The sequence below is a fragment of the Pseudomyrmex gracilis genome, unplaced genomic scaffold (genome assembly GCF_002006095.1).
Source record: "Pseudomyrmex gracilis isolate BER0280 unplaced genomic scaffold, ASM200609v1 scaffold_169, whole genome shotgun sequence".
NCBI lineage: Eukaryota > Metazoa > Arthropoda > Insecta > Hymenoptera > Formicidae > Pseudomyrmex > Pseudomyrmex gracilis.
In genome coordinates this window covers 273,961-343,716 of record NW_018020753.1, presented here as the reverse complement: position 1 = coordinate 343,716, position 69,756 = coordinate 273,961, and the positions used below count along the sequence as shown (strand labels likewise).

Genomic DNA, 69,756 nt, shown 5'->3' with positions numbered 1-69,756 from the left:
ATAATGCTTCTTGAATTTTGAAATTTCTCATCCAAAGCGATTATATAGTTTCTTATATATTTTACTAATAAAAAACTGTGATTAAAAAAATGTTAATTTCCTTATTTCTATATCTGCACCGGATGTATTGGGTAATAAGTTGATTATTAAATTAATCATTATGTGACTATATTAGGTGACCAACTACTGGCCAGGAGATCCACCTAATGCAGTCCCGTCGCAACCGCTTCACTTTATGAAAGGTATTAGACATCCAGCCAAAGCTCCTCATATGAGAGGAATAGATCCCATTCCATGTCGAGATGACAGAGAAAAAACGCCAGAAGAAGACACTACAACAACAATAGGTAAAAAATAATTGGAAATAACTTCTAATTGTTATAACTGAGCACAATAAACTTGATTTGCGATTCGTTCTGTGTAGACGCCGCGAAACGAAGACAATTACCGGCCTGGATCCGGGAAGGACTGGAGAAGATGGAAAAGGAGAAACAGAAAGCTGTGGAAAGAGAAAGGCTAGAAATGTTGAGGAAACAAGAATTGGAAGCTCGCAAACAAGCCGAGGACGAGGCGCGTGCGGTGCTTAATCCTGGCAAGAGCAAATTTGTAGGTTTTAATTGCAGTTAGATTCTCACCAGCAACCTTAACTTTGCATTTAATCTGGATAATTTATAAAATCACATCGCGTTGCTTTTTTCCCACAATTATAGGATTCGGATTCCGACAAAGATAACGACCAGGACTTTGATACAAGTAGTGTGCGCGGGCAACAATCCGTGGAAAGAAGCTATGACCGTACACCGGATATTGTTGTTCGACCGCGAAAGTCGCGATTCAGAGATGCCGATTCGCCCGAATCTCATAATACTGACGAAAGTCCAACTAGAGTCCCGGCTAATGCGTTTCCGATTGCAAAAAAATTATCTCAAGAAGAGATCATGGAGGAAGTGGTAAGATCGTGAATGATTGTACTTAAAGTTATTTTATCGATAAGATAAGTAAACAAGGTCGCCCTAACAAACCGGTTGGTATATTATTGTCATTCAAATATTACATAAAATATATGTGCGAAACGTTTTGATCTCATGCGTGAAATCCCACGCAACGAAAAGCTGACTCATATTTTATTCCTATGGGCAACCTGGCGGCTATTGTAATGTATGACCTATTCTATCATCATAACGCGTGTTCTGTGAGAAATATGGGGGAAAAAATGTGAGAAACTTTGCGCTTCTTTTTTGTACATTTTTTATTTAATCGCGACTGAAGAAATTACCGTTGTGAAAACGAAATATATGTGCGTTTCGCACATATATTTTATGTAATATTTGAATGATAATAATATACCGGTTTGTGCTCGAAAAAAAAACGACCTTATTTACTTATCTTATTGTTTATACACACGAGCGGTTTACGTTTTCTTTATTTTATTGAGTTTAAAAATTAACCAATTAACAATTCTTGTGTTTAATTGTAAAAAAATTTTTAATCGTTCAAACTTCGTCATCTCGTGTTGTGCAGATGTTAAAAGTGAGGAGATCGTTGACGGAAATACTTCTAGATGTAACAAATGAAGAAATTACCGTGGTGTGCAAAGATGTCTGGAATCGCCATCGTGCCAAAGGTACCCCACATGATAGAACTAACCAATTGAATTTCCGCGCTTTTGCTCACCAGGGCACAGAATTTGATTTACCAAGACTACTCGTCACGCTATGCCGTGACAAAGTTGTGCGATTCTGTAAATATAAAATTATTGAAAGTATATTAAACAGAGATTTCTTAATGCGTAGACTTAATTATTCGGAAATTTCAGGATATCCTGTTTTTTTGCGTTTTCAGGGATTGTATATGACAATATCTCAACTCGATTTTGTTTTTTTTGTTTTTTTGGGTTTTTTTTTAATAATATATAATCGTTTTCGTGAATTACTTTATAGCATATATATATATATATACTTTTAAGAGACTAAAAAAATAAACATGATTTTGATATTACATAATATCCATTTTTATACTACAGCAATTAATTAACCACAAAAGTGGCATGAGCCTAAAGTTACTTTCATAGAAACACTCGAACAAACACACTAAATTTTTAGTTAATATAATAACTGAACTCTAAATTTAACTAACGACAACCAAACTTACAATGCGTCTTGTAAGCCGTTTTTTTAAGCCTGTTTAATCATTTGATTGTTATATTTGTGCAAATACTTTGGCTATAATACAATGTACAGATATATCTTGATAGGTCCGTCATCGTTTGCGGTCCTTATCTCTCATCAAGTTTCGTTATAATAAGTGTTACGTTATAATTCGCGCATACGAGATCGCTTGTATTGAACTAATTTTTTCTCCTGTGAAATGTAATAATACTTGTAGTTCGACCTTTGTAATTGTGAAATAATGCTGTAAAGAATTTCTCAAGGTACAAGTGAGAGGAAACGAAGGAATGCAGGGATGAAATTCGCCTCCTTACGAATGAGCCGATTAAAAAAACAAAAAAGCCATTCGGATAGTAACGGGGGCGTTATACGTGCAATAGCACACTATTTTAGCGATTGGTTACTAAATGCGTGTGTATTGTAAGTCCCTGCAGGAGAGATCCCCGTCGCATCCCTCAACAACACGGCCCCTCTTGCTCAGATCACTCGCAAGCTTGGTAAGTACGCTTCGACACTTTACAATAGCACACGGCGAAATCCCTAGAGAACGGCCGGTGTGCGACGGCAGTTACTCGTTTAAATAAAAACAAAAAAAAAACAAAAAAAAAACTGAAAGAAAGAAAGAAAAAGAAAAGACGAGTCACTGTGTATACGCACGTTAATTCGGCCGTTCGTTCATAGAAAATCATTTATCGAGAGAGATGTCTTTCTCGCTCTTTCTCAGGACATTTCTCGATGAAAGTAAACGGCTGCGAAAATTGAATCGGAGCCGAGCGTATGTTTTTTTCTTTTCTTTTTTCACTCCGTCTCAGTGAATGTATTACGCGTCGCGCGCGTGAACGGAACAAATGTTATCTCGGGCTCTGTCTGCCGTAGGTCTGGGCATCTATGGCGATAGTAACAGCGAGTCCGAGGAAGAGCAGAGCGAGAGCGCACAGGTTCAGAATGACGACAGCGACGAGGAACTGAAGGTAAGAATTATTATTTCGCAAACTGATATTCTAGTCTTCTATTTTTTTAAAAAATACACACACGTAAAATATAACCTGTATAGTTTGGGCTTAATATTTTCATCTTCTCACGAGCTTCAATTTAATTGTTATGTTAAATGTGTAAGTGTGACAATAAAAAAACTTGTTATTTTATTTTACGGCTGATTTTTGCACAGGAAACTCTGAGAAGGCGACAACAGGCGTTTCGCAAGACGGAAGAGGAGATCGAGGCGCGGCTTGCCGAGGAAGAGGAGAAAGAAGAACAGCGTCACGAGGAGCAGTACAGTAATAAGCAACAGGAAAATCATACCGGTAATACTAGCTGCCGGGAGCCAGGTATGTTTCGACTGACAACACAACAACCGTATGTTGTCACTACGCAATTAAGTGTAACTTCCTGACGTCATACTTTAGTTGATGAAAAAGAAACGGTAAATAATCAAAGAGAAGCGTCCGAAACTTTGTCGAGCGGCGGACGAAGTCCACAGTCGACAACGCCTCAGAACGCGTCGACAGCAGCGATCGACAGACAACAGGCGAAAGCCAGCAGCACTGTGTCAGGATCGGCCGATTCCGAGTCGAGCAGCAGTGAGTCTACAAGCAGCTCGTCCGAGTTGAGCCGCGAATCCGTCGGCAAAAAAACCGACAAAACACGATCGGGCAAGCAACGCGAGCAACGTTATCATCGACGACGAAAGTCCGAGAGCAAGTCACGAAGCGGCCGAAGATCAAGATCTAGATCGTCTCGCTCGTCCGTCGAACGTGTTCGCAAGCGTCGGTCGCGCTCAAAGTCAGCTAAAACGCGTAGAAACTACCGTCGTTCGCGATCTTCGCATTCTTCTAGCGATCGCAAAACCAGTAGGAAGATACGTTCACGGTCGCGTGATCGAAAACGTGCCAGATCGCGTTCGCGTAGCTGTCGACGTTCCAGATCAAGATCTCCTGCCGGTAGGAAGTGGTCGCGATCGCGCTCTCGCAGAAGAAAATCTCGCTCCCATTCCAGGGATAAGCGTAAAAGCAGTCGGTCGTGTAGTAAGTCGTCACGGGGAACAAAACGAAGAGATTCGCGATCAAGATCAGGCGACAGGGAGAGATCAAGCAGTCGCTCGAGAAATCGGAGACGATCGAGATCGTATGTTTCCAGGAGGAGCAGCCGGCGACGAAACAGTCAGTCTAGATCACGTGATCGTAACAGAAAGTCTCGATCCAAGTCGCGACAATCGAACCATCGCGATGGTAAGAAGTCGTCACATCGATACAGGAATTGAGTCTGAGCTGCTTCTAGCCAAAGGTTGTATGCAAATTTATTCTGTGATTATAACCCTTACAGAACATAACACACGGATGAACATGGATGAGCATTACTTCTAAGTTTCAACTTTTATTTATTGCACAGACATCAACTGGAAATCCATCCCGATGAGTTTTCTCCGTGATTTTATTTCATATATTTTTTTTTTTGTTTTTTTATTAATTCTTTGCACACTTTATCACTTCTTTGAATTCATAACACACTTCTCACAGACGCGTGAAAAATGAATTTGTTTTTCTATTACTTTGCTTGATCTTTGTAGGATATTTTATTAATTCTCTTCTTTCTACACAATAAAGGAAACGGACTCGAGTATGACATTTTTTGTATCCTCTCGACAAAATTTTAAACTTTATGTTATATGCTAAAAAAAGTACAACTATGTTTATACATAATAATGTATATACATAATAATTTGTTTGTTGTTATAAGAGAATAGATCAATATCTCTTATTTACGATAAAAATGCAACTTCTATGATCATTTCATAAGTTTCTTTTTGATAGAGAATAATATATTATGACAGATTTTTATTAGATTTAGATGAGCACACCAGGTGATCGGAAATTAGATTTACCATTATAATAAACTGCGTGCAATAAAAATATAATTTACGAAACTAGAAAATACAACATTTATATTTCAGTGAACGTCCTCAAGTCGTTGTAAAAAAAAAAAAAAACAGAGGCAATAATGTAGTGACTAACATTTAATATTAAAAAATAATTATTTCTAATTATTTTTGTTTAAAAATAAAGTATCGCGTACTATTTTATTTTTTATCGTGACGTAAGAAACAAAAATTTTTTTGTAGAAAGTTTTTATTTCTTGTTATATTATTTAAATGTTTCTTTGAATTATAATTAGATTTCTTGTAAAGTACTTCGTTTCAAGAGATTGTTTATCGATGTATACACGGTGTCCGTATACAACAACCGAATTGTTTCTTGTAAATAGGTAGAGCGCGGATTGTATATTGAGTCGAAAAATTCTTTGTCATTTTGCGAGTTTCGCAAAAGTGATGAGTCGTTAATTATTAATTTTACAAAGATCCGCGAAACGCCGAGCTGTCTCTTCTAGACAGACGCGCGCTCAGTTTCGCGAATCTTTTTTATATTATTCATTACTCAACTCGTCACTTATTGCAAAAACCTCGCAAGATGGATGTTTTGACTCAGTACAACCCGCCTTACCTATCCACAAGAAACGGTATGGTTTTCATTGTCGGATATCCTGTATGTATCTTTTGAGACAGAGAATAATATAATTAGTCACGCACGTTTTTGCAATATAGTTTATAATTGGTGCGTAAGTAACGTGTATACAAGCGAATAAAAATACAAATATGTGCAATTTGTGAAACAAAATACTGTATAATATACATAAAATGTCACGTAGAGACTTCTTTCTACCTTATTATACCTTTGTTGAATAAATAAAGTATTACAACACCGCTCTTCGACCAAGAGTTCAATATTCTATTCTCTTTTTCAAAAATGTAGTTTTTTTTCTTTTTTTTTACAAAAATAGGATACATATTGATTATATATATTGTAATTATCGAACAATTGTCAGTTATTTGAAAACTGCATGTATTTTACATCGCGTAAAAATCTCTGAAATCTCTAAACAAACTGAAGTAAGAAAAATAATCGTAATGTCGTATGGTTTTAAATATCGGAATTAGAAAATTCGAAATTTGTCAAAAATGTACATTTGCACTATTTTATACAGCGTACAGGTGTATTTCTGACATTGGTGACAAAACTATGGACGGAATTCGAACGCGAATTGACATGCTGGTCACTTGCCAAAAAATTCGGATTACATTTACTTTTAATTTTTAGAGGACCGTCAGTTTTTCTTTAAAGTGTTGACTTTTTTTAGCGAAAAATGTATGCATATATATAGAACCTACATGTGCCGCAAAGTATCCGAGTTTGTAGCTGGCCTTTATAGTGGCCAGTGATGTCCTCTAAAGGTTAATGTACATATGTATACATATATATACATATATATACATTATATATGTATATATATGTACGTATATATATGATATATATGTACATATATAATGTATATATATACACATATATATACATATATATACATGTGTAATTATATATATATATATATATATATATATATTGTAAATCTATTACATTGCAAAACTAACTTCGACTCGGAGAACACTCGGTAGCGTGCGATTCGATCAAAATAAGAAAATTTATATTTTTACATTTTGAAAACCAAAACGCATTTGACATAAACCGAAAGGACATAGTACACGAAGTAATTTTATTAATATCTTGTAGATTGAATGTGTGCAGTAGGATTTACAAGTAAGGTCTAGATATGTTATTTTGTTTCAGCATCTTCCACCTGCTCCCAATTGGCTTCAACGTTTCACTATGATTCAGTTCGGACACTCAGTGTACGCCACAGTGTACAAATATCTTTACAATTTATGAATATATCCCAATCAATAAATTATCTTAGTTAATGTGTATAAAAAATCGTACAACATATATAAAATAAATATAGTCATATATTCTCTCTCTCTAAGTCTACGTGTGTTACAAATATTATTAGTTAATGTATGCAAAACTTTTCCCTTTAAACAATATACTTTGCACGCACAGATATACGCGTGTACGTGCATGTGTGTGTGTATTTGTGCGTATTTTCATAATTACATTTGAATCGGAATCCGTGTTCTATATATAGATTGATACACCAAAATACGAAATCAAGCCTCTCGAAAATGTCACAATGGCTTTAAAATCCAATCGTAGAGACGAAGTTAATGTTTGGTCAAGTTTTGAGATCAGATACGTGCGCACGAAACAGGAAAATTCTATGCAGTTGCGTTATTTGGCGCTCGCATAGACGTGAATTTCGGGAACACTGGATTAAAAAATCGCCGATATAAAATTGTCCAGTTATTCAATTGCAACAACATTGTGAGCTGGTAATATAAGACACATAAGTTACAATGATTTCACAAGCAACTTGAAAGTATATGTAAATTCTTGAAAATAACATCTCTGAAAAAACAATCTCGTTTTTGTGACTTACCGTTTTACAGCATATTATTCATTCTTTCGACAAGATAGTAGTAAACGAGTTCTCTTATGTTTTTACCGTATACGAAATCGAAATGACTTATGCGTTTAACCGTTACCGTGTGCTTCTCTAATAGATTCGGTAATCGTTTGCTTAAAAGATCGACGTCCTGAAAATTCATACGTCGACGGAGTATAAACGACATGTAAATTTGATATTAAAAAATTGCAAAAATCTATAACAGTTACATATGTTCCATTGATTTACAACGGTAAATTAACAGTACACTTTTGTTTACTTTCGGAGCTGAGAGAAAATCGTTCAAGCCGTTGTACAATATCACCGGGGCTGTAACTTTGTACAGAGGATATTCCGGCGGCACAAATCGCTTGTAAAGTTTAAAATTTAGCAGGATGCCGTAATCGTATAACCGAAAGGTTTCTGCAAGAAAAATAAAAACTTAGTTTACGGAAAAACTCATGCGATCTTTCATTTTTGCAAGCTTGTAATAAATAACTTGGAAATAATAATAACTTGGAAATAAAAAAAAAAAAAGAAAAGAAAACATTACCTGGATGTAGAATACCCATCGAAAAGTGAAGCAATTGCTTGATTGAACATCCCGCTGGTGCGAATTGCAAATAGTCCGCCAAGTGGGACTGTAATAAAAATTTTGAAATATTACATTTCTCTCAAATTTATAAAATAGATTAGATTATCGCTTTTACAAGTTTTGTGCAATTTGGATTTTAATTTATGTGACTTACGTGATCCGTTTCGCCGGGTCCACTAATACCTCCGATCATATAAATAATAAATTCACAAAGAGGTTGAGTAATTAAGCCTTCCCGACATAATTCATAGGTCAGAAGTTTCTCCTTTTTTGTATTTGCGAGCAGTTCGAAATATCCGATGTATTTGAAAAGTCCCTGCCGAGTTTTATGTAAATTGTGTATTGTGCATTTTTATTTTGCATAAAAGTAATCTTGCAGATTTTGCTTTTTTGTTGAGAAAAGATAAGAAACAATATTATTAACATGTACGTATAAAATAAAATTCGTTTGAAAAACATGGTTTTTTTTGTTACCTATATTTTAAACAACCAATCAGAACAAGGACAGGTCCAGGATAGTTTTTTTACTTGAGAGAAATAGCAGCTTTTAAGAGACAACCGCTAGATGTATGCGCGAAATTTGTGTAAAGTGTAAATTGTGTACACGTTGATTGAAAATTAATTTTTAATTCGGAAGACCCCGGACTTCTTTTATTTTGTGCAACCGCCTTGAATAAAATCTTGAATAAAATAGTATTTGATAAGATTTTGTCTTTTTTGATTGCGAGCGGCTGCGAAAAGTGTCATTCGCACGCAATCATTTATACTTTGAAAAATATTTTGCACGTACATTCAAGCGTGTGGTATCTTTGAAAGAGCACCGTTTGCTTTATCTTTACCTGAAAATTTCCGAAAACACTTAGAGGTTTTAATATACCACCAGTATTTCCCATATAAGCCACGGGAGCTAAAGCGCTCATGAGTTTAATTTTTCTGTTATATTCTGGTTTGAGAGACGTTAGAATCCAAAATTGCGATGTTCCTTGAGAGAAGCCTATGTAGAACAATTGCCTCTGGCCGGTTTGATGTAATATGTAATCTATCATTGCCGGCAAATCGTAAATACCCATTTCGTGAAAACTAAACAGAAAGAAGACGTTAACATTTAAGAAACAAAATTGAAAAAAAAAAGTATTAATTTTTTGCAGAGATTTTTGGTTTCAAAGTCGCGTGGGTCTCACAGACCCAGTCTGTTCGACTTGTACGTCATTTGTGAGGTCTGTCCGTGAAGGGATAAGTTTGAAATTCGCTTTCTTTCTTATTGAAGAAATTTATCGTTTGAATAAAACAAACAATTGTCGGATGTTAATGTGCCAAATGCTGATTACCTGAAATTCCAAAAATCGGAACTTTCTAGAGAAAGACTCGTGTGGTTTTTCGAGTTCGTGGTCCCGCGGTTGTTGCCCAACCACACATCGTAACCGTTGTCGGACAAAAGATAAGCTACAGGATATTTAGAGCAGATTGTGCTTAGTGTGCAAATTTTATATCTTAAACTGTCTGAGAGAAGAGAGCGCAGAAAAAAGCTCTGAGTGAGTGAAATTTTAATACCGAGCGATCGATTCTGGCCGGTTATTATCCAATCTGTCGAACATCCTAACAATCCGTGCATAATCAACACCACTCGCTGATTTCGAGCACTTCTTTCAGCAGGCGGTATCCGATGCAAGGCTAGTATGTATCCGTCCTCAGTTGTCACGTGATGAATTTCAAAAGAGTAATTGTCTTTTCTCACTAAATTTTCCTAAAATATAAGTAAATAAGTATATTAAAGAAACAAAAAAAAAAAAAAAAACGCGCGCGTGTGTGTGTGTGTGACATAAATTATTACTTATATTACTATTTTCCCAAAGTTTTAATGTAGTGAATCACAGAAGTATACAAACAAGGTCTAATCGCGGTCTTATTTTTATTATTATGTATGTATACACTTCGGCTCTAATGATTAAAAAAATATTATATAAGACATACATCATCTCAATCATAGCCACAGTTATCTACTTAATTTGTTTTTTTATCTTATTATTGTTAGATTCGTTATTACAGCAATAATAAAGAAAATATCTGCAAAAATCCGAGTCCGTGATAAAACAAAATTAACAAAATTAATTAAATCAATTTACTCGTTATCTCTAAGATTTATATTTTGACTTGTGAAGAAACTGCGTTAATATTTTTTCAGAAAATCATGAAAAGAAAGAAAATATTTAATAATATATATTCTTTAAATAATTTAACTTACGACCAATAAATTGGGATCCGTATCGGGTGGAAATATTTCGCGTGTGCGAAACAAACATTTTATCTGTGCAATAAGTCCGTGACACAGCACCAAGAAGAACCACCATTGTGTGATCATTTCGATGAACAGCAATCCACTGATATGAATAATCGATATCACTTTTATAGAGTACTTACGCTTTGTAGAAAACACTATGCAAATGAGTATATTTTTTTGTCGTGTTTAAATGATTGTTTGTAAAGGTAGTAGTACAGAAAAAAAAGTCATATTATGTGAGTTAATATCGCTAGTCAAGTCATATCATTAATAAAAAAAAATAATCACAGTATAATTACGGAAAAGTGCTTACACACAGATAGTACAAATTATAATTTTTTATATAAATTATTTAAATTAGTTACTAAACACCTAATTAATTAGTTACTAAACACTATAATTTGTGTCTTATAAACATAATTAAATTTGTTTAAGTTTATTACTTTAATAATTATTAACGAAAAAGTAGTTTCGTTAAAAAAAAAACTAGTAGTTCGCGAGATTCTCTTTTTCGTACAAGCTCCAAAAAGATTTACGTACTTCTAAATTGCGATGACAAACTGAGACTATATTCAATCAGTGTTCTCAGTTTTGGCTTTGTTACAGCATGCTGAAGCGGTGGAAGGGATGCGTAAAACACAGTAGCAAGTTCATGCAAGGTAGAACTCGATGCTGTTGTGCGCATCCCTTCTACTGCTTCAGCATACTTTAAAAAAATCAAAACTGAGAACACTGTGTTCATGTGGAATTCGGATGATGATTTAACAAAGTTGTTCGCAGTTCCGTAAATTTTTCTTTCTCGAAATTTTATCCAAGGTTGTCAATGTTTTTATTCTCGACACGAATTTCCGACAGTCACAACGATGATATCAAAAGACACGAAAGAGCGCACATGCTTCCGATTACAGCATCTACAAACTGTGACATCAACCCTTGTGAATAATTCATTCCGGAATTTGCTACACGTGCAAAATCAATGTCACTTAATCTTGTCCTTGTTCTATAGACAAATTTTGTTTTATCTAATCGGTGCATATTTAGAATATTTTAAGAATATTCTTTTTTTATTTGTATTATGTAAGAAACAAAAAACTTTTTTCTAAGATATCCATAAACACACAGACACACAGAAAATAGTAGTTGGAAAAAAAATTATTAAAAATAGTGAGAAGATAAATATTTACTGAAAAAAACGTTAAAAATAGAAATGGAAAAATAGAAAAAATTGATAAATGTTTATAGAAAATATAACGGACAATAGAATATATGTGTCATGCATAATCGTTAATAAATATGTAAATTTAGTTCTCTATGATTAGGAATTAGTTTATAAAAACATGTTATCTTCTCCGTTTTTTTTTATTTTTTTTATTTATTTTTTTATTTTTTATTTTTTTTTTAATGATTTAGAATCAAAAACGTATGTAAGTGTGCACATTTATCAAACATTTGAATTTTTATATTTGTCTAGATATACACGTTCCTTAACTTTTTACTACATCTGCGAGACGTATATTTATGCAGAGTTGCGCATTACATTAATATGCACATAAAAGGAATTACTTAGCCATTATTAATACACGGTAAAATTTTCTGGTAATTTCTAATAAAGAGCTTTATTCATTTTGAGAACTTATTACATTATCCAGACAAATACATTTGATTCCGATAAATCGATTAAATCAGAGGAATTGTAAGTGGTAAAGAAAAAAAATTTTATAACTTCGTACGATATACATTATAAATATGCAAATAAAAAAATATACAATTGATATCTTATTTAACATAATCAATCAATTAAATGCAAAAGTGTTTACAGGCTCGATAAAGTTTTTTATTTTCTTACACGTGTTTCTTCTGAAGTTAGTTGATGATAAATTATGATACAATCGTACAAGCTCAATAAAATTTTTTATTTTCTTACACGTGTTTCTTCTAAAGTTGCTGACAAATTATGATACAATCGTACTTTGTATGAACAATAACATCAGAGACGAGTTCACGATTAGATACGCTATATGAGCATATGAACCACACTATTAAGACTATCAATCACACACGTTTCTAATAATGTTTTAACACAATGACTACGTGCCGTTTGTAATATCAGTGATCTAGTTTCACAAATATTTATATATACAAAATTTTTATATATTATTGTGTGTAAATTGTAGTAATTTTAATCAATTGTGGATACTCTTACTATGGTAGTTATTCTAGATTTTTTCATCGGTAGAAAAAAAAATTATTTACAAACTAATTGTTGAGTAAATGAATACGCATGATAATCAAAGTGTTACTACATCATTTGAGAATGGTAGGTGTATGTGTGTGTGTGTGTGTACAAGATGTTTCAAGACTGAAAGTCACACAAAGAAAAAAAACCACATAGTCAAAAAATGAATTTTTTTTCTAAGTGCAATTTTCACGTTGAATATACAGTTTGACATTCAGTATAGAAAAAACATTCTGCATACACACATACACGCAAAAAGGCAAACATGTATTTTATACAAAATGTCTCAATAGAAAAACTAAATTTAACGAGTTTCATATTTTACGTAATATTGTATATAGAACGATGCAGAAGACATTATTACCATAAAAGGTAATTAAAAGACGTTCGTTTACACGTTATCACTATTTTCGAGAATAAAAAATACACTGTGCGTTATAAACTTCAATTTAAAATTTGCTTTAACAACAAATAATCTCCCACCGATTAATTTACACAGTTCTGAGACTCTTTGGAAAACATATATGAGCAAATAAACAACTGTCAATTTGAAAGTGTCAAACAAGACTTTACAAATAATATGAGCATTAAAGGATAAATTCAAAACAATGGCTCAAACGATTAGAATCAAAGTCCTGGTTGACTTTAAATGCCGAACTGAAGAATATTTTTTTATTGCTATCGCAGCATTTGTCTTCAGCTAATCGTGCGTGTAAAACATATTTAACACATTTGAGACCAACATTCTAACAAAACTATCCTCAGAATCCGACATGGTCCACATGCTCATTGACATGACTCACATGCTGAGTCATCGACTAAACGGTGAGGAATTGCACGACCCATATGCTGAGTCATGGGTCTCGAATGTGTTAACAAAATAAGTTTCAACTTTCTAGACTTTGTGATATTGCTATGTATCATAATCTTCATCGATGTTAGCAGTGCGAGCGAAATTTGAGGTCGGTTGATTGCTTACGCTCGGATTAACTTCCGTATAAAAGTTCAACTGATTAATTTGAAAGGGTTCAGGTACTGATATCTGAAATTCTGGAATCTGCGAGTGTCCTCCTACTGTTACTTTGCTATCTTGATTTGCAAGACTCAAATTGTTTGACACTGTGGTCAACCCGTTATCCTTCACATATCTGTTATCTACATTAGTCTCGGCATTGATTGGTGCTCCCACATGTTTTTGATATCTGTTGAAATACAAAGTGTAATTTTATATGTAGATTTTCAGTAGAAATGAATCATTATACAAAACACTTACTCTGACAAATCAGATTGCTGCATTGTAGTTGCACTTGGTACATTTATTTGCAACGAGCTGGAAGTCTCTGGGGATGTGGATACTTCATCATCCGGCCCTGATACATCAGGCAGAGATTTTACTAAATCTTTCAAAAAGTCAAATCGACTTTCTGACAAGATACATTGTTTCCTAAAAAATAAGCAATGTAAGAAATATCTTATGTGTAAAAAGAAACACATTAGACTTGTCCAAGTTATTTGACAAAATACTTGAACAGATCTATATAATATCAAGACTGTTATTTACATGTGAGATGGACTGAGCGTCTTGGCATTTTTGGCATTTGTGATCTGCATGGTTTTTGTTAACAAAGATTGTACAAACAACTCTAAGGTTCTAGGTAAGCTTTGTTAAGGACAATTCTTGTGTGCTAATAAATTCTTATACGACCACTACAATTCAACAGAACTCACTGCTCAGTAACTGTCATGTATGACGTACCCTTTTAAATCTAAGATAAATATTGCAGAACAAGCAATAAGTCATGAGTTTAGCGACGAAAAGTAAGCTTAATAAGCTGAGTTCTGCCGAAATGCAGCATTGATTTTAGATGTCTATACAACATTTATGACGTGAACAAATTTTCGCTTGAAACAGACATCAGAAAAGGATATAGATTATAATTGGCACCGCCTGAGCGACTTTCCCGACTTCCTCGTCCGTCTGCATGATCTTCTTGATACGACCCTGACAACATACGCGAGAGGTTAGGGTTATGCGTCAACTCGTGCGTCAAAGTTCGCTCGCTACGATTGGAAAATGCGATTTTCCCAGACAAAATCAACAAATCATCGTGCATGTGTCCAACATCGGAGACGCGAATATAACTGACAAACCGATTTTTGTAATTGGCAAATTTTTCTTTTATTCGGTTATCATCGAACAGTCGCTACGCGACGACGGCGGAAAAGATGCGAAGTTGCGTACGCTTACCGCTGGAAAACGAGCGTTATATTTTTTCTTTTTGCTGGGCATATTGTGGTGTTTCCAGACACAAAGGATCCCACGGCACACGCACGCACTCGCGCAACACGGCGATACTACGTGGATCCCGTACGTATAAACAAACAAGACCAACAAAATTTCATACAAAAAGGGGGTTAAAGTTCCTCTTGTTGGTTTTGCGCGTGCGCGAATAAAAAAAGGGTTGTTCTGAAATCGTATGGTGCTGGCACGCTTCCGATTAATGACGTCACTTCGATAAGTCAAACAATATGACTGATCGATTTGTCAAAACGTTATTAAACTCGCCGCGGGAAACCGATTCAACCTACCATCGATCGAAAACGCTGTTTACGTTTTCGCGCAACATTCAGGACCAGTTTTTTGAAGTTTATTATCTTTGATATATACATGTAATATATTAATTACAGATTGCTAGTCGATATTTTCATACTGTAATGATAGGAGGGAGAGTATAACTTAGCAGACCATAGTTATGGAGTCATAATAATCGGTCTATAAATCGCTTCTGAACAAAAAAATAATGACGTTATTTGTCAAATTGACCAATTGCTCGATTTATTCCAATTGCTCTGGGAGCAATTAAAGCTCGCTCCAGTCGCATATATAAATGACGCACATATGTTAATTTAGGCTGCATTTCGATATTCACTGCCAGTACCAGAAATCTATACTTCACGTCACATATGCTACAGATTTTCAGACTGAGAGTGAATATCGGAACGCAGCCACAACAACTCGACGAGTCTTTCCCGCCAAATCTATCAAGATGGCTCCCGAACAGCTGTCTTCGCAGCTACACTTTTTTCTAACACCGCAACATCTCTTCTTTTTCTTGAAAGAACTCGAGAATATGTCTGTCTTATTTCAAGAGTAGAGAGAAAGTGTAGGAGTGTTACGTACACGCGCCAAATCTCTGACAGGTGGTCTGGAATTATGATCTGTCGTATCTATTGCAATCTGGAGCAGTGCGTAAAAATGAAAAGAACTGCGAATAATATTAATCGTCGGTTGTGTTAATTGAGCGATTTTAAGAAGATGATTGATCAACGCAAACACGTGATGTAATTTATTGAATTTTTTTTGTGTAACAAGAGGGAAAAATTTTCAAGAAGAGATGGCGAATCTTGGCAAAAGAATCGTGGTTCTAATAGATATGGATTGCTTTTTTTGTCAAGTTGAGACAAAATTGCAGCCGCAATATCAGGGACACCCGCTCGCCGTCGTTCAATACAATCAATGGAAAATGGGCAAGTAAGAGAAGCTTTATGTAGTTTGTGATATCTCTCTTGAGATCTAAATATATATAACAGCAAATCAATGTTAAAATATTTCTTAATATCTTTGACAAGAATAATAGCCGTTAACTACGAGGCAAGAAAGTATGGAATAACCAGACACATGAGAGGCAAAGAAGCCAAAGAGATATGTCCAAATATAATTTTAGTCACTGTGCCGTGTCTTCGTGGAAAAGCAGACACATCTAGGTAGCAAGAAGTTATTAGAATAAATCTTTTATGAAAGTAATATAACATTGTTTCTTACGCATCTCGTACTAATGATCAATATTTTGTTTATTAATTAATTTTTTATGCCGTCCATATACAGATATCGAAAAGCTGGTCATAAGGTTATCGAAGTTATAAAGAAACATTGTAATGTAATAGAACGCGCCAGTATTGACGAGGCATATCTCGATATTACAGATGTGATAGATAAGAGATTAGCTACGAGCAAGATGTCTCCTAAAGAATTAATGTTATTGCTTGCGAATACGTACATTGTAGGCTATTCGGAAATTAATAAAAATGATGAGGGTAATGTTCTATATATGTTTATGCGTTTATAAATGTGTGAAAACACATTTGATTATAATATACAGTGCGTTAATATTTCAGTGGAGAGAAAAAATGGACTGGAAACTTGGATAGAGGATTCCTTTAAGGAATTGCCCGATAGTCAGGCTCAGAAACTTGCTGTGGCTGGTGTTATAGTTGAAGAAATAAGAGCTGACATATATAAAGAAACTGGATTTAAATGTTCAGCTGGAATATCGCAGAATAAAGTTAATATCCTTTACGTTGTTTTACAGCATAGTTTCTACGACTTTGTATTTACTATTCCAAAAAAACAAAGACCATGTGGACCATTACAACTCGCATCATTTGATTTGCTTAATTTTTAGATATTAGCCAAATTGGCGTGTGGACTACACAAACCAAATTGTCAAACAATTTTGCCCGAGGCGGCGGTTCCGAGTTTTTATTCGACACTCCCGGTGAAGAAAGTTCGAAATCTTGGTGGGAAGTTTGGCGACGTCGTGATTGAATCTCTGGGTTGCAACGTCATGGGAGACTTGTTGCACTATTCGTTGGAACATTTACAAAAAACTTTTGATGAAAAAACAGGGTGAATATAGAATTTTATTTATAAATGACATTTTTTTTTTAGATGACTATAAATCCTAATTAATTATCATTTCTGACAATTTACAATTGCAAATCTTCAGATTTTGGTTGTATAATCTCGCCCGAGGTATAGACAACGAGCCCGTTACTAGCAGACTGCTGGCAAAGTCTATTGGAGCGTACAAAACGTTTCCTGGAAAGCACGCTACTTCGGAAGTGGTAAGACAAAGCACGTTGTAATATCAAATGAAAATTGTATAAACAGATTGAACAAAAAAAGCGTTTATTTCGTGCATAGCTGAGGCACTGGGCCGGTGATCTGGCGGCAGAAATTTGCGAACGACTGGAACAAGATCTTGCGGAGAATCATCGACGCGCGACGTTACTCATTATCTCTTACACTTACTATCAAAATGGAAGTACCGTATCCCAAACGCGCTCGTTCACTTTGAACTCGTACAAACCGGAGAAGATCGCGAGCCAGTGTGTGGATGCTATCACAAAATCGACACAATGTCCGGTGACATGCATGGGCATCAATGCCAGTAAGTTTGTACCGGCAAAGGAGAGTAACAGCTTCTTAAAATTTTTTAAAACTGTTGAATCGAGAGATCAAGACGGTGATAAAGTGAATTCTGAAATTGACAAATCAGATAACTCACCCAAGTATAAAAGAAATTTCCAATCGACGAATACAGACGCGAGAGAAGAGAAAACTGTTACTCCTATTGTACCGGCAAAGGAGAGTAACAGCTTCTTAAAATTTTTTAAAACCGCCGAATCGAGAGATCAAGACGGTGACAAAGTGAATTCTGAAATTGACAAATCAGATAACTCACCCAAGTATAAAAGAAATTTCCAATCGACGAACACAGACGCGAGAGAAGAGAAAACTGTTACTCCTATTGTTAGCAAAGAAAAAGAAGCGATAAAAACGAAAGAAGAGAAGTCCGAAAGAAGCAAAGAGTTGGCTACTACTGAAGATTCGGTTGCAACAGCTAACAAGCCGAAGAAGGAAAATAAGAGAATCGTCAAAACTTCGTTAAATAAGTGTACGGAAGATTCGCCCACGTCGCAAAAAGTTTTCAAGCTGATTCAGGTGTGCAACGAGCGCGACAAGAACAAACGTTTGTCGGGCGTGACAGTAGATACCAATGATTTTCAGGATTCGTTCTTTATGAATATATACAAGACAAAAAAAGAAACACGTTCTGATGGAGATACCGTGGAAGAGTCAGAGAGTGAGAAAGAGATAGATAAAGAAGATGCGCATAGTGAAAACAGCAATGATTACAACGCAAATTCAGATATGCAAGAAAAAGCTCGTGAAAAGCCTTCCACGAGTCGCGCGTGTGCGAGCGGCAACAATTCCGCAGAAGAGAGCAAGAAAGAAACTTCTGTACAAAAATCCTCAGTGCGATTGCGGGACATATTTCCCAATCTAAACGATATAGATTCCGATATTTTGGCCTCGTTGCCAGCTGAGTTGCAAGAGGAAGCAAAAGCGCACATGAACTCGCGAAGCAAGAAGCAAGAGAGCGTTAAGAGTACACGGGAACTGACCAAGTCAACAAGAGGAAGACCCAGCAAATTCAAGATTATCAACAAAACTGGCAAAAAATCCAATCCCTTGGACAACTTCTTAATCAAGACCGATTCGAGCGAACACGACGTACCTCTGGAACGATGCGCTGAGTGCAATCAAATGATACCTCTTACGAGGTTTAGCGAACATGTGGATTTTCACTTTGCACAGAATGTGTGTCGAGAAATCAACAGGCCGATAACGAGCGAGAGTGGCGTAAAACGAAAACTCGGAGATGCCGAGGACGTGATTACGTCTGTGAAACGTCACATGAACGAGAACTCAGTATGACAATTACGTTTCCTTCGTAGTCACCATGCTGTTGAATATTTTATCGTTAACAAATACACTTTTGTATCGAGAATAAGATAATAGCATGTAAATTTTTTAAAAATAATAATAACATATTAATACTAACATGTAAATTAAGGTATAAATAACATTTATGAAGGAAAACATTTTAAACATATGCATATTTTTGCACATTAGTAATAATATTAAAGTTGAGTGCAAAAGTTTTGATAAATTTGGATGTGATAGAAAAATGTGGACCAAGTATTTTGATTAAAAAAGATTTATTCAGTCTATCAAGTAATCCCCATTGTTTTCTATTATCTTTCGCCAACGTTCTGGCAACATTCGTATGCCTCTGTCGTAAAAGGTAGTTGGCTTTTCGTCAAAGAATGAAGAGATGTAATTTTTTAGATCGTTGAAAGAAGTGAATTTTCTCCCGTTCAAACTGTTTTGCAACGATCGAAACAAGTAATAATCCGACGGAGAGATATCGGGAGAATTAGACGGGTGTAACAGGAGATCCCAGTTTAGTTCTCTGAGCTTGCGTTGAGTTTGCATCGAAATGTGAGATCTAACGTTATTGTGATGGAAGACAACGTCTTTTCGTTTGGCCAAAACCGGACGTTTTTCGTCAATCGCCGCCTTCAGATTGTCCAGTTGTTGGCAGTACTTGTCGGAAGTGATAGTTTCGCCAACGGGGAGCAGCTCGTAAAAGATGACACCTTTGCAATCCCACCATACAGACAACACAGCTTTCTGAAGTTGCAAATCAGCCTGATTTGGCTGATCGCATTCGTTCTTCTTCTGTCTCCAAGTCCGTTTTCTTTCCGCATTGTCGTATTGGATCCATATCTCATCTCCCGTCACTAATCGATCCAGAAACGGATCGGTTTTTAATCGGCCAAGCAAGGAATTGGCCGTAGAGACTCGGTCCATCTTGTTCCTCTCTGTCAGACTATGTGGCACCCAAACATCGAGTTTCAAACTGTATCCGAGTTTCTTTAAATGCCTAAACGCGGTCGATCTGTCGACGTTTAATCTGTCGGCAATCTCTTGCGTTGAAATTCGCGAATTGGCGTCCACTAAATTGCGCACAATGTCGTCATCGATACCAGAAGGCCGACCGGAGCGTGGCTGATCTTCAAGATTGAAATCGCCCCGTTTGAATTTTGCGAACCACCTCTCGCACGTTGGAATCGACACGGCGTTCTCTCCGAACACATCGCAAATGTTTTTCACGGTGTTCGAAATGCGCGTCCCTCTCCGAAACTCGTACATCATAATTACACGCAAATGGACTCTGTCGATGTTCATTTTCAATTTTACTTCGAGACGACTGGTCCGAATCGAACCAATTTCTGTTTACGATTTAATGTTGTTGACTTGAGTGGGCCATCAATATATATATATATATATATTATAAATCATTCATTAAAATTCCTTTCTTTATGACAGTTAAAAGTATTATCTTTCCAACAGTATGTTATACACCTGCATGTTTGTAAGTACTGTCGCAAAAAAACTAGATCGGTCACGACATCTTCAACCTATCAAAATTTTTGCACTCGATAGAAATGATTGATTTTAAAAATGCCTGAAATAATCATAACATACATATATATGTATAAATACTATTGTGCGCTATAAGCAATGTTATAATAAATTATATACTTATTATTCTAATCGTGTTTGCGCTTATTTTTATGTTTATTTATTCAGCTACACCATGCGTTTCACTTCACAAAATCCACCGTGAGCCATCGCAACACCACTGTCATCTCGTTTATGTATTCCTTCTCGAATTCTTTACATTTGTTACACGTGACGATGTTTATAGTCTGGTTTACATAAGACGCGAGTTTCGAGATTCGCACCGGCTAATCGCCCGATGTGATTGATCGATTCCGCAAGAGCCGCGTTCGCGATTAATTGTAAACCGGGCTTGACTCCGGAAGAACCGGAGCAGTAATCGTTGACACGTGCTTCGCAGTACTTGCTCGTACACTCTTGCTTGAGTTATTTTTCGAACTAATTTTTTCACATATCAACAAAAAAAGAAAAGCTCATAATGGCGAAATCAGGTAATGTCAGTGAAAATCTGGTAACAAACCATATATACAGTTGCTACATTTGCAGATGTGACATGTGATGAAGAGGTTAAATTTTATATGCGTGTGAAAACACAAATGACGAGATGTTTCTCAGAAGTTTTTTTTATTATTTTTATTTTAGTTTTGATATTGGAACATTTCTTTTACTGTACATAAACTCTAGCAGTTTAGTTTTTGTTTGTAACGAACGGTTTCTAATTTGTTATATTTCTAATTTTACGTTCTTCTCTCTTACTTTTTAACGCAAAAAATTAAATAGTATAGTTTTTCTTTTCAAGGATGCACTGACGTGTCAAGCGATAGCGACAGCGGGGACGATTGGGTGGAAAATGACGAGAATCATCATATCCCGTGTCTGTTTTGTGAAAAAACAATTGAGAAAGGATTTCCTTCCGCCCTGCAGCATATAGAGACCGAGCACAAGTTGAACTTTAGCAATTTTATAAGGAAACACACTCACGATACTTATTCCTATATCAAGTTAATTAATTTTATTCGTCGTGAATCTGTTTCATCTGAAAAGCTGATTACACTGAGTGTAGACGATTGGGACAAGGATGAGTATTTACATCCGGTTGTGGAAGATGATCCGTGGTTAATGTACGGTAAGTGTAAAAAAAAAGTCAGAATAACTGTTGACGGTGTACAAAAAGAATGACGATGATTTATGTTGTTTCAATAAAGATGTTGAAGATCTCATTAATATTATGGATGTGAGTGACAAAAATGTGATAATACATCAAAATGATGATGGCGTTACATTGTCGGTAGCACAATACGAAGATATGTTGAGAACAATTAGGTTACTTAAGGCTCAATTAAAAGAAAGTGAGATAAAGTGTTTTCTAGTACAGCAGGTAAATATATATAATCAATATATATATGTATATAATTATTATATAAAGAATGTGTACACAAAACAATATCATATTTGTCTTTTTTTTTCTGCAGCAAATAGAAGAAATGAGAGAGCTAGTTCAAAAATTAGTATTAGATAATGATAAAGATGAGAAAGAAAAGAATAGTTTAGTCACTACTCAAAATTCAAATGGGGACAGCTACTTCGATTCGTACGATCATTTTTCTATACATCATGAGATGTTAACGGTAATTCCTAAATAAATAAATTAAATAAACTTACTAAAACATCTCATTTAGAGAAAGAATGTAACATATAAATATTTTTCATCAGGATGAAATAAGAACAGAGAGTTACCGTGATGCGTTGCTAAAAAATTCCAACAGATTTCAAGATTGTATAATGCTAGATGTTGGTTGCGGGACTGGTATTTTGTCGATGTTTGCGGCAAAATCTGGTTGTCGAAACGTCATCAGTGTTGATCAATCTAAAATGATATATCGTGCTATAGACATAGTGAGGTATAAATTATCATACATTTTGTAATAACTTACGTGTATGTGTATAAACGAATTAATTATGAAGAAAATATTACAAATTAAACGACATTATCCCGAATTAAAGTGGGATATTTTAACTTTAGCGTATATAAAAAATATATATATTATAATAATAAAAAAATATAATACATATATTAAGATTGATTTCAGAGAGAATAATCTCAGTGACATAATTACGTTAAAAAAAGGTCGTCTGGAGGATATTAACATAGGGGTGGATAAAGTGGATGCTATAATATCCGAATGGATGGGGTATTTCCTCTTATTCGAGGGAATGCTAGATACTGTAATTTATGCTAGGGACCATTATTTAACACCCGGCGGAGTACTTCTGCCGAATAGATGCACAATTAGTATTGTAGGAAGCGGCGACACAAGTGCGTATCACACAGTTGCATTGTTTTTTCTCTGTTTAAGTCACCAGTGAAATTGATTATTTAAAAAAAAATGTGTGATTACTTTTTTACAGAGAGATATATTCATCTGGTTGATTATTGGACCAATGTGTACGGTTTCAAAATGAGCTGCATGAAAAATGAGGTGGTGCGCGAACCCAGTATAGAGATCTGCAATGCCAACAACTTGATTACGGATACCGCCGAAATACAAGTTTTCGATTTGTATCGAGTTACAACTGATTGCGTTAACTTCTCGTCCCCGTTCAAGTTAACCGTGAAAAAGACAGGATCGTTAACTGCGATAATCGGTTACTTCGACATCTTCTTCGACCTCGAAAATCCGGTGCACTTCAGCACGAGTCCGCAAGCTCCGCCGACGCATTGGAAACAGACGGTGTTCTCTTTAAGCGAACCCATCAGCATAACCGAGGGTGAGTTACAAATTCAATCATAATTTTTTTTACATGACTGACCAAAATTTTATCTTATATCGAAAAGTTTTTACGACGTATCAAAATATTGTGTTTGTGTTTTTTTCTGTAGGTGAAGTTTTGACCGGCACATTGATATGCCGAAGGCATGTCAAAGACGTCCGAGGCTTAATCGTCACTGTTGAAATCAAAAATGTCACACAGACGTATTTTTTGCACTAAAACATTTACTTGTTTCGAGTTATTCAACAACAATAGCCGTACGTGCCAAATTACAAAATAGGGTCCACTTCCTATCGAGCTACAAAAGTTTGACTTTTGTTTAGACGTCAGAATGCAAGAGACACGTTTCACGCGCGATTAAGCCTGACATTTTATCGTTAAAATTTTACTATAATAGAAAAATCTACTGTTTCTGTTGGAGAATTTCTACTATTTGCATTTCGCATTTTGGAATTTCAGCTTTACAACTTTTCACGCTGGAAAATCATAATAATTATCTATATATAGTTAATATATACTCGTTCTCGCAGCGTTTTTTTTCCGCAGGTTAAATAGAATGCCGCAGTTTCTCTAAAATTTTGCATATAATAATAATAATACAAATCATTGATATAGCAGCTATTTAAATTTGTGCCTTTTAATAATAGTTGGTCCGTAAAAAATCAAGTATATAATATTCAATTTTAACAATTTTCGCATAGACGATAGAATTTTAACCTTATATAGTTGCTGCGCAAGCATTTTAAATAAAAAAATAAAAAAAAAAAAGAAAACCGTTCGCAGAGCTTAGAATAAAAACAACGACATCGATTTTCAAGTTTTAACAAATAGCCGTTATAGAACAAGTTCGGCAATTTATATACAATTCTTCAAAGGTTCTTGTTGCTTCCGCGATAGGAAGTTTTCTTCCTATAAAAAAACAAATTTTTCTTCTTAAAATAAAATTTCACCAATATCTTTTCCGACACAGACACAGAACAGTATTATTAACAAACGTAATGTTACATATATATACTTAAAAAAAATCGTCCGATAATTATACAAATTTTCCTGCCACTCTCTTCTTGCATGTGATACTTAACAAGGATGCTCACCAAATTAGTAAGAAATATTATCGATTATTAACCAAGGCTTATTCTCTTGCTATCGAATTAAACTTGTTGAAAACTTGCAGTCAAACAGTTATTACAATTTTATGATATACAAAACATTGAGTATAGAGAGTTAATACTTATATATCTTTCGGAGTTATCTATACAACAGTGCGTTACACGCATCTTTAAATAACGCCTACTTGTGTATACAATACGTATGTATATAAAAATTATTGTATATATATATATAACATAGTTAGTGAGACTTTTAACCCTTACCAAGCGGGATTAACGTAGCTGAATCTCACAGCTACAAATGAGTGCATTTAATTCGACCAAAAATTAAAATTTTTTTGTTTTTTAATTCTTATTCTAGTGTTTTTTTTTATTCAAATATACGATCTCATGCATCTTACGATATTAAGATCTAGATATAAGAAATCGTGACAATAGTTTATAAGTATAACTTTTTGAAGTTTATTTATTTATGATACGCAATTACAATTGAAAAGTTGTGAGAGCAAAATAAATAATCCTGCAGCCCCGAGTGAAAAGGGTTAAAAGGCCGATACAGGTCCGCACACACATCAGGTTTACACAAATTATTGTAAACGACGGGATCTCTTTCCAACATTTATTAAAGATTAAAATAAAATCTTCAGAGTCTTTCAAGCTTATCGAAAGATATTTGTCACTTTTCGAACCCCTCTCTCGTGAATTTCCTCGAAAGCCCGCATATGTGTGTGAGTTAAAAATTAAATTCCATCTTTCTGGATTATGTTTCATATGGTTTTTTTTTTTTTTTTCTATTTCGTTCGCAGTGTACACACATATGTGGGGGTGTCAGTATTAATCTGCGTAATAATTATAGGGAGTAAGGCATGCCGTCGGTCGGAAATGCGACGACACGGGCGTTTACCGGCGATGTGCGGCCAGCTCGCGTATGTTTGCCGGCAGTAAACTCATCAGGTTCATATCCGATATCTCGCGGCGCGAATGACGCGCTTCGCGAGTCGAGGACACCGGGCATCGGAAAAGCGGGTGGAAACAAGCGTACGTGCGGTACGCGCGCGGCACGTATGTTTAACGTAACTCTATCCAATAATGCACGTTCTGGCCTAGGGCAACCCGAGTGCGGCCCTCTCCTCCCTCCTCCTGCCCCCCCCCCCTATCGTTCGTGCACTCAGCAAACACACACGAAAGGTAGGGCAGATCGGAACCCCGCATATCGCGTACCACCGCCATGTGCATATGTTTAGGATCAAAATGTTTCCCTTTAAAAGTATTTGTTTGTACATGGTAGTCTTGCGAATGTTAAGGTATTCCGCTTTGACGAGCGGAACAAGCGAGTTGTCGCAATTTTTTCTCGACGTCGATTATTCGAAATGTGTGCGAAGCGCGCGCGTATCTCCTTGAAATATCTTTTTTACTTGAAGGCTTCGTCTCTCTCCGGACGAAAAAAAAAAAAAACCCCCGGGAGGGGAGGCGCACCGCTGCTTCTTTCATCCCGCATCAGGAGAGACCGTCGTTCTTGAAGGATATACAGGAGCGAGAAGAAGCAAAGCGACCGCAAAGTAATAGCCGTCATTTAGGACGCGGCGCGGATAAGGAGCGTCGACGGAGAGGAGGAGTGGGCGGGAGGAGGGGGTGGCACGAACGAGGGCGGAAACGAGAGAGCGACCGGGATAAGGGTGGCTTGTTGCGTAAGCCGATTAGAGCATCACGGCAGTCACTCCTGCCCCGTGCAACGTGGTGGCACACACAGTCCCTCTCTCTATCTTTCCTCCTCCCTCTCTCTCTCTCTCTCCGGTTCCATCCGAGTATTCGCCAGCGGAGACACATTAAAATCGCATGAAATATGCACGCGGAGCCGCTCCTCCCGCCTCGTTCCCTCCATACCAGCAGACGGGAGCACTCGCCTACATCCGCGTAGGCAAAAAGCTTACCCCGTCGTTGCTCGTCCTGGAACCGTTCCTCTCTCTCTCTCTCTCTTTCTCTTCATCGTTCTCTCTTCTCTTCTCTTGACACTGGCGAAGAGAAGCGAGCGCCGTTCCGCTTTTGCGAGATATTTAAGAGATTTCTCCGTCGTACTTTGGCAAATCTGAGAGATCTTTGCCCCGCTTCTTCTTTCCAGAGGCGATTGAACGCAACGTGGTGCTAATGTATCGGAAAACGTCCATATAATGAAATTGACAAAGGTATCTGGAGAAAGAGAAGAGAGTTTAGAAACGATGTAAATTTCCAAAAGCCGCTTTTTCCAGGAATTTCCAGAAAGGCCTTCTGAAGGCCCGTCGCTCCGCACAATGAAGAAACAAACTCGAAGAACCAAGTCATCACAGAAGGATTCTCAATTTACAAAGCAAATTCGCGTTCGCAATTTCTGAGAAACGGACTTTTCTCGCAAATTGAAAGAACATCAAATCTCCAGCTTTGTCTCTCACACTCACACTCACATTTATAATTATTAATTTAACACTCACAAGTGTTAAATTCACCTATAATTTTCGCACGCATTTCCGACGCTAGAGAGCAGCATTATGCATATATTTTACATGCGATTTACCTCGAGCCTCTCTACAACGAACAGATCAAATATAAATTCTTTTGCAAACCAGTGGTCGCGCGACACACTATTGGTTGTTGTTCGAACACAACGCATTAACTCGTTGCACAATTTTGCGGCCAAAAAGCGCGCAAGCCGTGTACATATATACATATATATCTAATGTTCGCTCGCTGCGCGTGTAATCCGAGCGATGCATCGCGCGGGTATTTTCATGTACGCCGTGTTCCCGAAAAACGGGAATCGCCAATCTTTGTAGCGTAACGCGTGACGTGAAAATTGCGATCGCGTCTCAACGCGAAGCAGCAGTTGCGGAAAAACGCGCACGTACGTGCGTATTATTTGTCCAACTGAGGTCTTCGTCTATTCCGAACGAGCGCCTCGAACGAAATGTGAAATCTCGCGATCTCTTTTTGTCGAAAACACCCTATGGACGTTATCGCACGTTTTGCGAAACGCATTCTGTATACCGCGCGCTCGGTAGCGCAACACGTGGTAAAATGTTTCGCCATCGGTATCAAATAATCATGGCAAATCCGCATCGACCGCCGCGCCGCGCGCTTGGCCGCCGCTCGCTAGCTCGCTCGCTTCGGCTCTCTCGTGTGTTAATGCCTATATTTTACATCCGTCCGTATTTACTTCGAATAACGTTTGGCGGATAATAATGGACCGTCTGCCACTTGTTTTCATTCGCCCGGCGGAATGATTACGCCCGGGATGGATACGCGTTGAAATTTTATACCTGACGAGCGAAAGAGAGAGAAACGAAAGCGGAAAGAGAGAGCGAGAGATTATGGGGCAAATGTACGCAAACGGATTTCCGGATACGTGTTGCGAATATTCCCCCTCCCCCTTCCCTTCCTGTCCCTTCTCCTCTGATTCCGAATAATAATATATAACTGCGCTGATGCAAAATACACAGAGATATCGAAATCGAAAATAACTATCTAATCTGTCTCGACAAAAATAGAACGTCGTAATAAGTAAGCGTATATATACATATCTACATATATATACATATATATATATATATATATATATACACATATATACACACACATATATACATCGAGAATGTAACAATCCTCTTTTCTTCTCTCTCTCTTCCTCTCGTATAGATACGCGAGCAAGGATTATTATATTTCATCGCGAAGACTGTTATACTCTTCGCGCGCCCCGATTCGGAATAAATTTAGAAATTAAAAGAAGAAAAGACGGGACAACTAAATGAGATCATAAAATCAGAAATAGAAGAAACTAAACTCGTACTCGAGCTGGTTTTGAAATACAATAATTGCTATAAAAATTGCAATAAAGCTATTTTTTTCTTCTTGTGCAACTAATGCGTGGCGAAAAATTGGCTCTGATAATTCAATAAGATTAACTGCTTTATCGGGGGAAAAAAAAAAAATAACATTTTCTCAATCACAATTCACATTTTCACGCGCCCAAGCGATTCTTCTTGCGAGCTGGTGGTCGTTTCTGAGAGAAATGCGCGACAATTTTGCGGAAAATATAATGTTCGAAAACTATTTTCATAAATAAATCCCGTGCTAATTATTAACAAAGTCCCACTGTTGTGCTAATTGCTTCTCTTTCGTCAATCACGCAAGGACACAACTACCGCAACGATGATTGCGTCAATCGGTTTTTCGGCTTTTCGAGAAGAGATAAGTGCGGCATTTTCTCAAGCGCATCTCTCAGCAGCCTCTTGTCCAATTATAGTGTGATTGTGTTCCCGGTCTTGGCGGGATCTCTCGAGGGTGCAGATTGACCATCCTGGTCGTCAGACCAGGGTGGAGGTCACTCCACCCACGTACGCGCGCGTACGTTCCCGGACGGATGTGCAACGACGAAGAGACGCGCAAACGCGACGGACACGTCCATCAGCATCGCGGAAATATTTATGGCGATTAATCAGACGCGGTCCGTTAATTACGTAAGAAGATCAACGGATTACGACGCTGCGCGTTTTTTCGTGAGAGATGTCTCCTCACAGAACGGAACGACATCTTGTCGCTTGGAAAGAAAAAAAGAAAAAATTATTCCTCGGTCCGTTCTCTTTCTACATTTTACATTGTTCAAATTGTTATTTAGAAATACAGAGGAAATTATTGTTATTCGGCGACTTTGTTCGTTACTGCGGCATTTTGTTTCTGATTAAGCGAATTTTTGAAAAATATACTAAAATAACATATCAAAAATAGCTTTCGAGCAAACTCTTATCGACTCGGCGATAATTCTCAAGTCCTTAAATTTATGAAATCGATGAAGTTATTATTCGACGACGACGGCCAACGTAATTCGGCGTAATTAATGTTGCAAGACCATTCGTTAAATATGCGCGATGTAGCTCGCTAAAGTTCCAACGCGTCTCCTCTCGTCTGAATTCCATTTTCAGTTCACCGTTTGAATTAATTAGTCGATCATTAAGTCGACATGTATAATTTTCCCGAATTCCGAACGCGCTTCGACAAGATCGACGTTCGGTTCTAGAGAAAACGAACACGCGCGCATCACGTTTTTACGGAATCCAAAGACATGTGGTGTATCGATTGACTCTCGCAGGCAAGGTGATGCGATACCTTATTCTTCGATACGCTACATGTGCTACGCGAGACATGTATCATTTCGCGCGCAATTATAATGACTATACGTCGGAGACGCGTGTGTAATATCGGGTTATCAAGACACGTCTTACCGCGCCCCGGTATACGTATGAGAGACATCAGTTCGGCTGCCAATGAAGAAGACGAACGTGGAAAACAGAACACACGAGTCTTTTCTAGCGTCTAAGCTAACGTCACGTGCTTCTAACAACCGGAGAGTGGAGACGCTTCGAGAGTGAATGCGACGGTGCATGACTATTTTCCCACGGCATAAATTTCCGCGTCGTACATAATTTCGAAGTAAAAATTTTACGCAAGAAATACATGCGCGTGAAAATGTTGATTATTTGTTACTTTTTTTTTTTTAAGTAAAAGAACACGATTTCGCAAGCTTTCGCGAGCGATTGCTGTCTTCAACGAAACTCGAATACTCGAGACTTACTGGCTTAACATTGTTGCTAGAGATATGAATATCTTTAACGAGAAATGGATACAATCTGTAAAATATCTTCATTGTCCTTTTCGATCCGAGATCTTACCTGTCGGAAACATCCGATAGTTAACAGCGGCGAGAAGCTACATCCCTTCCCCACCAGCTGCTCGGCAGCGTCTGCTAGTTCAGTGCGGGGCATCGAGTATTTTACAAATACGCATGCGTTCGGCGATAGAGTAGAACGAGGGTGGAAACATCCGGACCAATGAGCGACGAATGAACGGCGACTGCCCAGGCGGAGCATAAGGCATAAACGAGCGCGGCACGAGCACTTGGCTCCAAACGGCGTTCAACAGCCGAGGAAGAAAGTGTCACCAACGTACGCCGTACCATCCAAGGGGCTCTCTGGAACCCTTGCAAGAAGTCCAGCGTCTCTTTCCTTCCCTCCCTCCCCCAGTGAAAGTGTCTTCGTGACAGCTGGACGTTCTTCGAGTTTCCTCGGCCATCCGTGTGTCCGTGCGAATACACACACACACGCACACACCGCGCGAACTCAATATTATATACTTAGCGCCATGAAGGACACACGAAGCGAGAAGCGAAAAAGGTGGTGCGAATTTTAAAGAAAATCCAGAGAGGCAGGTAAGAAGCGGACGATGCTTCACGGCGCTCTGCCGCGGGCCTTTCTGGCCCCGGGTCTCAGCTACATGAGCTACTACAGTGATGAGATTCATCACCCTGCCTACGCCGCGCCGCCGACCACGTGGCACATACCGATGGAGGATCCGTCCTCGCCGATTTACCCGCGGATTCCATCGGCCGATCATCACACACCGCTGCAATCTTGGGAGTCCTCGAGTCCCCCGACACCGTGTCCTTTGGATCTGTCCTTGAAACCGCTACCGACGCCAAAGACGGAAGAAATGATCGAGGTAGGCGACGAGAAAGATCTCAGAATTCGCGACGAAATCCATCCTCGTCCCGACAGTCGCAGAAACGGCGATGACGATCAACAGCTGGTAGTGGACGATCTGGACACCGTACGCAGTTCCTCAGCACAGAGTCATCAAAGTCATTACGAACGACTGGTCCTCAGCAAGGAATCGCCTCGCTTCCACGACTCCATTGTCGACAAGATCCATCATCTTCCCGAAGAGAGCACTCGACTGCCATCATATCCCGGAAACGAACTCGCCTCCAAATATCATTTGCACAATCAGAAGCTTCTCCTGACGAGTCCGACGCACTTGCAATCAATGCAGGGGTATCATCAACATCTCCTCTTAACACCGCAGCAGCAACTTCAGAGCGTTGACGGACCTATGACACCACCCAGCACTCCGTCGCCACCTCAGTGTCCCAGAAGAAGAGTCCGTGAGGAGGATCTCATCTCGTCGTCCTCGGGCGCCAGCGGAGCCTCTTCCCTGTCGACCCCGAAGCAAACCAACAGCAGCGAGAAGACCGCCGCTCAACGTCCCAAGAAGAAACACGCCAGACGGCTCAAGTTTGACGAGGACACCAGTAGTCCGGTGTCGGGAACCGTCATCTTGGGTCCGGACGAGGCGGTAGTTACTGGTGACATCGATCCTGCGTTCAACATCGTCGAGGTCACGGAAGAGGCGCGCGCCGAACTAGCCAAGATCGAGAATCGGCTCGGACCGTATCGGTGTAAGCTTTGCCGGCAGCTTCACGAGGATGCGTTCCAGCTCGCGCAACACCGGTGCTCCCGAATCGCCCACGTGGAGTACCGTTGTCCTGAGTGCGACAAGCGATTCTCCTGTCCGGCCAATTTGGCATCTCATCGACGTTGGCACAAGCCCCGATTGCCCAACACCGATAATAATTCCACATCGTCTACAACGTCGTCGTCTTCGTCGTCGTCGTCGTCGTCGAACGGAGAGATCCCTTGCACCAAATGCGAGGCTAAGTTCACCAGACAAGTCGCCCTACGGAAACACCTAGCCACTCAACATCCCGAGAGCAATAACAACATCAGCACTAGCAATAACAATAATACCGATGATCAGAAAACCATCAGCAAACCCGACATCATTCAGACAGTCCCGACCAGCCAGTTGACCAGCGAGATGACCTGACACCAATTTCCAGCGAGACCTCTGCCGAGACGACCTGGGCTCTACTGGAGATTCGGCCTTGACTTGTAAGAGAGACGCGTGATGATGAGATTTGTCAATCAATTCGCTTCGATGATTTTAAGATATTTGTAATATGTGAGTACAGAAAATCAAAAAGCTATTCTGTGTGCATGTTCGTTCTAATATTAAGAAAAAAGACGAGAGAAAACAATAAGAAAAAACAAAAAATAGTCATAAAAAAAAGGGGCCCTTAATTTGTGATCGACAAAATTTCTTAAGTTTGTTTTAATTTTTTTTTTTTTTTAATTCATTTTATTAAATTTGTTTTATTTTTGTTTCTTAATTTTTTTGTTTTGTTTTTAAATTTGTTTTAAATTTTGTTTTACTAAATTTTCATTTAATTGATATGTACATAGTCTTTTGTAAGTCATTATCTAGTCATTTAAACGTAATATTAGTATCTAGTCATTTAAATCATTACATCATTTATTTCTAGTCATTATAACGCCATTTATTTCTAGTCATTTTAATACGCCATTATGGCTATATACCAAAAACACATACCAAGCTACATACCAAAGACAGATTTATAATGTTGCATATATTATTTGACTGAAAACAATTAATCCGAAGTTAAAAGAAAAATTGACGCACATATATAATGTACATGTTAAAAACAATCTTGTTCTTTAATGTCACTGTCAAAACGTCGTTATTCGAGCAGACCGTATTTCGTAAAACGTATTATTTTTCGAATCGCTACTTCCGCAAACTACGTCCGCGTAGAATCTTTTCCCAGTCACTTTTAATCGATTTCAAGCATTTGCTGTTTATACCCTTGCACAAATAACGTAGAATTAAATTTCACCTATATAGAATTTACCAGGAATAAACAGGGTTGTGTGAATGTAAATGTAAAAATTTAATATATATTTGTCGCAAAAAGAAATTATCCTCCAACTTTTCTCACCTACAATACAATTGATCTGTTACGACTTCAATTGTACAAAAAGATTTATCCTTTTTTTTCTCTGAAAAATTCAGCCTTTCCGCAAAAACACTGAGTTTCATAGGATATATATCCTCGCATGCTTTTTAATATAAATATAACTTAAACTTTTTATATAAAAAATACGTAACATATCAATTACATCACACGTATGTGTATTGTTGATGAAAAGAATTGAGAGATAAGAAAGAGAGAGAGAGAGAGTTTGTGTGTGTGTGTTTGTTGCGTGTACACCGTGACAAAAAGTACGTGGGTGGTTTCATAAATTTGGTATAAATTTCTATGAGATAATGCCATACAATTTTATTTGATTATATACGAATGATTGATTATACGTTTTTTTCCATTTTTACGACAACTTCTCGTGAATCGCTCGCTTCAAACGACTACAAAACATGAACAACGCGCTTCTGGTCGAAATTTGAGCCTGAAAGAAGTGGAACTTTCCAGGCGTCATATAATCCAAACGATATGCTGCACCATCTCATAGAAATTTCATCCCAAACTCATCCAAACCACCCACGTAGATCTCATTCCTAACGCATCGTATAGACAGTAGAGCTCTAGTCAATTCGTCAAACTAACATTAATTCGTAGGATCGTGCCATTGTAATTGTAAGTAAGAGTAACTTCTAGTGAGACACATGTTCTGTAAATTTTTGTAAAGTTTTAGCAGTATGTATATTATCGTGTAAAGCGCGCCGCAATCGGTCTATCTATGTAAAGTCTGTATATATATATAGCTTCTAATGTACTTGTATATAGCTTCTAATGTAATATATAAAAGGGACAGAATTGAGGGACAGAGGTTGAGTATAATAGAAAAACAAATCGCGGATCTCATTTTGCCCAGTGTACGCGTTAAATTGCTGATTACTATTAACCAATCTCATACAGCTAAAATCCAAATCAAAGGTATAATTTAAGGCAATTAAAATGTGTAATATAGAAAATGTATAAGTCTGAGTAAATAAATAAATAAATAAATATATATATATATATATATATATATATACATATATATGCATATATGTATCTCTAGTCATAATCGAGTAATAAATTTGTCGAGTTCGAGAAAAAATTATAAATTATTATCTAGTCGCAAACAAAAAAGATCTACGATCTAGTCACACGAGTATATACCAGTTGAAATCTAGTTTATATATATGGAACAGGGTACTTGAGTATATCACACAATTCTAATTAGAAAAACAAGTCTCCCCGTTATTAGAGATTTATCGAACGCATTTAATCATCCGAGGCGCATCGTAATTTCTCAATACACATTTAGTCACGCGTAGAGAGAGATATTCGTGTGTTAATTTTATATCGTGTAAATAACTTTTATCATCAGCTTGCGTATGTTTGTTTTTTGTTCGGATTATGCGCTTGAGTTTCTCATTATTATTCGTTCTGTCTTGATTAAGAACGAAGGAGAGTGTTTTCTAGTCAACTGTATTTTTAGAAGACGTGTGGATCTAGTCACACACAACCTAGCGAATTTTTTTTTATTGTCCCTTCAAGAGTTACAATATTTTCTCTAACCGTCATATACACCCAATTTTAACATTCATACAAATGTTATAAATTTTGTCTCATCTATATGATAATTTTTAATCCAAATTTCTAGTTATTTTAATACGCCATTATAGTTACATACCAAGCTATATACCAAATACAGATTATAGTAGTGCATATACATTCACCAAGATTCGAGAAGCCTCGAATTAAGTTCGGTTTTTCAATCGATAAACTCGAACTTGAGAAAAGACCGGCCCGGAAAAATCCGACGTTGCGGATTCGAACTCGGGACTTCTCCCGTTCGCAGACCCCGCACTCAGGCCGCGAGACCACTGGGCCGATCTAGTCACAGAACTCGAAATCGCGCGTAATGCAAAGTCAATCGCAATAAATGTATATCTTAGTAAAAACAAATTCACACACGCATGCCGTTTCTGAAAAGTTCGGCCGCTTTCAGAAATTATCAGTCGTTTCTACTTGCGCTCAAACGCAATAATCAATAGAATTTTAATACGAATTAATGACAACGTTGAGAGTCACTTTTGTTTCGGCCGGAATGCAATTTTAATTTTAGGGAGTTAAAACACACATCGATCATTACCCGCTTTTTTTGTTGTTTTTTTGTTTTTTTTTTTTATAGCTTTGTTTCAGTTGCAACATCATGGAAATCTATCGCGGCATACGTAGATCTAAGTAAAAAAAAATTATGTCAAAATATATATACATATGTTATTTAATTAATATCTAAATTTAATTTAAGTCAATACACACACACACACACACACACACACGAAAAATCAAATCAATCCTTATCTCATTTCGTACTTTAATTGCAATTGTGAAAATCCATACATAGATTTAGTCACGGTAGTAGTTATGCTTGTGGAGAACGTGTATCTACTCTACATGTACCGATAAGAAAAACAAAAATTGTATCGCTGCTGAATGTAATAATTAAGTATATATTGCGCACGCGTACACGTTACATTAGATGTAAAAGTATCTAGATATATAAAATGTATTATCTACTAAAAAACTATGAGAAAAGAAATCGCGTATAGTTTTTAAGACATCATGTATTCGAATGTTTCTCGAGATTGTGTATATATATTATATAAGACCGCAACACACACACACAAACACACATACACGCACACACACACACCGCATAGGTATATTATGTATAAATGTATGATATTGCTGTACCATTTTCGAATCGTTAACGACAAATCTCGTGCGTTGCGTGCGTTATCGTCTCTCCGATATTACTTTCGATAGCTCGATTCTTATTATTTTTCAGTTAAGATTAATTAATTTGAAAATGCGTGTGTTGCGCTGTGTCCATATCTGTATATAATAATATCCTGACTTCTGAAATACATGTTCATCGAAAAAAAAAAAAAAAAAAACATCTCTCTGCAGCATTTATTTCTATATGACAAAATCACAATACCTATGATCCCACACAAATTCTCCCCGTCTGTCGGTAGTATTCGACACGTTAAAAAAAAACAGATGTTATTTATTTCTTCGAATGAAAATTCGCGACGTCGTCGAAATCACGTTGTCACAATGTAACGGTTACATAACAATCTAAGGAGAATGACAAAAAGAAGAGGAGAGAGAGAGAGAGAGAGAGCACTACAGAGTGATCCTCAGGCGCGGTATTGTCCACGGGGATGAGATGCCCTTCCCATATTACTTCACTATGTGTCGTTATAATGCCCTTCCGTAGAATCCATACAGAAGGGGATTGGTGGTCCTGTAATCTTCGCGGAACCTTTGTGTGCCATCCGAATAAAGAGACGTGTCGTGAGTCTCTTGGGAAAAAGAGTGAGAGTGAGAGAGAGAGAGAGAGAGAGAGAGAGGGTGGAAAGGGAGAAGACCTTTAAACCTAAGAGGCTGATTCCTTTTCGAAATCCTCCGCAACTGTTCGCTAATAGGTTCCATCCACGGGCATCCAAATTCTCTCATCTTTGCGCGAATCGGTTAGTTGGCTCGCGTCGCGAGTACTGGAGCGCGAAAGATTCGGCAAACATTTTGGCGATTGAAACCGATATAGTCGTTATTAGTTATAATGTTATTCAAATAAAAGCAGCGAAGAATCAAAATAAACAAAGCTGTGCGAGTGAATTTTATTTTGATGCTGATGTTGTGTATACTCATTTCGTGTCGTACATTCGCATTAATGTACATCGCGCTTGATTTGTTCATTTAACCCGGTGAGTTTTCTTTCCCTCTTCGCGATCACACGGATTAAACAATTTACTCCATCACAAACGGTATGCGACCGCAATAACGTCGTTAATCCAATTCCTGCGGGCGATCGGAATATCCCTGTTAGGGAGCAACCTTCCGTAAGCCAATTCGGCAACGAAGACCGAAAAGTCTGAGAGATAAATCTCTCGAGTTCCTCTCTCCTTCTCTCTCTCTCTCTCTCTCTTTCTCGCACACGTCTTCTGTCAGGTCGATCGGGAATTCGATTGGCAGTGCATTTTACCGGCGACAGGGATATATCCAAGTCCAAGCGAGAAGATCGTGCCGACGTAGAGCGACAAATCGAGCACGCGGCCACAAAGGCTACGGGAATCTACTTAACCCCTCCCGATATTTTCTCTCCGGCGCCTTCTCTCACCTTGTCGCGCTCCTTCTTCCGTCCGAAAAGCCGCGCTGTGTGACACAAGTCGATACTGCGAGAGACCGACCGACCGACCGGCGTACCGGATTATATACTGGATATACCGGTTCGGGGCTCCGTCAAATCGAGGCGGTGAGTCTCGCGCTCTCTCTCTCTCTCTCTCTCGCGAGAAGCAATTTCGCAATTTTTCTTCTTGACTTTGTCATCTTCGCTTTGCTATTCGCCCCGGCGAAATAGAATTTTCTCAGGTCGAGATGGAGTGCGACGTCGAGGGCAGTCTCGAGTACAGCCTCTATATCGACGTGTCTTCGAAGAATTTTCAGAATTGCTCCTCCCGTGGGAAGTTTCCCTTCGATGTCTTAAGCGCGCTCGTGTGTGGATGGTGCGCACGTACACACAACGTACGTTCTACGTGGGCGTCTGCAGCACACGCGCGATTCACGAGAGAGGATGCTTTTTTCTTTTTCACATAAGACCGAGAGTTCGCGGGAAATATCGTCTTAGAGTCTCCGCTGAAGACGACGCGCTGTCTCTCTCCTCCCTTCTTTCCCAACGTAAGAAAACTTGAGAAAATATCATCGGTATATTATTCTTCTTTTTTTCATAAAATTAAATTTTAAAGAGCACGTATGCGCGGAATAATTTCTAATCGACAACCACGTGCTTCGATGTAACGTGGCTCAAGGTTATTACGTCTGCGATATGGCACGAGCTCTCTCTCTCTCTCTCTCTCTCTCTCTCGTGAGCCCTCAAGCAGATTGTCAATTACGTCGATGAGAGCTCGAGAGTGTATCAAGGGAAACACACCATCTCGGTGGAATACATTAAAATAACTGACTCCTCGTTTTACTCCAATTTTGTAGATAAATAATTAAAATTAGTATTTATAAAAATGTAATACTTAATTGTCTGTAAATGAGTCTGTAACAAAATTTTAATTTGATTATATATATTAGAGAAAGAGAGAGAACATATATCGCAACAAAGTAATTTTCGCAAGAGGAAATTCGACTATTTCCTCGAAATAAAAAAAATTGTTATTAACAATCATTCATTTATATTCCGAGCAAGCCGAGAAATTATATTAGAAGCGGGGAAATCGCTTTGTCGCTCGGAACACATCGGGGATCGGGAAAATCGGCGTGAATCACATAATTGTTCTCTGCCAGTTACCGGCCCTAAAACCGAGAGAAAGAGAGAGAGAGAGAATCACCACGCGAAACGCCCTTAAACGACATGCAGTCGACGGTGATGTGTACGCTTACCCGTGCCGGGTAATCTCCGTGACATCGAGCATTTGTTTGATCAACCCTACACGTTGTATATATACTATACGATCGACTCTGTGCGTATACGCGAGGGATACGCCAGTTCACGCTGACGTATAGCGATAAAATATAAGAGAATTGCTCTTCCCATTGCTCGTTCCGACGAAGTAAATCTCATATTGTCAGACCGCCTGGCAGGGATATACATTTCATTAAGCTCTTTTTTCCGTCTGTTGACAAATTTTGAAAACATTTGGTAACGTTGTTATACTCCAGTGGTGCGATGTCAGATCAGTTACTGGTGTCATTTATTTTTTGTTTTTTACTGACATCGCGTTAAATTTGTACGTTGGGAAACATATTGAAAACTATTCCTCATCTCAAGATGTTCCGTGTCTCCAGTTTCCGCGAGCGAAAATTGATTGCTTTCGAGACGGAAATTTCTCGTTCGAGGTATTCGGAGAGATAGAGAAAGAGAGAGAGAGAGCGAGAGAGAGAGAGAGAGAGAGAGAAAGAGAGAGAAGAGGAAGTTTGCGAGGAGGTAGCGCGTTTTCCTAAAGCTTTCACAGTTATTATCCTCGAGATATCCGTCGTCGTTTAAGAGATCAGAGTTCAGGATCGAGACAAGATATTTCGATACCCCGGGCGAGAAGGTAAACACGCGCGCGTGTTGAAACAAATTGTTTTTTTCAAAACTTATAATGTGATATGACCAACGAAGATATTTGACGTGTTAATTGACATTTAATTGATTGATAGATCGTCTGAAAAAAATGTTAAACACCATCAGTAAGTTTTAAACTGCCAACAACATGTGTGAAAAAAAAAACAATCGACAGTTGTAACATTTCAATTCTTGTTTCTCCAATGTAATTGTGCTGTAAAATTATAATTAAAGAAAATGATTGCTATTTCAAACGCGCACTGGTGCCGCGTAGATTTCAATCCAGCCCTGACCAGAGCGAACGTGCGCGCCGGAGCGGCGATTGTTTGCCGAGCGGTAAAAGCATCGTTTTCTGTTTGTCCATTTCCCAGACCAGAACGTTCCGCACACGATGCTTTCGTGTGTCGTCGCGTTCTTTTTCACACGACCGATTTCGTTAAACGAAAAATTACGCGCGCGAAACAACGAGAAGAGAAAATTAATTTTTTACCAATTGAATCGCGCAGAAGCATGCAAGGTTGCGTCGTACGTAATTACACATATATTTCTCGGCAACTTCTCGGCGAATGCTCTTCTTCTTTCGTATCATCGCGCCGTATAACGGTGTTCTTCATGGACGAGAAGAGCATAATTACTTCCGCCGGCGGAATTAGAAAAGAGAAAAAGAGAGAAAGAAAGAGAGAGAAAGGGAAAGAGACAGAGAGAAAGAGAGAGAGAGAGAGAGAAAGAGAGAGAGAGAGAGGAAGAGAGAGAGGAAGAGAGAGAAACACGCTTCTCAATCCGGGAACCTGCTATTCACAGCGACTGGAGGATCAGCCACGGGAAAAGCACCTTATAGACGGGGCGCTTGCGCTACCTAATTCCCCGGGAGCCCTTTGATACGCCGTCATGGAGAACCGCACAAAGAACGAAATAAGTATCACCCGGTGATAATCTCGCTCGAGATCCTCGCGATGTGGGACACACTCCGCGAACGTACTCTACCTATCTTGCGCGCGGAGCTCGCGATAATTCGAAACGTACGAGCATTGACGCGGAGGTTGAATTCCGCGTAAAAATCCCGACGGTTTCCGAAAATCGTCGTTCCGCGCGTCTAGCTCAAGAACGCGAGAAACGATTGTCACACGCAGCAACGAGAGAGATGATCGAATAAGAAAAAAAAAAAAAATAAAAAGAAAGAGGATAAAGATCGCGCGTTTGAGGTATTTTTTATTATGGCCGACGAAATCTCTCCGCGTTCATTTTCCTCGACTTGTCGTCATCAAAAATAAATAAATAAATAAACTAAATACAAAAAATAATAATCTACATAATGTAGCTCTCTCAAAATTCATTTTACGTGTATCTTCATATCACGTACATGTAACACACGTTCGAGAATACACTTGACAGCTTCCGTATTTTCATCGTCAAGCACGCCCGTCCCCGGGTGATACGGAAATCGCCATTTCCGACGTATCAAACGCAGATGTTTCTATCTCGAAACAAAGTCTCGGGACTTATTTTTTTGATCGCGTATCGTTCGCGACATCGTTTGTCCGCGGCGTTTTCCTTTGGTTTTCCGGCCGGACCGTTTTCTCGCGAAACGAGAGAGAGAGAGAGAGAGAGAGAGAGAGACTTTCTTTGGTCAATTGGACGTCTATTCCGGGACGGGACAATTCTGCGAGAGAAGAAGATCTCTTTTGATGGTCGCGCGAAACGACGACCGTCCGTCTCGTTTATGCGCGTTTCCGTTTGGCTGAGTAGCGCGAGCCTTCTCTCGCCCCCGTGCGCCGTTTGTATCCAATTACCCTCAAAGGGAACCGCAACGTGGAAACGGTCAGTGTCGTCTAATGATGTGGTTAACTCGGTACGACGCGCATATCGCGAGACACAAACCGTGAAGTGACACTGACAATCGTCACGCTCGTAAGTTAAATGACGAGATCGTGGAAGTAACGCAATCTGTCTTTTGTTAATTCGATCTTTCTCACTTCATTCACACGTTGACAACGATATTTTATCAAGATTGTTGTTTATTTATAAGAAAAAAAAAAAAAGAAACATCGTGTGAGCATTTCTAGAACTTAAAAGTAATTCACAAAATGAAACGGTCATCAGTGTCGACGCGTGAAATCGCGATTCTCGTTTTCGGAATCCGACAAGAGCGACGGCGTGGACAAGCTGACGATCTCCTCGTCCTCGCTGGATCGTCGCGACGAGATGAAAGAATCGTGGCTAGTGTCGTGAAAACGTCTGCTTGCAAACTTGCAAACGCGCGTGTGTCGAGACTGGGGGAAGAAGAATATCGCAAAAATATCAATTGATTTATCGTGACGGGTAAAGTGTTTTGGAGATTAAAAACTAATAAATTGTTTTTTGTCAACTCTGAAAGATTTTCTTCACGCAATTGCCTGCAAATACGTACACAACGCGGATCCTTTCTCATTCCCGCCCATCGCATCTCCTTCAGCTTCGCTCTGGCCCTTCTCTCGCAAAGTATCAGATTCTTCGTGAGATCCCGCACGACGTCATCCACTCGACGATCGAGCGTGTTGTCGGTACAACTGCTATCCGAACTGAAATCGAAAATAAGCGAGGACGATTTGCCGGCGACGAGTTTTCTGTCGTCGTTGCAGCGTTTCTTCTTAAGCTCCGATTTGCCGGCGCTGAAAGAGGAGCTCTCGGGAGGGTAAAGATCGATCAGGGACGAGCTAAACACGCCCGAATCTATCGAACCTCCGACGTTGCGCTTCGGCGTCTCGAACGTGATGAAATCGGACGCGTGCCGTTCGTCGCGTTCGACGCGCGAGTTATCTCCCTCTTTTCTCTCCCCGAGAAAAAAATGCTCGCGAGTCGTCGGATTTTTCACGAAAACCCGTCGGTCCTCGACGGGTACCTCGTCGTTTGTTTTGTTTATCGTTTCGATCGGAAATTCGCTCGAGGAATTATATTGTCTGGCCGTGTCGTATCGCGCGACGTATTCCGAATCGGTGGTCGAATTCAAATTCGAGCGTTCGACGTTCAAGTCTAAATCGTAGCGATTGGAGTTCGAACTTGAATACGAATCGTTAATTGCAATCGGGTTCGCGTGTTCGTTACCGTCTAAGGAGACCAAGCTCAACGACAATTGCGCGCACGAGAAGTACTTCGACAGAGTGGAAGTTTTGTTCGACTCGTGCTCGCTCGCACAACCGTGCGATTTCGAATCGCGAATGTGTGACCGATCCGTTGAATAATCGTATGACGCCGGGAGCAACGGCACGGATCTGATTTTGTCGATCGTTCTCTTCCGACTCGCGTCGCCGGACGGAGGAGTCAATTTAAAAAACGAGCGAGCGGAATTGTCACTTTTTGTTTTCGGAGAAACGGTCGTGAGAAATTCCTCCGTCGTGTCGTTCCCGCTCCTCTCGGCCAGATCGTCGAAATCTCGATCGATTCTTCGCTTGATGTCGTTCAGAATAATCGTCTCGCCCGTCTTCTCCTTGACGATCTTGTATTGTTTCGACTCAACGGCGAAGCTTCGGACGAGCGAATCTTTCGCATAACCGTTCGACATCGCGAAATAGTCTCCCAAACAGATTGTATCGTCCTCGAGAGAAAATTCTCGAACGTCGTCCTTCGTTAAATCCAGATCGAACGAGATCTGTCTGACCAAACGACAGTTCTGAGTGTTCCCGGGTGTTCTACCTGAACACCGAACTGTCTTCTGTTGTATTGTGAACGCGCAATCGCGCGGAACGACATCGTCGTTTCTGTCGGAATTCATCGACAAATCTGTACTTCTGTGTTTTCTGTTCACATGTCGAGCGGATTTTTCAGCGACTTTCGTCACATTTACTGTTAAATCGCGCGTCTTTCTCTTCACGCGCGTACCTCGTTTCGCAACGATCCTATTTGCGCAATTCTCCGGTTCTCGTTTCTTTTCTGGTTTCGCTTTGTCGAACGAACAGTAAAATTCGTCATTGTTCTCCGAATCCGTCTCGCTGCAGCAAGTTTCCCGTAGCGCAGCCGTTATCTCCTCGATCTGCCGACTCACGGCTGTAAATTTGTCAACGTACTCGCCACGTTTTTTCTGCAAAACTCGAACGGACAGTCTAGACTTCTCATTTATCTCGCTCGAGTCGCAACAGTCGACATCAAAATACGAGTCGTTTTCTTCTTCATTCATCAGCTTCGGTCTTTTCTTCGTTTTCTTTCGTCGCGTGTGTTTTTTTTTGCTCGACGTTTGAATTTGCGCGTCCTTTTTTTTCACACGGAACCCGTCGTCTCTGCCGGGTCCAGAGGAATTGTCAAAGAGGTTGGGTACTAAGGGACGATCTCCAGCTGCGTAATTGTCTTGCGGAGACTTTGACGCATCTTCTTTCTCAGAATGTTGACATAATCGATCGATAACGTTTGGAATCTCATTGCGTTTAAAGACGTTTGATTCTTTGTTCAAAGATGTACGACTGATCGGCGTTGATTGGTGACTTTTGTGCGCTCTGAGAAACACGTCCGTCGATGTGCTTCTCGATGTTGCTTGCGCGAACCAATATTTGCACGTAAATATCGGCCTGAAATTGCGACAAGCGTGTTCGTTTTGTCACAGGATGTGCTTTGTATATAACGCATATAAGTTCAAACACACACACACACACGTTTGTACTGTAATAATTTTATAATATTTATATTATAAAATTAAATAATATTTATATTATGTTCGAATAAACCTACTGTAAACTTTTTTATGACCGATAAATTTTATTCACTACCTGCGAACGTTGTTCAGACGTTTTTTCAAGTTCCTTATCATGTTGTAGCTCGAGAAGTTCGACAAGTCGTCGCTCAGACTTCTCGCGCCGAAACGCAAACCGATGGAACAGATCTTGGGCGATTGCGGAATGAGATTTCTGGATCGATTTTTGACGATTTCGTCGCGTTGGCGATTCGCTGCGGACGATTCTTTCTCGCGACAATTATCCCAAAGATATCTTATCCAGAATTCCGGACGCCAATTTCGACGTGTTCGCTGCGCGAAATCACCCGAACGCCGAAAACCGCTCTTCAGCTGTTCGATCACGAGCGACGCCGACGTTCGACTCGCTTTGAGCTTCTTACGCGGAGATTTACGCGGTCGATGTTGCGCCGTGTCCGATGAAAATCTATTCTCGCGTCTGCGACACAGCAAAAATGTAATTTTCCTAATTAGCTCGCGCAGAGAGAAAGAGAGAAAGAGAGAGAGAGGAAGGGCACACGTTGATGAACTTCACTAACATCCCTCCCTCAATACTGAGATATTTATGTTGGAAAATCTCAAACCACCGGACGTAAAAGTCTCTCTTAAATTTTTGATCATTCAAATTTTTAGATACATATTCGAATATACATATGTAATTTACATGTAATTTACTTTTTTGCATCTACGAATTTTGAAATTAAAAGTTGATAAACTCACGTGTGCGCTCGTACGGCGAAAAGGTTCGAGGGCGAACATTTTCTTTCGATATTTTCGAATTTTTCCATGACACGTTTCGCAAAAGCGCAACTCTCAGCGCGCTTATTACATTTCTCCGAATGCATTACACGGATGTATTACAACGATCATTGCGCGAGAGAGGATAACTGTGTGTGTGTGTGTGTGTGTGATTTTTTTAAACTCGTTTTCTGTTACTATAAAAAAAAGATATAATAATAATAATCTTTCAAGTATCAGAAATGAGAAAAAGATAAAAATGCACGGCGAGGCAGCCGTACAGAAACACACCGACTCTCGATTTCGACAAATTCGATTTATAACCCACGGACCGGTATGACAAAAAATATATTCGGTAACCTCTTGGCGCGAGTTCTCTAGCCGATCTTACACATGTATAATCTGCTTCTCTTTAAATGCAACAACAATTTGATATCTCTTTTTTCGGCTCTCACCATATTCGACGATCGATGCGAATAAAAAAATAAGTTCGTAACTTTTAATCGTAAATACAAGAAAGTCTCGGTTTTTCCGTCACATTTGACAGGTTAGTTTTAGCGTTTTAGCGCTGAAATCTGAGTTTCGCTCAGAATTAAGTAGCATTATAGCGCTCCACACAATCGTTCGCTAATTTGTTTCTATTTCTCAAAAACACAAGTCTCGCGACACTGAGATTTAGAACGTTACGTTCACGCGAGGACACGAGGGAGGAAAGAAAGATCTGCGCGATCTGTCAAAATTACGTTCTCTACTGAACAATGTTAAACGTGTTGTCGTCGTCGTCGTGTGATGTTTCGGAAAGTATCGATATCGAGTAATGAAATCATTCCATTGAAAAAATCAAATTTTGTCCCCGTGATGGATGTAAAGTAAACAATAGAATGAAATGAAAAACTATAAACCCCACCGTACATAGAACACGCATATTCTTTTCTAATGTAATTTTTAATGACTGCGTCGTCACGATTCAACGCATCGGCTTTTCCCTCACTTAGCCCCGCAATTGTCGTTTTCTTTGACAATATATATCGGGACGTATTATTTTTCTTCGACTCTAATGAGAAAGCCAGCCAATTCGGGAAAGTGTCAATAATAACGATTGATTAAATAACAATTTTGACGCAAGGTCGTGACAACGCCGCAAATCAATGTTTTAATTTTTATTTAAAAAGAAAAAAGCAAAAACCAAGGGTCTAAATTTCGTCGAGCAACGCAATCGACGCTTCATTAGCGATCGAAGGGGAAAACGTTCCGCGTGACGAGGGAGTTGTTGCGTGCAGATTGCTATGAAATTCTCTATGAAACCGTCGCGTCGTTGACTAGGGCTGTCGTAGTGGTAAGTCATGTGCAACGGAATTCTTCATCACATAGCCGAGCTAGTTAGTCTATACGCATTTAATAAAGCCCGCCATCACAAGCCAGCGCGATCGGCTAGCCATCGCCGCGGCAACGTCTCTTCCCCGCGTGGCGTGTTATTGCGCGGCAACATTCCCTTTCTATCAAGCGCTTCAACTTTTAATATATCACGCGAGAGCTTTTAATTGAAAATCAAGCAGCACAGAAACTTATCTATTTTTCTACGTACGGTTCGATTGAAAAAAAGAAAAAAATAGTGTAATCGTGCAAGACATATTTATGTATTTTTTTTGTGTAAGACATATTATGTATAGACATATCATGTATTTTTCAAAAGAACTTCGGGAGGGTGAGGAATACGCGCGCGCACAAATTTTTAATATCAAAATAAGCCCAACCGTTCATAAATCAATTTGTTTATAGAATTCAACAGGACGTGACGAATTTGTTCGATGCGCGTTCGCCGCGCAAACGTTTCGGGAAATGTTTCGCATCGTTAGGGCGTAAATTCGCGTGGTTCGTTGAACGCCGCTTTCGTGTCAGGTTCGTCGCGTCCCAACCCTCCCCTCTCATCCTTGCCCTCCGACTCTTGTTACCCGGCCACCCTCCTTCTTCACTTTTAACCGTGGCTTCGCCTCCTCTTTCGAGCACTTGTTGCATGCCTCGTCCACCCTCGAGAGATCGAGAGATTGTTACTTCCGAAATTCCGGATGCTCGTCAAAGACAGGTCCGTAAGATCTGTTAATTAATACGTAACGTCTTTCTTCCCTTTTCGTTTATATATGCCAATAAAGATCGCAAAAGTGTTTTTTTTTTTTTTAAGATTATTCTGACGATAAATGCGCGAATTTTTACAGATTTTAAAGCGTAGTTTAACACTAGATATACCAGCTCTTTAATACCATATATTACCATATATTTATTACCATATATTTGTTACGAATATATATAAAGTAACATTAAGTTCATAAAATGTATTCTCTACTTATAGCTTTATACAAAAGTCATAACATCATTTCGGAAAGCAAATGTTACATGCAGTAGGAATTTTGAATTGAAATTGCACGACCAGTCAAAATGACTGGTCTGGTAAATCTAGTGTTAAGATTGGCTCGCGATACGCGCAAGTGTATTAATTGGACAAATGAGAATTTTGAAATCAGACAATCAGACATGTAAGACCAAATCACTTAAACAGGAGATAGCAAATAGAAACACGAATTAAGCGACTAAATTTACGCGCAACGACTGTTGCGTGTGAAATATTTAGAAACAATATATATATGTTAGACATTTTCAAATCAGCTTTCGTTAAAACTGACAGTTAGATTTCCCCACACGTGAAATCTCGTAAATGTTACTTCAGAAATCTCGAATTTCTCATTCTGCGATACAAATGCGACACGTTGTTGCTGATTTATCCGGTCGGATCAAGACGTGCACGCGAAAATACGTGTACACGCGCGAGAGAGAAGCGTGCGCATAAACGCACAACGTCCACTTCACGATGAAATTACTAGCGTAAATACCGGTGAGTGTGTGTATGTGTGTGTGTGTGTGTGTGTGTGTGTGTGCGCAGATCGCGTTCGATTAGTGCAATCTGGGTTACAGTCAAAGGTTGCGCACGCGACAATCGGTCGGGCTCGACTTTTAAATCGCCCATCACTCTCGCGTGCTTTAAAGGTCATTTTACACAATCCGCGCGCGTTTTTTGAAAACAAATTTTCGAAAATTCTCGCGATTAGTTTTTGAAATTCGTGTCGAAAAAAAATCGTAAATCTCTCCCTGGAAGTAGTTGTCTTGTAAAATGCGAAAGTTCAAAGTACAGAATTCTTTTTAAAAATTGAACGCACTGCCTATTCTATTGATCGTGTCGAGCGAACTTTAAAATGGCCGAAGTTTGCTCATAAGCGACCGGGAAAGTTCTTCTCCGTTTTCTTTCAACTTCTCAGATCTTTCCTCGGATCGGGGGCGCGCAATGGCTTTTAACGGGAAATCATTTGCATATGTCTGAGCATTGTCGTTTTCCACGCGCGCATTCTTCGACTTGGGATTCTTGCGGGACAGAATTTTTTTTTCCACTTCTCCGAAAATTCCAGAAGAGAGAAAAGCGTGACTCTACTTGAGATTTGTGAAAGAATAAAAAAAGAATACAACAAATTGCGAGAACAATAAACAATTTTTTTGTAACTATGTTTTCAATTAACAAACATTTTTTCAACAATGCTTAAAATTTCGACAAAGATTGTTCGCGAGATTTATTACTTGGATGTGGTAATTACACAGATAATAATATAAAAAAAAAAAAACAATTAATTGCCACATCTTTGATCTTGCAGACCAACGAACAACTATCTCGAACAACGCTTTCTCCCTTTCTCCCCCGATTTCCTGGTAAAAGAAGAAGAAAAGGGTGAAGCGAATGTGCTTTGCGGTCAACGATAATGCGTTTCCGGGTAAGTAATTACTCCCCCCCTCGGCAAACTGTCCCCAACTGCGCACGTCCGTACGTTTTTTCGATATAATCCAAATGATGCTGCATTATCGTCGAGGAGACAAAAAATTCAACCGCGCAAAAATCGACCGAGATATCTAATTCGAAAATTCAAAAAGCGATTTTTCCTCATTCTCCTCCGACAATCTTTTCTCGTCATTTACATATGTAATACAAAAAAGAATCAATATTTTCGGAGCACACACGCGCGTTGCGTTTACGTTATCGAAAATCTTCATGCAAGGCCGGGGTATAATAACCGGATTGAAATTCCGAGCGAGTCTCGCGTTCTTTTTGGCACTAATGTCTTTTTATCGAACAAGCGTGATACGACCACCGACGGAGCTATGCAATTTGCATTGTCTCGCGTACGTATGTATATGTATATATATATATATATATCCATATCGTTCACAGTTCCATTGCGCACGTCGGCGAGACCTGTAGTGTCAGTAACCAGTAACTAACAACAGCGGCGGCACAATAACATCGCATGCGGGGGAGAAAAGTCGCTTTCCTGTCTCGGCCACAACATGAAATTGTTCGACCATGGCAATTCAGATAAGGCATCCACAGCGGTATCAATTACAGGGACGAATGGGCAAAGTGGCGGCGGCGACGGGGGTGTGTAATGGCTGGCCCGGATAATACTTAAGTCACACTCGAGTCGCAAGCGAGCAGGCTACTCTCGCTTGAATTCGCCCTCTCTTCGATCCGCATTGCTTTCTCTCTCTCTTTCTCTCTCTTTCTCTCTCTCTCCTTTCCCGGTGGCACACCTAATTACTAATTATTACGACGTAATTGTGCGGCATTACCGCTCGCGTTACCGCCAGCGTTACTGCGTAATCTGCATGCGCGCGAGGGCGGACTATATTATTCGCGCTTACACTTCGCAGTCGCGCTTTAGCGAGGCAAGGCTTGTCGAGCCTCGTTTCGAATGTTAATTCGTGATTTATTTCGCTATTTTTCACGTTACCGAGCGTAATTTTTTTTTTTTTTTTTCACAAAACGCGACGTAAAACAAAATCGCGAAATGTGTCGTCTGAATGTCGACGGTGGATTCGATCGTAGATTTTGTTCGATCGCAAAAAGTCACTTTCCGATCAAATGGCTCCGATCAAGTTCCACAACACATTAAATAATTGCAACTTGCGTGTAAAATCTCAAAATTTGAAAAATTAAATTTTTGCGACGCAACGTACAACAATTGTTCAAAATCAATATTTTGTTTTTTTATTTTAATTTTCCTTTACGTTTCTTTTCGCTGGAGTAAAAGCACTCCGCTCTCGCGCCATATAATTTTGCTGTAACATAATAATCGTGCACGGAAATAAACGTCGCGTTTCGTGATTTGCATTAGCAATCCGCGACTCGCACAAGTTTTCTTAATAACTTAAACGTCGATAAGAGCAAAGTTTTCCAATGACGAATGTATAACTGGATGCAAATGCGCCGGCCGGCTCGATTAGGATCGCGAGCGCGGGCGCAAGCGAGCGTTTCAATTAGCGATTTCTTGCGAAATCGCGCCGCATTACCGCCATTTCGCGTTCGTCCAATGGTTTGTCGCGGGGGCGGATTACATTATTCGCGCTCGCACTTTTGATTCGCTCAACGTGATTTTGTGTAAAAACTACGGCGCACGAAAAAAAGATAAGAAGAAAAAAAAAGCGTATTATTCGACGCTAATGTTTCTTATCACCTTGGCGATCAGCGCCGAATTCGTTTGCAAATCTTTACTTTTGGCTTGTTTTTGTTCAAAATAAACACATGCGAGTGATAATGAAATTTAATTCGTACATTCGCAGAAAAATTTTAATGTATTATATTAAGAAAAAAGGACATCGAAACGGTCAAATGACGCAACATAGCGAAAGATCAGGTTGAATATTCACATTCACACAGCTCAACCCTTACCCTAATTTACGCAACAAGTTCGCGACTAGTCGCGTATCAGAGGGGAGGAGAGTTTAGAGTGTCTGATGTGCAAACCAATAAAAGATCGTGTGTCGCTCTGTACATTTCGCTATCGGATGTCACGAATTTCCGCGAAATCAATTCTCTTTCGATTTCTGAATTAGCCTGTAATAGCGGAACACGCGAAATATGTGGATTTACAGAAGATGACCTCAATGCGAATAATTTAATTTCTGATGTGTACAACAATACCAGGTCGTAAGTTCACAGCTCATGTAATTTTGTGAGAAAATAATTTCTGTATTTGAAATAATTAGAAACCATTTGGAACATTGCGCAAGTTGCAAAAACTTCCGTTACCTACAATATCTAAGCGCAATCACAAATGCGCAGTGTAAAAGAGGGTTAAAACCGACCGACGTAAAGAGAGTTATGACCATAAATAACACTCGAACACCCTCCTTGATCCACCGCTGTAGTCGATGGTGCGCGGCATCATCAAGCCCATCATCGAGCGCTTTTCAATCGCGAAGAGAGAGAGAGAGAGAGATTCATCCCACCCTTCCTCATTGTTTCGTGCAGGCATTCAGTGAGTCTTCTGTCGCACACTTCATGGGTTCCCATAGTCACCGGTGCTCCTGTGGGAACCCGCTCCTTGCCGACAATTCCTGTGGGAAATATCCGCACCCCCTGTGCAACGGATCCTCGCCGGAGGTTCATGGCGTGCAAATTGATTTACACGGGGACCGTTTTCTCTCGTCTCCCGCCGCCGTCTCCCGATAAAAAAAACCCGATGACTCGAGTTTATCTCGTTTCGTGTTGCGCGCGACGACACGTGCGCAACGAGCCCGTGTATCACGCGCGAGTTCGTAAATTTTGTAGAATTAATTCGCCGACTCGACGCCTCTTCCGGGATTCGGGAAATCATTTGCTGAGATGTCGGCCGAGTAATCGGAACAGATAACAAGTAAATGCAAAATAATAATGTAAATAAAATTATAATAATTTGACGACGAGAATTTTTCCGCTCTGTGTGTAAAATTACGACGAGTAAAATGTAATCGCGAAAATATTTGTCGAATCACTTTCGCATTTTCGACAATTCGATAACGTGCGCGACAAAATTTTTCGACGAGCAAAACGAGAACAGCTATTTCTCTATCATTTATTTAATATAAACGTACTGAAACATATTCTCATGTTGCATGCATCAACCCGCCGCAAATATTTAATATATTTATATTCTTATGAATATCTCTGCAGTGCAATTTTGAAAATTTGATTGTGTCGCCAATAACGCGTTAACTGTATAGTTGATAGCGGCGGTCCATCAACGATATTACATTATCATACTCGTTGAGGGGAGGTGTTGTGCGCGCGCGATGATGTCTACCCCTCTAAAGAAGTAACCCTTCCTCCCTTGGGTCTGTTTCACAGGTCGTGAGATTCATCTCGCTGCTCCATCTCGCCCGCAAATTTTAACTGTAATACCAATTACCTTCTCGTACTCGAAATTGATTGTCTGTATAATGTGTGTTACGTTCTTTTGATTTTTCCGCGCAAAAGTTTTGCACGCAGAAAAAAAAACGGTAAAATTGTAACACGAGCAAATATTTAGACCAATGTTTGTATAAATTATTACAAACATCGCGCGAAATAAAAAAACAATTTAAAAATATATGTTTATCGTCACGTTGCAAGAGAAACTAATTTAAAATATATTTTAAGTTCTTTTATATATATATATATATATATATATATTTGCGTGTAACATCTCTCTGTGTGACCTTTTTTGTTCGACGAAGAGCGAATGTGTGTAAATAGATTTCCCTTGTTTCAATCTCGCTGAAAAGGCGCGCCGAGAATCGAAGGAGCCTTTGTACGTCATGTCCGCGCGCTATGATTACTTTCTCCGAAGCTGCCGAAACCATGCTGCCGCCCATCATTTTCCAACTCCTCCTGCCACGAGGAGGAGTTCATTTAACAGTTCACGGGATTCTGTACGAGTGCGATCTGTACGTGGGATCACGCGTGGCCTCCTTCGGAGACTCCCCGGAGACCGGCGCGCACGTGAACGGACGGTCCCGTGTGTGTACAACCGCCTGTATCCGCGGTTACCTCATCATGGGAACAACACGCACACATGACGGATGAAACGCAGCAGCGTCGGGAGAAAAAGGGATGGGACGACGACGCGCGCACGGGATTGAACACAATGCGTTACGGCAGCCAGAAAATTCGCGATGCCGACACGCGTGCGCGGCACGTGTCGCGCCGGATTAACGAGGGTGCGTGCACTCTCATTCCGCTTCTTCGTCTTCCGAAGCGCGAGAGAAATTTGTTGCGAAAGTGTCGGTACGTCGTTGTCGAAAGGGGGAGAATCGCAGCCTCCTCGACTACGTCGAGTTGTGTCGTGTCACGCCCCCTCGTCACCCACCGCGTAAATATTCGTTTAGGGGATTTCTTGTTTGGATTTGTATTAATGCAGATTCGTTACAACGAACGCAACTTTACAGTCTCAAGAAGAAACCGAAAGTCTTTCGATAAAAATGATTGTTTTTTCTCATCTAAACATATTTCAATAATATAAATTTTCTGATAAATATTTACATTAATATGTAAACATTAATTTATATATTAAATATTATATATTTATGTTTTAAATCATTAGATGACCTGTAATTTATGTGAAGTAATTGTAGCCCTCCATCGCTACTTTACGAATAAGAGAAAAACATGATCGCACCCTCTAATTCTTTAATAATTTTTTAACATTGTGACAGAACGCGAATTATATTTTCGTGTTTCGTGAGAAATGTAACCTTCAATGATTACGTATCGCGAACAAGGTCGAAATTTGATATCGCAATGTTCGGTCGCAGAATCAATAAGGGAAGAAGCGTAGAAAGAAACATCAAAGGAAGTCCCGCCCTCTAACTGCACAAGGCACGTGTGTGTACTCTTTCTCTCTCTATATCTCTGCGTGTATATGTGCGTATGTACACGCACGTGCGTAAAAAGAAGCGTTTCACGGTTCGCTCTGCTGCTGGACCGCGCTGCTGCCAGTGTATTATAGCGTGCGAGAAAGGCGCGTATCGAGAGGGAAGACGGCGCGGTTGGACGACCGGACACACATGAACGGCGGAAGAGCTCACGAAAGAGAGAGTTTTCGCCATCCCCCCATAGGCAAACAGCGCGGTACGTGAATTTACAACGAAAATAAGAGACTCTCGTCAAGAGAGAGAAAGAGAGAGAGAGAGAAAGAGGCAGGTCGAAAAAGGGCTGTTCCGTCCCTTCTGTTTAGGGCTCGGCGATATTTGATCAGATTGACTGCGAAGCAGACGCGCAGCGAGGGTTAATTATAAAAAGGGTACAGGGCTGATTTCATTACTGTGTTTTTCGGACACACAGCCGGACTCGCATTCGGCGCGTCGTAAATTTTCGATTATCTGAATATCTTCCCGCGTGTTTCTCGCGTTGACGAGTCTCGGGTCAATCGACTGACGCTTCCCAGATCAGAAATAAAGTGGTAAGCTTGGTATTTTTGAAATAATTGCGCGGTTACGCGCGCGCGCGCATGGCGTGTATCACAGTGAATATTAATAGTCTCTACCATTGGTTTTTTTTTTTTTTTTTTTTTATCTTGCCATTAAACACAGGACACGCGCGCGCACACACACGTGACATTTGGTAATAAATCACATTTAAGCGATCTCCATTTCAACCGGAGTGTACGCGCTCGGTAAAAATACGTTGGGTACTACCTGTTACGACGTGTGCGGCCGTGAGTCGCACACGTGAGTCACCGTTGGATTTTTAATGGCTGTGCGGGGGGAGTTCTGTCCACGACGCGAGAAACGATATTCACGCACACGACGGATATCGATTTAATAGCGCTCTTGTTTGCTGGCGAGTGACTTCGCGTTTGCACCAACGAGGAGAAATGAGAAGTTTCGTAAAAAAAAAAAAAGACTTCTTGCGATTTTTCGCTTTTCTTGTATTAAAAAAAAAAAAAAAAAAAAACGCAAGAGGGCATCTCTCCGGACTTCGGCGGGCAACACAACCCGCCGGGGGTTGGTTGTTCTCGATCGAGGACAATCTCGCGCGAGATATTCTCGCGCGGAGCAGTCGACGCGTTGTGTATATATGTATGCGCGCGTCGCTCCGACAGTTACTTCTCGTAACTTCGTTATTTCCGAGAGCGCCGGGTCTGCTTAACCCTGTTAACGCGCATACGATTCTCAGTTGCAGCATCAAGCCTCGCGCGTGCATGGTGGTGGTGTCTGCCGTGTCTCTATCTTCATTTCTCGTTCTCTCGCTCTCTTCTCTTTCACCCTCTCTCGTTCCGCGTGGCGAATTTCTCTTTCTCTCTCTCTCTTTCTCTCTCAGCTTCGACAGCTTCGAGTGTGTGTGTGTGTGTGTGTGTGTGTGTGTTTCCCTCCTGTCGCGAGAGAGTAGCAAGCTCTCGTAATTCGAGGTGTACGCGTTAATTGCCGTATTCATGTCGGATCGGACCGGAAGGGTTGCTCGTGCACGCCAACTTCTGAATAGCGAAGCTAAATACTGCGACGTAATCCGTTTAAAAGGGAAACGCGACTGTATCAAGTGCGCGGCGACTATTCGCCGAAGAAAGCTCCGGGCGACGACGATTTCTCGAAGCGTCTCATCTCGCTCTCTCGATGGTAATAAATAAGCGTGATCTCGCGCGCAAGACGACGGATTTGTTCCTCGAGACGGGACTGCGAGAAAATGGAATAATTCTCGCGAACAATATCGTCACGTTTTACGAGTATTAGTAATTGTTAATTATTTATTTAAAACTATAGCAATTGCATAAGAGAAAATACAATTTCCTCAAATATTCGTTTCTCATTTGTGTACCTAAAGAGGATTATTATCCGTCACACAAATAAATTAATTAATTAAATAATTATTTTAACGAAAACATTTTTCCGAGGAGAGGAAAAATAAATCCCGAGAAATTCCGCGCGAAACACGAGAAGATGCGCGGAACAATCTCTTTGTGTTTGACATTTCGTTCGATTAACAACCAATGAAGTATCGCTGTGTCATTGGTAACAGGTATCCCATTATAAACGTCTTCCTTTCTCGCGTTCTCGTCTTTCTCTGGCGAGCTTTCCGCGAACGATAGCCAGAGACATCCATCCGTCAGTCGGCTCCCATTAGTCGAACGGGGTTTCGGTAGCAGATTGCAGGTTTGCCATTCATGACGCGCCGAGGGGTCTTCTTTATTCTTCGTCTTTCTTTCGGATCCTCCATTGACGTTGGGTGAGAGCACAATGCCGAGCCTCGGCTGCAAGCAAGCCCGGCTTGCCTCTAATGAGCGCGTGCCGCTGACAGAAGTACACGTTACGGCATTATGTGCGCACGCTTTTCGTCTCTTTCTTCGGCAGTTAGCGCGTCGATGGGATACCTACGTATCCGAACGCAAACCAGATATTCACCTTCCCTCCCCCGAGCTTTAAGTAATAATAAATCTCTTTCCGAGTTACCGAGACAATTTGTATCTCGTCTTCTCGACATCGCGACGTGCAATTCTCCTCGAAGGTTCTCGTAAAGGTTATAGTTAGAGGTGAGGTCGAGGAGAGGACTATATATAGAGACCGATTCGCAATTTTCTTACTTACCAAAGATAAAGAAATACAGAAATCAATAGACGGATCGCAACTAGTTTGAAATAACGCAGAAGAAGAGCGGTCCAAGTATAAAATACAAACTTCAGAATTGTCGGTAAACAGAAAACTGTCGGGGGATTTTTTTCCGATCGCATTTACATGTAAAAAAAAAAAAAAAAAAAAAAAAACTAAAACAACGATATTAGCATGTAGTAGTACGAAGTTTCGCCAACTGAGGGTAGAAAAGAATTTAATCGAGAAAGGGAGACGCAATTACAACACAAAACTTGAAAACACTCGGCCGAACATTATCGAATTAAGTGTCATTATACACCTCGCGTATATGTACGCGCGCGTATTTCGCAACGAACGTATAGCCAAACGAATAATGCAACTCGAACGAACGAGCGAGCGAGCGAGCGAGCGAGAGAAAGAGAGAGAGAGAAAGAAAGAAAGAAGGTTACCCCTTCGCGCACGATTTCAACCCCCGAGAGTGATAATACTCCCGCATAATAATTCAACGCGCTCATTCCGCGCAACCGTTGCGACGCAGGTGCGGTCTTTCTACCGTTCTATTACCTGCACGTTCGACAACACAACGCGCTCAGGCCGCACCTCGTGCTCGTCGTTCAACGGCATGAATCACCGATCAACCGTTGTGTCAGCAATTTCGAAAGGCCCCCCGAAAACTTCGTGACGAGGCGCAGCAATTACGGGACCCGTGTAACGGGTCCCACGAGCTTACACGCGTTAAAGACGCGATCGCGCCCGTCGATAATCGCCACGACGTGGGCAACATTCCGTTCCGGAAACGAAATAGATTCCGAGAACGCGCGCTCGCACGCATCAAAGGGTAAAAGAGAGACTAATTATCCGAGAATCGTAATTTCTCAAAAAAAAAAAGTTCAAATTTTCGCACAAATGTAATTTAATTTTCACGTGTTTGAAATTATTTTGTTTTGTTTTCTTGTTTTCACCAAATTAATGACCGCGCGAACTCACTTGGGATCGAAAAGTGTCATTTCCGCTGATTGTGAGATAATATCTTTTTTTTTTTTTTTTATCTGTCACTGTTCCAATTATCGTTTTGGCGGGTGTCTATTGTGGCGTGGGAATTTGAAACTTTGAGTGGAACATCAATAAATAGGAAAGTAATTAATGTATCAATATTTCCTTTCCCTCTCACTCTCTCTTTCTCTCCCTTTTTCTCTCTGTAACGGACCCCCAACGAACAGGCAGTTGGGTTCGCGTGGGAATTTCACACCACCATACTTCTGCAGATAGCTATTAACATCAAAGGAAACAATTTCCATCGGTTCCCAGCGTTATCATTCGAAGTTGCAAAGCTATTTTTTTTCTCTCTCTCTCTCTTTTACTTTCTCTCGCCAATTACATATTCGTGCATAAATTCTGAAATTGTGAGTTTTACAATTTTTAGTGAAAAAAAAAAGGAATCAGTGCGGTTTGTGAGCGTTTATCTTCTTAGAGGAACCTAACAGACAAGAAAGAAGTTGTCAGTTAGGCACAAAGACAACCTCAACAGTTGCATAAAGAGACGGTAAATGTGTGAAAAAAAAAAAAAAAAAGAAAAAAACTACGGGCGATGCCGGAACGGAGATCGCGCGTAGGATCTCTGGCGACGCCTGTGTCGGCGACGACGAGCTACCGGGCGCCACGCGAAAGCGCGTCGCGACGCGCGTTGAGACGACGCCGCGCGTCGCGTGACACACTGCCACCGGTGAGTTCGAGTCAATGTATCACGCGCGTCGTGATAGAGCGGCGGAGTTATGACTCAAGGGCCGTGTTGTCCTCCCCGAAACGAGCCGGCGAGTGATTCACGGTTAACCCTTTCACAAAAATGATTTCCCAAGATTACTAACGTAATGAATCAAAGAAAAACTGCTCTTGTAACTATATAGCGGGGATGTTAACGCGTCGGCGTGAAGTTTGCACCTTGTCCGCGAAACTTTGTAAGTTTTACCAATTAATTTTATTAATTTTCGCGTTATTTCCACATTTACCAGAACAAAGCGTTAATACGAAGAACTAATTGAAGAAAAGTAGCGCACAAAAGCGAAAAGATATAAAATTAACATCTTGCGTCTTAACACACGCAATATAAAAAAATATATAATTCGCGATAATTGAGTATTAATTTAAATTATTAATAAATTGGTTTACCACTGTTTATTAGATAACTGTGTCAGACACATAAAATTAATTTATTTTTGTTGCGTCATTTTCGCGCGCTCTTACGCTTTTTCGAGCGGCAAACACTTCGCGCAATCGCGAATTAAGCGTCGACGTGAAGCGACTGAAGTACGTCTTTCTTCATTTAGACAATCCGTTCTATCCGACGCGATGTCCCAGAAACGATGTTGGAAGTCCTCAACATTAAAACGCGCGGGATTCTATTTCGAGCCGCGCGCCGCGCTTCGAGCACCGGAATGCGTCGCCCCGTTCGTTCGCTCGCTCAAGCTCACGCGACCCTGACAGAGTGCGCTTGATCTCTTCGCCGTAAACGAGATTAAAGGTCCAATTATAGAGTTCTCCGGTAAATTATTACCACTACGTCCTGGAAGCGGTCGTCTTGCGTCGGATATATTTCTCCGGATCCGTTCTTGACCTCTGACCTCGTCCTCTCTCGCTCACGTGAGCTTTCCCTTAGAAACGCTTTGACAATGCCCGCAAAACCTATCGTAAAAATATTCGTCTTCGATATCCGAATTTCACCTAAATTTATGATATAAAAAAAATTTGAAATTTGTTAAATTTGTTAAAAAATCTTTTTGTAATCAGATAAAAGAATTAAAGAACGTTTTACGTTATCTTATAAAATAGATTTTAAATATTTGATTACAAAACAATACTGTAAATACACGTAACATGTGTGCGGTTGAACGTACAAACGTCAACGGCGACGTAGAAAAATTGTCGCTTTAAAAAATTATGCGAATTTGACGAATTTATTTCTCCCGAGAATATATTATAAATTACTCTCGCGTTACGTTGTTTTTATTCGCTCTCGTTTCTTACTGACGACGCGTCGCCATCGGCAATTTCGCGGAGGATTATCGGACCGTTTCCGAGAGGAAGAGAGCGCTTTCTCGACGCTCGCCTATAACTCTTCTTTCCCCCAGTCAGAGTCGGATATGCCGTTGAATCAACGGCACGGCCGCTTGTGGAACTATTTCAAAGCATCGTGTGTCATTGCGTGCACGCAATATTTAGCCGTGCCTCACCATCGTGTGCGTCGGGGCGTCGGCGTCGAGTGAGTCAGTGCGACGACGACAACGACAACGACGACCACGACGACCACGACGACGACGACGACGACAACGACGTCGTCTAGACACCACCACCAGCACCCCGAGCCGGCGTCATCGTCACTGATTTGCTCGCTTGTCCCTCGTCGTGCTTCTGTTGCGCCGCTCGTAAAATGGATGAAATCATTCTTAGCCCGCGAATCCGACGAAGCGCCGTGCGCGCGCGAGGAGACGCAGGCAAAAGGTTCATTCACGATGCCGACTGACGCAAAATATAGACGCACCGCGTTTCGACGATGTTATATACCGAAACTTCGTAATACCAGATTATATTCTATGTATAAAAATACAACATAAATTAGATGACTCGATAAACTCCCAAGAATCAAGACAAAAACTTTTTATATTGGAATAAAAATAAATACAGTAAAAAAATTAAAAAATATAAAACAGTTAAGAACGAGCAAAACTCAATCGAATCCCTCGTTTCTGCATCGAACTTCTGTGCTTCTTCAGTCGACAATGAGATAAAACACAAACGCCATATACACGGGACTCGATTTGAAAAAAAAAAAAAAAAAAAAACGAGAGTTCGTCGGTGACGAACGCACGGATAAACAGGACACGCTTAAGCAACTGTAACATCGTCCCAGGTGAATCATAATCGAAGTTGCGTGTGGCACCCTCGCGTTCAACACCCCCCCCCCCACTCCCACCCCCGTTTTTCCCTCTACTCTCTTTCAGTTCGATACGTGCGTGGAAACACCCATGCAGTCGGCCAATTACGTAAGGTATGCGATGCACCCCGACGTCGCCTAGATGATGATCGAGCAAAAATTCTCGAAACCACCGCCTTACTTCTGGCCAATTGCGGTTGTTCCTGCGCTTGCAATTACGTTCTTGGGCTCTTTTAGCACGTAAACTTTTTTCGACAGTGTGCGATCGCGGCGAGGTACGTGGAATTTAAATTACCGTTTGAAGAAACGAAACTTTTGCGTTTCGTCATTAACGCCTTTCCCGTGTATTTTTATATCTTTAACGTAACTCAAGTGCATTGGCCCCTCGCAACTGTCATATCTCCTTACCGCATCGGGAACGTATCTTGTCGAAACACGGGAGCGTGGAAATAGAACGGACGAAAAATAGCTTCCGTTCCTATTATTATTATACAAGCAGTGTTATTAAGAGGAAAAGTCGACGCGTATTTCACACCCGCGAACAGAATTCTGACATTGTCGTATATTCATGTATTCATATGCTCGCAATCCTCTCTCTCTCTGTCTCTCTTTTTCCGCGCTCGGTGCATTTTCTTTTAATCGGAGGATGTTAACAGATTTCTCCTCGCAGAGACGGGATCTTGTTGTTCGCAGATCGCGTTCTGTATTTTAAACGGGCAATTTCACGAATCATTGGCCACTGCGGTGATTTTGTTCTCTCCCCGGCGAAGAACCAACCCCCGGGAAGGGTGCTAACTACCCCTATATCTGCTACTACTCTCGTTGGAACGAGAGAAAGAGAGAGAGAGAGAGATGCGGCGTGCACAGAAAACGCGCGTCTCCACGCGCGCCTAAGCCTCTCTCCGCCCCTAAACGCATCTTGAACGCCTCAACAGGTCCATGAATAAGTTAGGGCCACCGACGGCGACGTGTCGAAGACGTAATAGATTTTTCAGAGAGCTACCACTCCTTCTCTCACTCCCGTGCTCCCTCGAAAGAGCTTTCCTGCGGGAAATTGCCTGTTGTGCGGCCTAAAGACCACCTGACTTTTTTTTTGCACATACTGTACGTACGAAATATCCCGAGATGCGGATTATGTATTCGGCAAATATCAAGTTCGTTTTTTGCTAACGACGTTTCGATAAGAGTTACCTTTCACGGTGGTGACAATCTGGCGGCGCCGATTCAAATTTTGATACGAGAAAACGACAAAGCAGATATATGCGCGAATGAAATGGCTCGAATGTGATTTGCTCATCGCGTATAATACAAACAATATCGGACATTGCGGAAGATTTGGAAAAATCGGGTCGTAATTTGATTCAATTTGCGATTTTTCTCGCGAAGAAAACGTTCGCCGCGGGCGGCGCGAATCTCGCGGCGGCGAGAGCAAATTAAATAGCGTTTCGCGATCGAGGAAAGAGAAAGGGAGGAAGAGAAGGAGGAGAACGTGTCGAGAGGGTGCACCGGATTTGCATCCAAAGTGCCTCTTAAACGTTCTTTCTCTCCCCCTTTCGCTCCTCGCGAGCGTCTCTCTCTCTCTCTCTCTCTCTCTCTCTCTCTCTCTCTCTCTCTCTCTCTCTCTCTCTCTCTCTCTCTCTCTCTCTCTCTCTCTCTCTCTCTCTCTCTCTTGGCCTAAGAACAGATTGTACGAAGCAAATTTCCTACGGAGATTCGATATTAAATCGCGGGATATATATATATATACATGTATATATATATGTATATTCGGGGCCCGTGCCGCGGGGCAATGTTGACACGCGCGGCGCGGTCCATTAGCCGCATAAATTTAACTCCGCTAACTCCTTTTCCCCTGCGCGCGAGAAACAGCGATTATTCTCGCTTCAGCGCGCGCTGCCGGTATCGCGCAATTAAGCAATAATTCAGAGCTCTCTGTCTTCCCGATTTGCAAACAGCGGAATCGTTAACAACACTCGACTCGAAATAACGTACTCGTTGGCACCGCTCGCGAGACGAAATATCGGATCATTAAGTATGAAAGTGACAATCACATATATATATATACATACGATATATGACAGATATAATATTACATATTACAATATATATATATATATATATATAATTTGTTAAGTTTCATATTTTGACCCGATAACAAAGTCGCGCCGTCGCAATCTACGTGCGAATTTTGCGAAAAAAAATTACCGCGATAAGAGCGATGTTAAAAGTAAATTTGTCGAGACAAAACACGACTCTTGTTTTTCTCTCTCTCTCTCTCTCTCTCTATCTCTCTCTTCTTGTTCTACTTCTCTAATAAAATATATCATTTTCATAGAATCGCGCGTACGTTATTCTTTCAAAAACACTTAATCGTTTTATGTCCGTTCTGATTTATACATTACATCGTACCATTTTTATTTTAGGGAAAATTACACGAGGTAACAGTGACTTCGTGCGGATTGAATTTTTATGGACGAGTGCAGTTGTCAGGTGCACGTACCGAAATAACGAGCAATAATGCCGATTAATTATTTTCACCGGAATTCAATCAAGTGTTCTAATATGTCGCTCTGTCATATGAAATGTCACCATCGACGTCGTAACATGAGCTTTTTCTCGCTACGATACGACGAGACGATGTGATTGCGTTCTCTTCTGTCTATTCGATAATCGATCACGGCTATCAATCAGCGGTTTTGTTCTGCGCACTCTCTCTCTCTCTCTCTCTCTCTCTCTCTCTCTCTCTCTCTCTCTCTCTCTCTCTCTGACTTAATTTCTCATTTAATACCGCAATAAATTTTCACGTCTCTTCGACGCACGAAAAAGTGAAACAATAACAATAAGAAAGACATAAGAAAACACTTATAAAAGCTTACGGTATTTTTTAGTACACGGTACTGCGTGTACGAGAGATTAATTAATAATCCAATGAGAGAAAGAGACTTGCGTTCTCAAGTATGTGTTCTCTCTCCGGGGGGGAAAAGCCCAGACACGATAATATATAAGAATATTTGTGTAAAACTCCGCGGTTCTTTCTCACAGAAGAAAAAAAAACTCCTGTGAGCTCTCTCGCCCGCGGCCGTTCGCTGACAATAACTTTCGCGACGTTCGCCGGTCGTCGCGTCGGTCGACGGTTATTATATCCCTGACAGAGAGAGAGAGAGAGAGAGTTCGCGAGCGGGAAGGAAGACGAGGTATAGTACCATTATCTCTTGGCTGTTTGAATTTGAAAAATTAGCGAAGCTCGTCCCGACGACGAGCGATCGTTCTCTCTTGTGTGTAGGGAACACAACCCGAGGAAAAGAAAGTTTGAATCTTGCGCCGGTGTGCGTCCTTGCGTGTGGCAGAAACACTCACACACACACACACACACACACACACACGTAATACGCACGTATCGTGTACACACGCGCGTGTATGTGCCCACACGCGGCGGATCGATGTAATTGAGATTACACGTACGCGCTGTCTCTGTCTCTCTCTGTAAAACGATACGTCATCGTCCCGTAGACGCCGAAATGGAAGGAAAAATCGCTGATGAGAGGCGCACGATCGTCGTCGCGACGTGGCCTCGATCGATTCGCGCACGCCGAGCAATCAATTTTTACCAGCCCTCGTACGTATATATACACGCCTCTGTTTCTCTCTTTCTTTCCTTCTCCCTTTATCCTTTTTCGTACGAGATCACCTGACGGTAATCTCCTCGCGAGTCGCGACTCGCATCGATTGCTCACTGCGGTGAACAACTCTATTTTTTGAAATGACATTACTGTCTGTCGTGTATCAGAGATGTGTGTGTGTGTGTGTGTGTGTGTAACTATAACCCGTGATATCCTGAAAGAAGCAGATTTAATGGAACGATTCGTTTTCTCGCGCAATTCGTTTCTGTGATTTTCCACGCGAGAAGAGGGTGACATTCGCGTGTGAGGAGACCGCGGAGAGAGAGATTTCAAATTAACTTGTGTCCGGTAGAACTGCGTTATCGCTAAAAAACAGAAATCAAAACAACACGAGTGACGACATATCGGATGATCTATATCGTTTCGGTTTAATTAGTTGAAAAAAAATTTGAAAAAAACGTCTTAACGTTTAACAGAACAAAAAAGTCCTCGCGACAGTGAATTTGACATAAATTTCCCTTTCGTATAAAACTTTTACGCGATTATTGAAAAAGATCCCTGATGTGTGTGTTTAAAGAGCAAACTTCTTCGACCGCGTGTGACTTCTTGCAACAAATTCGCAAATCGTCGATCCGACACGGATTTTGCGTCTAAATAATAATAATTAAATTAACGCCGACAAATAGAATCGCTAATTAACGCGTCGCGCACTTATCGGGTGGTGCAACACGCGCTGCTGTATTTATGCATGTGAGAATACACGAGCCGCGTATACAGCGTATCGACGACGGCGGAAAGTCGCAAACGCTGTTCCTTTGATATATAGCAACAATTCTCCGAATATAATTCCCTTTTTTTTTTCTCTTCACAATCACGAAGGATTGTCAGTCATTATTGTCAAACGTGTTATTTCGTTCAATTAGAGCTACGTAATCATAGCAGCAATACGTTCGATTGTAAATATAGGATGAGATCTTATGCGACCATCTTTGTAATCTGTGGTATTAAAAAAAAATCAGAAAAGAAAACTTAAAAAACTTCTAAAAGACCGATAGTTTCTTTCGCTTGTGCGTCACTTTGCTCTGTACGCTCTAGCTATCACCGGCTCGACCGCCCGCGTATAACAAGCGCGAGAGAACGTCGTCCAGAGCACGAAAGTATCCGCCACGCAAATCGATCCGCTAAGCGTCCGGGTAATTTTAATGAAAGCTGATACTTTCCGGCGGCTCGTACGCGCGCGCGACGGGGAACTGAGGGGAGGAGGAGGAGAGCACACATTGCACACACGCATGCACGCACCTTGGCCTCGTCTCTCCCTCGCTTTTTTCTCTCCTACATGAAGAAGAAAGGGGCGAGCGGGGGCTCCCAATGCGGAAGGGGGAGATGATGAGGTGCACCCTTCCCTCCAACATGCACGCTTAGGACTCGTGCCCGGCGTCCTCACCTGCCTTTCGAACGCCCCTCGCACTCTTACAGAGTCTCGCCAGGTGATGAGTCACCCCGCGGCTCCGTAAAGGGGCACGCATTCTTCCCCTTCTGTGTCCCCCCCCCTTCGTCGGCTCGCTTGCGCCGTAATTTTCGACGTGCGTGCGCGGTCTGCACGCTCGTGCGTGAAGGCACGGGCCCGCACGCCGCCGTCCTGCGAGGCATTACGAGACCCAGGATGTGATTTATTATGTTGCGCGACGCCGGGAGTGTTACGGTGTAAAAAATAGGAGGGGGCGAGAGACGGATGATAGCGTTTTGCCGATCCGTCTTTCTCGCCTCTCTCTTTCTCACTCTCCTCGATCTTTTAGAACAATATTAGCAAATTGAAAAGTCAAGATCCCTCATTAAGTTGCGGAATCAGGAAGAACAAATGAGTGTTATTAAAATATCACATGGAGAAATATTTTATACGTATACATATATTGATGGCGAATTAAAATTCACGACGAAGCGCGCCGTTAAAAATACTCAACGAGTATAAAACATTTTTTTACAACAGTCAACGCTGTTTCTTCATGTCGTACTACGTTAAACGATAGATAGAACGAATTACGAATGATTTAACGTTCTCGCGGTCAGAATTCATTAATACGAGACTAATGAGAAAGAGAGGCGCGACGTCATATGAAAGATGTCCACGTTTTTGTATTCGGAAATGAAATAGAATCCTTTGTGCGACGAAATAAAGTTTTTTTTTTTTTTTAATATTCACTCGAGCGGATATCGCGTTAGGAGAGACTATAATTATTACGCGCTCACTTCAATCATATATTTAACAGTTCACGTAGTACCGTGGCCGGTATTACGAGAGATTGCGCTTAATTATGTTTCTGGATTTAATGCACATTGAGATGTGATGTGAATATCTTTAAATTAAATATACATGTGTGTATATATATATATGTATAATATACATCGATATCTCACGAAAGATTAATGTAAATTACTTACTTTAATTTTCTACGTCCGGTCGGTGATGTAATATTTATCGGGACCTAAATTATTTTCGAACCAGTCGACTGATTTGGATTACACTAAAATTATAAGACGCGATTTTTATAGAAAGCAAGAAAGGGAGACATAGTTTTGTGTCTTTAATGTTAAATTGCTATAACGATTTTGTGTCGTCTTCTCTTCTTCTCCTCACTATCTATATTTTCATCAGTGCGACAAACTGATTACACAGCATAAGATAAGAAATCGGACAAATTTTATTTAAACTATATATGTGATCGGACAAATTTTGCTTATCTTATTATACACGTGATCGATCTTATCAAAAAATCAGTGTCTTGCTTTCTCGCGAGACGCCGGATATTAAATTCCCAGTTTGATGATCCTTTTTATATCATCTGTTCTACATCGATGAAAATATAATGTTGAAAAAAAATGGTTGTGAGCTAAAAGAGACGAAAGTAAAATAACCTAAGCCTTTTTAACGTCCTCAAACATCTGTTTCGAAATAAAAAAAAGAGTTAACTTGACGTTTATTGTCGAGGGAACGAAAAAAAAAAATGGAATTTTCTCTACCTGAAAAACAGTGTAGTTTTGAGAGAAAAAAAAACGTCCACCGAAGAAAGTAGGACCTGCGTGTTGCGCGGCACCTTGTAACCAATGTGCTTTATTTGCGCGACGACCCCTCAACGAGGAGAAGAAAGAAGTCTCACCCCTAAGAAAGAACGTAATCTTTCTTTCATTCACCGACGCACGACTCTCGAGAGCCCCTTTCCCTTTAGAAGCCTGCACGAGAAAACTTCGGGTGCACCGTCAAAGGCGGAAGTCGAGGTTACGCGTCGATGCGTGTCGCTGTAACTTACACGCCGACTTAACGCATGACCAAATCCTTGTCGTTTCTTCATGCTAGCTACGTGGTGAAAAAAAAAGAAAACAAGGAAGTACTTAAGAACAAGAGATCAAAAAAAAAAGAGAGAAAACAATCGAAAACTTATAAAGAAATATCGCACTTTCTTGGGATGCAATATTTTTTTAACACATTGCGGAACTAATCGACAAAATTTCACGTAAAATTTACAAAGACTTGCTTATTGTTTTCTAAATTTACAGAACAAACGGTTTGCGGATATTCGCACTGACGAAGACGAGCATGTGCGAACGATCTACTCTAGGGAGGGGGGGAGGAAAGATGCCTAAGGTAGCGTATGGGTAGTAAGAGCGCGTGTCTCTATATAACACGTGAGCCACGAAGCTTGAATGGCCTGGAGACGTAATACGACCTACGGCAAGAAGCCGTAGAGATGCCCCCTCGGTCTGATCCGAAGACGTGACGGTGAATGAAACCACGCCACGCGCCAACTTTGCTGGCAACAATGTTGCTCAAGATGTGCCAGACACAAACGCATTCCTTCAACGCGTTCGTTCATGCAAACGTTCGTGAATCGCCAATGAAACGTTGTTGTTTTGTACTGATACGCGTATAAAATAATAAACTCCGAATTTAATTAACATATGTGTGTGTAATATACGCATCAATAGTACATGTATAATTTTTTTGCATATATGTATTGAAAATAATCTAATTATTTGAGTCATCACCAGCTGTCAAATCAGCGGGGGATCAGCGCAACGGCAAGTCTCCTTGTTTACTTCGCGCACAAAAAAAAAAGAGCGGGGAACGCGATATCCTCCTTCCTTCGACGACCGGAGCGTTACGTCAGAGAAATGTTTGCCAACGTCGAGCAAATGTGCGCGCGAAAAACGAGGAATCGACATTGGGTGCCCGTCACTTCAGGGGATCGAATCTGCACAACCGCAGTCGAGCGGAACAAACTACCTCTCGTCCATATCGTCAAGGGTCGTCGCTCTTTCCGATTTTGCATCTGTTGATGGCACGCGGCGCGGAAAGGATTGAGTGAGACGTTCACCTCGACTCACTCACCGAAAAGAAATTGATGCCTCGTTTATACACAACAGTTAAGTTAAGTCTCGCGTAAGATGTTTCTTTAATTTTATTTCCGACAGAAAAGGAGATCTCGATATCTCTCGGAGAATCTGAAGAACGTGCGCGGTATCAGATGTCAATCAGTGCATCTTTTCTCTGATTCTCTTTTTCGTAATATTATTGTTACCGGTTAAACAAATTGACGGCTCAGTCCACGTCAATCTGTCGTAATAGCGACCACATCTGTTCGACGCGCACGCTAATGCAGCTCGGAAGGATTGTCCAGGTGGTCGAGCCATCAGATTTTTCAGCTTTCCGTTTCACGGTGCTGCACCCTTTCCGCGATCGGCGCCTCCCACATCGAATGCACCTTTTCCGATCCTACACCGCTACTTCCACCTATATGTACATTAACCCGAGTGTCGACGATCTTCACCGGAAACGTCGAAAGAGGAAATGAAAAACACTTCTGAAAAAAAAAAAAAAAAAAAATGCACACCTTGCCGACGAAAATGTCTCTTCCATTCAAATCGAATCAAATTCGTCACTTTGCGTTTTATTTCTCACGTGTTAATTAAAAAAAAAAACTATAAATTTATTCGATTAGTAAACCATTATTTTATTTATTCGAGAAATATAAACAAATGTAACTGTAATAAATAAAAATGAATTATTGTCTGTATGAAACTGCAAAACAAACAACCGCAATGCCATATTATAACTTTCAAAATTCACTTATCGCTCGTAAAAACATAAAACAATAAGCGTGTTATACGCAATTGTAAATTAATCACTTTTTCGTTCCGTTATACGTCAATACCTTAATCTCACGATTGCCATCACTTCTGTTTATACATATAACAAAAAATGAAGAGGGGGAGGTCAGCTGCCGGAAACAATGGCTTTCGAAGAATCATTGCGCTCACCCCCACCTTTGCGCGTGAATTATATTTGATAAATCAAGTTTCTCCGTGCATATATTTGCCCTTGGCAATGTCAAGAGAGAGAGAGAGAGAGAGAGAACGAGGTTATGTCTGAATTCGAGTTCTCCCCTTCGACATCTCCGAAGCCGGAACATCGCGGCATATGAGGGGTGAAAGAAGACGGACATGTCTGAAAGGGGAGGTTGGTATCAAATCAGGGTAAGGGGAGGGAACGAAAGAGCGCAGCTGCCCCGAACTCGGTGTCACAGCTTTCCAGCTCACAATGCGCACCGCCACAATGCATGATTTTACGCCATTGTTTGCGCTGCTCGCGGCACGAGCGTGTGCACGGAGTTGCACGCGCGCGTGCCGTGCGTACGTGCGTGCCTACGAGTTCTCTAAAAGCCACCTCTATTCCGGAGTGGAGACTTCGCCACGCGAGTCGGCATCTCTTTCTCTGTTTTTTTTTTTTTTTTAATTTTTTTTTATTCGCTCCATCTCGTTCTCGACTCGAGCCTGCTTTTTTGTTCGTATTCATCGTTTCAATCTCGTTCTCGAACGT

General features: G+C 40.2%; 8 protein-coding genes across 18 annotated transcripts in view; 4 read left to right on the top strand and 4 right to left on the bottom strand.

Annotated features, from left to right (window-relative positions):
* LOC109857700 (arginine/serine-rich protein PNISR-like) overlaps nucleotides 1-6,972 on the top strand; it is a 9,442-nt gene extending 2,470 nt beyond the window's left edge. For 2 of the 6 annotated variants that reach the window (XM_020434275.1, XM_020434274.1), the window contains exons 5-13: nucleotides 176-347; nucleotides 425-606; nucleotides 711-950; nucleotides 1,522-1,624; nucleotides 2,594-2,665; nucleotides 3,045-3,139; nucleotides 3,337-3,496; nucleotides 3,575-4,451; nucleotides 6,845-6,971. In XM_020434275.1, the coding sequence (XP_020289864.1) occupies nucleotides 176-347; nucleotides 425-606; nucleotides 711-950; nucleotides 1,522-1,624; nucleotides 2,594-2,665; nucleotides 3,045-3,139; nucleotides 3,337-3,496; nucleotides 3,575-4,428 (1,878 nt within the window). In that variant the 3' untranslated portion in view covers nucleotides 4,429-4,451; nucleotides 6,845-6,971. Of the gene's footprint in view, nucleotides 1-175; nucleotides 348-424; nucleotides 607-710; nucleotides 951-1,521; nucleotides 1,625-2,593; nucleotides 2,666-3,044; nucleotides 3,140-3,336; nucleotides 3,497-3,574; nucleotides 4,452-6,844 lie in introns of all 6 variants that reach the window. The other 4 variants (XM_020434278.1, XM_020434273.1, XM_020434276.1 and 1 more) reach the window with 3 other exon arrangements.
* A 30-nt stretch (nucleotides 6,973-7,002) lies between these two features.
* On the bottom strand, nucleotides 7,003-11,045 carry LOC109857701 (lipase 3-like). Of its 5 annotated transcripts, none has more exons than XM_020434281.1 (10): nucleotides 10,970-11,045; nucleotides 10,394-10,529; nucleotides 9,703-9,895; nucleotides 9,480-9,594; nucleotides 8,991-9,231; nucleotides 8,306-8,467; nucleotides 8,110-8,197; nucleotides 7,825-7,979; nucleotides 7,551-7,707; nucleotides 7,003-7,440 (listed from the first exon to the last, which is right to left on the bottom strand). In XM_020434281.1, the coding sequence occupies exons 2-9, from the start codon at nucleotides 10,508-10,510 to the stop codon at nucleotides 7,555-7,557; spliced, it is 1,224 nt and encodes a 407-aa protein (XP_020289870.1). In that variant the 5' UTR covers nucleotides 10,511-10,529; nucleotides 10,970-11,045; the 3' UTR covers nucleotides 7,003-7,440; nucleotides 7,551-7,554. The 5 variants fall into 5 exon arrangements, with proteins under 5 accessions (XP_020289870.1, XP_020289868.1, XP_020289869.1 ...); XM_020434279.1 differs by having other exon boundaries at nucleotides 10,394-10,584; nucleotides 10,970-11,008; XM_020434280.1 differs by having other exon boundaries at nucleotides 7,837-7,979; nucleotides 10,394-10,584; nucleotides 10,970-11,008.
* An 838-nt stretch (nucleotides 11,046-11,883) lies between these two features.
* Nucleotides 11,884-15,000, bottom strand: LOC109857710. The gene is made up of 5 exons (XM_020434302.1): nucleotides 14,914-15,000; nucleotides 14,595-14,667; nucleotides 14,227-14,320; nucleotides 13,939-14,109; nucleotides 11,884-13,867 (listed from the first exon to the last, which is right to left on the bottom strand). The coding sequence occupies exons 1-5, from the start codon at nucleotides 14,953-14,955 to the stop codon at nucleotides 13,579-13,581; spliced, it is 669 nt and encodes a 222-aa protein (XP_020289891.1). The 5' UTR covers nucleotides 14,956-15,000; the 3' UTR covers nucleotides 11,884-13,578.
* LOC109857708 (DNA polymerase eta) lies at nucleotides 14,612-19,372 on the top strand. Of its 2 annotated transcripts, none has more exons than XM_020434298.1 (8): nucleotides 14,612-15,033; nucleotides 16,039-16,197; nucleotides 16,296-16,430; nucleotides 16,552-16,760; nucleotides 16,842-17,008; nucleotides 17,129-17,352; nucleotides 17,453-17,570; nucleotides 17,650-19,372. In XM_020434298.1, exons 1-8 carry the CDS (start codon nucleotides 14,696-14,698, stop codon nucleotides 19,225-19,227), a joined length of 2,928 nt encoding a protein of 975 aa, XP_020289887.1. In that variant the 5' UTR covers nucleotides 14,612-14,695; the 3' UTR covers nucleotides 19,228-19,372. The 2 variants fall into 2 exon arrangements, with proteins under 2 accessions (XP_020289887.1, XP_020289889.1); XM_020434300.1 differs by having other exon boundaries at nucleotides 14,952-15,033; nucleotides 15,639-16,197.
* Nucleotides 19,373-19,425: 53 nt separating this feature from the next.
* On the bottom strand, nucleotides 19,426-21,014 carry LOC109857709 (histone-lysine N-methyltransferase SETMAR-like). The gene is made up of 2 exons (XM_020434301.1): nucleotides 20,902-21,014; nucleotides 19,426-20,824 (listed from the first exon to the last, which is right to left on the bottom strand). The coding sequence occupies exon 2, from the start codon at nucleotides 20,542-20,544 to the stop codon at nucleotides 19,516-19,518; it is 1,029 nt and encodes a 342-aa protein (XP_020289890.1). The 5' UTR covers nucleotides 20,545-20,824; nucleotides 20,902-21,014; the 3' UTR covers nucleotides 19,426-19,515.
* Nucleotides 21,015-21,175: 161 nt separating this feature from the next.
* On the top strand, nucleotides 21,176-25,344 carry LOC109857725 (protein arginine N-methyltransferase 1). The gene is made up of 8 exons (XM_020434335.1): nucleotides 21,176-21,311; nucleotides 21,620-21,946; nucleotides 22,026-22,198; nucleotides 22,293-22,448; nucleotides 22,534-22,721; nucleotides 22,911-23,137; nucleotides 23,230-23,589; nucleotides 23,702-25,344. Exons 1-8 carry the CDS (start codon nucleotides 21,299-21,301, stop codon nucleotides 23,809-23,811), a joined length of 1,554 nt encoding a protein of 517 aa, XP_020289924.1. The 5' UTR covers nucleotides 21,176-21,298; the 3' UTR covers nucleotides 23,812-25,344.
* A 5,309-nt stretch (nucleotides 25,345-30,653) lies between these two features.
* LOC109857726 (protein krueppel-like) lies at nucleotides 30,654-32,685 on the top strand. Its single transcript, XM_020434336.1, has one exon. The coding sequence runs from the start codon at nucleotides 30,948-30,950 to the stop codon at nucleotides 32,385-32,387; it is 1,440 nt and encodes a 479-aa protein (XP_020289925.1). The 5' UTR covers nucleotides 30,654-30,947; the 3' UTR covers nucleotides 32,388-32,685.
* Nucleotides 32,686-41,552: 8,867 nt separating this feature from the next.
* On the bottom strand, nucleotides 41,553-45,641 carry LOC109857723. Its single transcript, XM_020434334.1, has 5 exons — nucleotides 45,213-45,641; nucleotides 44,904-45,118; nucleotides 44,221-44,622; nucleotides 41,895-44,022; nucleotides 41,553-41,757 (listed from the first exon to the last, which is right to left on the bottom strand). The coding sequence occupies exons 2-5, from the start codon at nucleotides 45,026-45,028 to the stop codon at nucleotides 41,584-41,586; spliced, it is 2,829 nt and encodes a 942-aa protein (XP_020289923.1). The 5' UTR covers nucleotides 45,029-45,118; nucleotides 45,213-45,641; the 3' UTR covers nucleotides 41,553-41,583.
* Between the last annotated feature and the right edge of the window lie 24,115 nt (nucleotides 45,642-69,756).

Coding starts and splice junctions, on each gene's coding strand:
- LOC109857701 (XM_020434279.1), bottom strand. Junction 9,896..10,393: donor CGGATCCCAATTTATTGGTC/GTAAGTTAAATT, acceptor CTTATATTTTAG/GAAAATTTAGTGAGAAAAGA. Junction 8,198..8,305: donor GACCCGGCGAAACGGATCAC/GTAAGTCACATA, acceptor TTTTTATTACAG/TCCCACTTGGCGGACTATTT.
- LOC109857708 (XM_020434298.1), top strand. CDS start 14,696: ATGCGTCAACTCGTGCGTCAAAGTTCGCTCGCTACGATTGGAAAATGC. Junction 15,034..16,038: donor GGCGATACTACGTGGATCCC/GTACGTATAAAC, acceptor TTGTGTAACAAG/AGGGAAAAATTTTCAAGAAG. Junction 16,761..16,841: donor AATTAATAAAAATGATGAGG/GTAATGTTCTAT, acceptor TTAATATTTCAG/TGGAGAGAAAAAATGGACTG.
- LOC109857710 (XM_020434302.1), bottom strand. CDS start 14,955: ATGCCCAGCAAAAAGAAAAAATATAACGCTCGTTTTCCAGCG. Junction 14,668..14,913: donor ATAACGCTCGTTTTCCAGCG/GTAAGCGTACGC, acceptor GTATGTTGTCAG/GGTCGTATCAAGAAGATCAT. Junction 13,868..13,938: donor CAGCAATCTGATTTGTCAGA/GTAAGTGTTTTG, acceptor GTATTTCAACAG/ATATCAAAAACATGTGGGAG.
- LOC109857709 (XM_020434301.1), bottom strand. CDS start 20,544: ATGAACATCGACAGAGTCCATTTGCGTGTAATTATGATGTACGAGTTT.
- LOC109857725 (XM_020434335.1), top strand. Junction 22,722..22,910: donor CGTGCTATAGACATAGTGAG/GTATAAATTATC, acceptor GATTGATTTCAG/AGAGAATAATCTCAGTGACA. Junction 23,138..23,229: donor TGTAGGAAGCGGCGACACAA/GTGCGTATCACA, acceptor ACTTTTTTACAG/AGAGATATATTCATCTGGTT.
- LOC109857726 (XM_020434336.1), top strand. CDS start 30,948: ATGCTTCACGGCGCTCTGCCGCGGGCCTTTCTGGCCCCGGGTCTCAGC.
- LOC109857723 (XM_020434334.1), bottom strand. CDS start 45,028: ATGCATTCGGAGAAATGTAATAAGCGCGCTGAGAGTTGCGCTTTTGCG. Junction 44,623..44,903: donor TTCGCCGTACGAGCGCACAC/GTGAGTTTATCA, acceptor GCTGTGTCGCAG/ACGCGAGAATAGATTTTCAT. Junction 41,758..41,894: donor TGAGAAAGGATCCGCGTTGT/GTACGTATTTGC, acceptor TTCTTCCCCCAG/TCTCGACACACGCGCGTTTG.